This window comes from Rutidosis leptorrhynchoides, chromosome 1 (genome assembly GCF_046630445.1).
Source record: "Rutidosis leptorrhynchoides isolate AG116_Rl617_1_P2 chromosome 1, CSIRO_AGI_Rlap_v1, whole genome shotgun sequence".
Lineage (NCBI taxonomy): Eukaryota > Viridiplantae > Streptophyta > Magnoliopsida > Asterales > Asteraceae > Rutidosis > Rutidosis leptorrhynchoides.
The window spans coordinates 665,092,611-665,164,699 of NC_092333.1; positions in this window are offsets into that span (position 1 = coordinate 665,092,611).

Genomic DNA, 72,089 nt, shown 5'->3' on the forward strand with positions numbered 1-72,089 from the left:
ATTTCGTAAAACATTTATAAAAGCGCATGTATTCTCAGTCCCAAAAATATATATTGCAAAAGCATTTAAAAAGGGAGTAATGAAACTCACGGTCCAATATTTTGTAGTAAAAATATTCATACGACGATACCGAACAATGCAGGGTTGTCCTCGGATTCACGAAACTATATCATGTATATATATTAACACATATAATCACATAACTCCTTCTATATAATATTTATATATATTTTAAATGTTGTAGTTATATACATATATATACTTTATATCTTCAGTTATATTTTACGTATAGTTATGTGTAAAATAATCAATATTCACACATATAGTTATATATATATATATATATATATATATATATATATATATATATATATATATATATATATATATATATATATATATATTAATTTGTATTAGGTCAAAAATCAATAATTTGATAAATGTAATATCTATGTAATTAATGTTAATAATAAAAATTTTACTAATGATGATAACAATAATAATAATAAATATGATAATAATAAATATGATAATAATAATAATAATAATAATAATAATAATATTAATACTTATATTAATACTAATAATGATACTATAATAATAATATTAATGGTAATAGTAATACTACCTCAAAGAAGTAGTCCTAAAAAAATGCCCAAGTCCGGATTTGAACCCGTTATATTCTGTTTCATTTTCTTCTTCTTCACCAAAATTCAATCGATCACGTTCATGGTTTTCATCATAAACCGTTACCATATATTAATGGATACTCATCATCATTTACTCGTATATTATGTCACCAAAATCATCACCATAATTCAATTATAATTATCATCATATAATTACATAATCTAATCATGATCATAATCATATAAACTGTCATCACCATCTTTATGTATCATTATCAATATTCTCATCATACCTTAATCCTAAACATCATCACTACATCATCAATGATATCATTCAGACCAAATCATCTTAACTATCAATCTTAATCATCATCAACTTAAATGATGTGTGTGTTTGTGTTGTCGTCGAGTAGTAACCAGAAAACATAAACGATGGACTTGCAATTTCGTGACCAAATTTGCCTCAGTAACCCAAGTATCAAGTAATGGCCCATAATAAAATCACAAGCCCACTTATCAGTCCAATATCAAATACTAAGCCCGTTTAAAATTCTGGACTTTATGGTCTGTGCAAATTTCATTTTTCAAAGGTATAACCGAACAGCAGAATAGCATTAAAGAAAAAAAATGCACGCACTTATCATTATTACATCATCATCAGCTCATCATCCACTTACTATATCATCATCATCATTATCTATCGTTTTCATATCATCACACATCATTATCTCAAACGAGCCATATCAACATGACAATATCAATATCATCATTGATTTTTCTTCGTTAATCAATACAGAAACAGAAGGTTGCAGTTTTACCTCACCGTTAACATAAAATCATACATCATCGTGGACGCTATCATCATCATCTTTCTCCAATTTCACTGTACATCTTCTTCATTTAAAGTTACAGAATCATCATACATAACACTGTATCATCCTTTTTAAACAGTAGCAGGTTAATTCGAATGAATTTTGTTGGGTTGTTTGATGATTTTATTCGAACAAGAAAGAGTAAACAGAAGTGGTAGCGTACAGTGGCAGTGGAAGTCGTCTTTCATCGTTGTATGAACATTATCTTGTTCGATTAAAACAACAACACAGCGGCAGGAACCGGAACATGGTGGTGTTTGTGTATGGTGGTTTTCATGGTGGCCGATTGTTGACTGAAGGGGTGGTGGTTTAAGACATAAGAACAAACAGAATTCTAAAAGAGAGATAGACGATTAGAGAGAGAGGGGGAAGGAAGATAGACGGTTTGTGGTGATTTAGTGTGGTGGTCTTTGGTGGTGTTTTTAAATGGGTTTAAGGTGGCGGGTGTGTAGGTTCATGAAAAGGAGCAACAATATAGCAGCAATTTCCGGTGGACTGTGGTGGTTGATGGTGAGGTTAGGGTGGTGGTGGTGTATGGTGTTATATGGGTTGTGATGGTGGGTGTGTAGAGTGTCGTGGAGGTGGTGGTTTATGTATTGAAGAAGAAAGTTGTTATGTTTAAAGTAATTAAGAAGCAAATCACGAGCAAACTCAGGAGGACGCCAAACGATAAAAGTAATATCATCTTCACTACAAGAAACAATATGGCGAGTTTAAGGATTATCAACAAGTGGGTAAGTTTTTGTTAAAAAATGGAGCAGGAACTGTTTTATGTGAATCTAATAATAATATTCCACCATCACATGAATGATCAAGCATCGTTCCTATTTTGATTTGGTTTCTTTAAATCTTGTTTGATGTTGAATATATATTCTTGAAAGATTTAAAATAGAAAGAAAGATACGAAGAGGTTGGTGAAGATTGGTGTTGTATTATTGTTTGTGTACTAGTTGCAGAAAAGTAAAAATAGGAAATATACAAGTGGTGGTGTTGGTTATCAAAGGTGCATGTATCATATATATAATATTACAATTACAATTAAAGAAATGAATATAAAACTATGAAGAAAATAAATGTGCAAATTATAGAGTACAGTTTAGCCGCTGGATACTATGTCATTTACGGACTGAGTTTCGTTCTTTGTTGTTAATCAGTAGCGAATAAAAGTGTTCAGAAAAATCCCATATTTTTTAATTAACCATATTTATTTATTTTGGTCATTATGGTATAAAATTCGATCATTACTTATTAGATAAAACTTACATCAACTGTCCCTCTCATTTATGGGTGAAATATAAAAAGGGTTAAAACTTAACAAATAGTTTCTAAATACATTTTTAATAAGCCTAAAATTTATAGAACTCATTTTCGTATCACCGTTTATTTTAAAATTACATAAGTTTGAATTTAACTTGTTTAATATTAATTGAAACATAAAACGAGTATTACAATCATTTAATATTTATTTTTAATATATTTTATTTATATATAGAGATATATTTTAAATAATAATTATTATAATATCCTATTTTTATTTTTAATTTACATAAATAAATTTTAGTAACAACAACATACAATATTTAAAATTATGTTTCCAATTATTATTTATATATGTATATATATATATATATATATATATATATATACACTTATCAAGTTACAATTAATTGTTCGTGAATCGTCAGAACTGGTCGAAGGTCAAATGAATTCATAAAATAGTTCAAAAATTTTGAAATTCAATTTAGTAGACTTTGCTTATCATGTCGAAACCATATAAAGATTAAGTTTAAATTTGGTCGAAAATATCCGGGTCATCACAGTACCTACCCGTTAAAGAAATTTCGTCCCGAAATTTGAGTGTGGTGTCATAGTTAACAATAAATATGTTTTCATGACGAATATGACTGATAAATAGAGTTTTATTACTGTTGAGTAATATGTATATGATAATTCGGCTGCTTCAAGAGTACGAGTAAAGCTATCACAAAAGAATGAAATGAGTAAATGCAAGTTCGACTTAACCGGTGATGTAGTCACGGTTGATTTCCAGAAATCAAGGAATTTAGAGGAAATCTTCATAATAAGATTTGGTTCTTCGATAATTAAGGAAATTAGGATCATCTTTGGTTAGATGCGAAAATCTGTTTTGATTGTTCTGTTGGATATTTCACTATTAATCCACTCCCTTCATTTCCTTTGTAGTTCATAGTTCCATCCCTTTTGTTTCTTATTCTCGACTTTAAGTCAAATGAATAATGGTTCAGAATTCGTAGGTATGGAATTCGGAATGAACACAACTAACGTTCTAAGAGTGAAATTTTAATAGAACAATCCTGATTTGTTAATTACCAGAATTCCAGAGGAAAGATAAGACTATCAAGAAAATATGTCCTTGATGTGTTTATAAATAAGATAGAATTTAAGAGTCGTGTAAAATGGCACATAATGACGTTATGATCTGTGAATCATCACGTTTCATTAGAAACTCAGCATGACTTACTGTAATATAATCACGTTGATCAAGTGTCATTATATTATACTAACTCATGCTTCAGTTCCCAACACTACTTCAAAAACATTCATAATTTAAATTCAAAGATTTATAGAATATAGAAACTAAAACAGTTTCCTTTTATGAGATAACATAGATAGCGTGGGGAGATAATTAATATCGGACTAGAATATTTATGATGATATCTTCAGAAATATTGAGAATATTTATAATGAAAGATACGATAATATCTTGGAATGTTAGAACCAAATTGTGATGAAGAATTTCATTCACGATGATTTAGAGCGGTTAAGGAGTAAGGTATTCGCTAAAGATTTCATCAGAAACAGAATCATCAGGATTCTTTAAATACAGGGTTTGGTCCTTGTATTTGTCCTTGGTCTCCTTGATGGTTTGCTCGATTCATTTTTTTTTTCAGAACTCAGAGGAGATCTGATTCGTAAGCTAGAGTGCTTTTCAGAATTTCAGAATGAAAGTTCATAATTCTATGAGATAAATGGTATATGTATACATATAATTGTTGATGTAGAAATGCTACGAGTTTCAAAATACGGATTGCTGATTTCCTGTAATTGGTATGGATATTCTTGTTACAGGATGCGGATGAGTATATGATAAGACTTCAATAGATAAATATAGTGATTTGTCGGAGAGATTTAAGCCAAGGAGCAACGAGGTTGCTGGTAAGTTTACTGCTAATGTGGTGGAATATAAACGGTTCTCCGGTAACGATGATGAAAGGCAAACTTATATATCAAAGTTATAGCAGAGTTTATTCGAATGAAAAATTGAAGTTGATTTGCTGGAGCTGTGACAAAATTGGCTAATTTGGAGAGGGATTATAAAGTTATTTTCGGTAATAACAATGTCAAAAGAGCTATCACAGATACGTGTTAAACGTTTACTCAGGTTCTGAGTGTTTTCAGATGTATAACTATATGCACCAATCCTTACTTCTGTAGTTGAAGTGCGGTTGGTTCATCCTCTCGATTAAGGTGTTTTCAAGAATCATGAAAGATTTGAACGCAGATTGTAATCGTCAAGATACGAATGAGGTTTAAGATGAAATCAAGTGGCAAACTTGAAGAATTGTTTAGTTTCATATGTTATAATCAATATTTTAATTCATTTTAATTGTCCAATGTTATTAGTCCACAGTCGATAGTCCACAATTAACAGTCCAATAATTCATATATAGTTTAATATATAATATTCGAATTAATTAATACGTATCGTGACCCGTGTACATGTCTCAGACTCGATCACAACTCAAAGTATATATATTATTATAGAATCAACCTCAACCCTGTATAACTAACTCGATCATTACTGCATATAGAGTGTCTATGGTTATTCCAAATAATATATATAGATGCGTCGATATGATATGTCAAAACATTGTATACGTGTCCCGATATTTAAAATGCATAAATAACAGTATTTAAATGACGATAAATAAAGTGCGTAAAATAAATAACAGAAATTAAATGACGATAAATAAAATTGCGAGAATATAAATTGCGATAAATAAACTGCGATAAATAAATTGCGATAATAAAATGTAATAAGGAATTAACAGTTAGCTAGGAACAGTTAACTAGGATTTTGTTAGCGTGGATTCTTAACAAAATTTCTCATAGTTAATTTGTTTGTTTCTAACAAATTTTATTTTATCCAATGTTTTCTTCATTATGCCACTTGTCGGATTCTGATAGGTCAAAATCCAAATATGAAATTGAATGAAAAGGGTTATTCTACAGTGAACGAATACGTATATCTGTGGATGTAAGTAGGATAGTAAATGGCTTGTTGAATCAGATTTGAAGAATGTACAGTGTAATTTATTAATGTGAAAACTAAATATTCCTTGGGTATTACCTACCCATTAAAATATTTTCATCATTAACAGATTGTACAAAAGAATTTTTAATTACAATCTTTATGAAAACATATATACATATATATTTTCTTCGGATGTAATCATGGATTTAATGAGTTAATATGATATTAATCTCATTTGCTTTACCGTTAGAACAAGAATACATAATCTCTAAAACATTAGAGATTACATAATCGTCATGTCGAACGAAGATCAAGGATGTAGAAAGATACGTAGAACGAAGATAATCGATGTAGGACAAGATGTAGAACGAAAATTATGCTCGAGGTATAGATTACGATGGTGAGGCATATGATGTTGAAACCTGGGTTGTTGGTGGTACTGGTGTTGATGTTGTTGCTGAAGCTAGTAAGTTTTGCACCATATTCTCCAAAATGATTACTCGAGCGCGAAGCTTGTTGACTTCTTCCATTATTCCGGAATGATTGTCGGTCGGAACGAGCGGCTGAATAAGGTTTAAAATTGTGAATAGAATATAATCGTGACGAGCTACCCTGGAAATGAGGCTGAAAATGGTGTTTCGGATAGGTTCGCCAGTAAGTGCTTCAGGTTCTTCACCAAGAGGGAAATTCGGTGGGTGGAAAGGATCACCTTATTTTTGTCTCCAATGATTAAGTAGATCACGAACCCATCAGATGAATTGGGGATGGATGATTGGTTGATTCATTCTGGTGACACTGCTTCCGGAGCTTAGGTGAATATCCGTGTCGGAATAACTGTCGGAATCTGAGGAATTCGAACTGGTTGAGAGATCCATATCGTACGATCAAATGAAGGATTTTCGATAAGAAATAGATTATAGGATGTAGATTAGTACCCTGCAATACATAATTTACATATGCATATATCATACTAAAATCCCATAATTTACGGAGGAATCTACGGAAGCTGTCAGGCAAAGGTAACAATAACAGATACGCTAAGATATGAATTTTTTCTATACACTATTCATGCAATCAATGCAGTAAGATGTGTCTAGACTAGGAATGATAAGCAGGTGATTCCCTAAGATTGATAAGCAGGTAATTTTCGACACGAAATGATAAGCAATACTTTTGACATGCAGACACGGTCGAAGTCCAGACTCACTAATGCATCTAAACAACTATCAGTTAGACACACTAATGCAAGACCTGGTTCGCTAAGACCACCACTCTGATACCACATGTAAAGACCCGTCCTAATCCATAAGAATGAATACAATAACATATGATTACATCGCAAGGTATTTGACCTCTATATGATACATTTTACAAACATTGCATTCGTTTTAAAAGACAAACTTTCATTACATCGAAAGTTGACAGGCATGCATACCATTTCATAATACCCATCTATAAATGATCTAATCTATCATTTACTTAATCATAATCTTTACTGAACTCAACGACTCGAATGCAACATCTTTCGAAATATGCCATGAATGACTCCAAGTAATATCCTTAAAATGAACTAATGCAAAGCGGAAGATTTATTTAATACCTGAGAATAAACATGCTTTAAAGTGTCAACCAAAAGGTTGATGAGTTCATTAGTTTATCATAATCATTAATTTCCATCATTTTAATAGACCACAAGATTTTCATTTTCATTTCTCATAAACATACGTCCCATGCATAGAGACAAAAATAATCATTCATATGGTGAACACCTGGTAACCGACATTAACAAGATGCATATAAGAATATCCCCTATCATTTCGGGAAATCCATCGGATATGATAAAACAACATCGAAGTACTAAAGCATCCACAACCATGGATGCGTTTGTTAGGCCCAATAGATCTATCTTTAGGATTCACGTCAATTAGTAGATCGGTTTACTAATTCTTAGGTTACCAAGCAAAAGGGGCATATTTGGCTTCGATCATTCACCCATATAATGTAGTTTCAATTACTTGTTTCTATTTCGTAAAACATTTATAAAAGCGCATGTATTCTCAGTCCCAAAAATATATATTGCAAAAGCATTTAAAAAGGGAGTAATGAAACTCACGGTCCAATATTTTGTAGTAAAAATATTCATACGACGATACCGAACAATGCAGGGTTGTCCTCGGATTCACGAACCTATATCATGTATATATATTAACACATATAATCACATAACTCCTTCTATATAATATTTATATATATATTTTTTAAATGTTGTAGTTATATACATATATATACTTTATATCTTCAGTTATATTTTACGTATAGTTATTTTGTAAAATAATCAATATTCATACATACATACATACATATATATATATATATATATATATATATATATATATATATATATATATATATATATATATATATATATATATATATATATATATATATATGTGTGTGTGTATATTTTAATTTGTATTATGTCAAAAATCAATAATTTGATAAATGTAATATCTATATAATTAATGTTAATAATAAAAATTTTACTAATGAGGATAACAATAATAATAATAAATATGATAATAATAATAATAATAATAATAATAATAATAATAATAATAATAATAAAAATAATACTTATATTAATACTAATAATGATACGATAATAATAATATTAATGGTAATAGTAATACTACCTCAAAGAAGTAGTCCTAAAAAAATGCCCAAGTCCGGGTTTGAACCCGTTATATTCTGTTTCATTTTCTTCTTCTTCACCAAAATTCAATCGATCACATTCATGGTTTTCATCATAAACCGTTACCATATATTAATGGATACTCATCATCATTTACTCGTATATTATGTCACTAAAATCATCACCATAATTCAATTATAATTATCGTCATATAATCACATAATCTAATCATGATCATAATCATATAAACTGTCAACACCATCTTTATGTATCATTATCAATATTCTCATCATACCTTAATCCTAAACATCATCACTACATCATCAATGATATCATTCAGACCAAATCATCTAATCATCTTAACTATCAATCTTAATCATCATCAACTTAAATGATGTGTGTGTTTGTGTTGTCGTCGAGTAGTAACCAGAAAACATAAACGATGGACTTGCAATTTCGTGACCAAATTTGCCTCAGAAGCCCAAGTATCAAGTAATGGCCCATAAGAAAATCACAAGCCCACTTATCAGTCCAATATCAAATACTAAGCCCGTTTAGAATTCTGGACTTTATGGTATGTGCAAATTTCGTTTTTCAAAGGTATAACCGAATAGCAGAATAACATTAAAGAAAAAAAAATGCACGCACTTATCATTATTACATCATCATCAGCTCATCATCCACTTACTATATCATCATCATTATCTATCGTTTTCATATCATCACACATCATTATCTCAAACGAGCTATATCAACATGACAATATCAATATCATCATTGATTTTTCTTTGTTAATCAATACAGAAACAAAAGGTTGCAGGTTTACCTCACCGTTAACATAAAATCATACATCATCATGGACGCTATCATCATCATCTTTCTCCAATTTCACTGTACATCTTCTTCATTTAGAGTTACAGAATCATCATACATAACACTGTATCATCATTTTTAAACATTAACAGGTTAATTCGAATGAATTTTGTTGGGTTGTTTGATGATTTTATTCAAACAGGAAAGAGTAAACGGAAGTGGTAGCGTACAGTGGCAGTGGCAGTCATCTTTCATCGTTGTATGAACATTATCTTGTTCGATTAAAACAACAACACAGCGGCAGGAACCGGAACATGGTGGTGTTTGTGTATGGTGGTTTTCATGGTGGCCGATTGTTGACTGAAGGGGTGGTGGTTTAAGACATAAGAACAAACAGAATTATAAGAGAGAGATAGATGATTAGAGAGAGAGGGGGAAGGAAGAGAGACGGTTTGTGGTGATTTAGTGTGGTGGTCTTTGGTGGTGTTTTTAAACAGGTTTAAGGTGGCGGGTGTGTTGGTTCATGAAAAGGAGCAACAATATAGCAGCAATTTCTGGTGGACTGTGGTGGTTGATGGTGAGGTTAGGGTGGCGGTGGTGTATGGTGTTAGCAATTTCCGGTGGACTGTGGTGGTTGATGGTGAGGTTAGGGTGGTGGTGGTGTATGGTGTTATATGGGTTGTGATGGTGGGTGTGTAGAGTGTCGTGGAGGTGGTGGTTTATGTATTGAAGAAGAAAGTTGTTATGTTTAAAGTAATTAAGAAGCAAATCACGAGCAAACTCAGGAGGACGCCAAACGATAAAAGTAATATCATCTTCACTATAAGAAACAATATGGTGAGTTTAAGGATTATCAACAAGTTGGTAAGTTTTTGTTAAAAAAATGGAGCAGGAACTGTCTTATGTGAATCTAATAATAATATTCCACCATCACATGAATGATCAAGCATCATTCCCATTTTGATTTGGTTTCTTTGAATCTTGCTTGATGTTGAATATATATTCTTGAAAGATTTAAAATAGAAAGAAAGATACGAAGAGGTTGGTGAAGATTGGTGTTGTATTATTGTTTGTGTACTAGTTGCAGAAAAGTAAAAATAGGAAGTATACAAGTGGTGGTGTTGGTTATCAAAGGTGCATGTATCATATATATAATATTACAATTACATTTAAAGAAATGAATATAAAACTATAAAGAAAATAAACGTGCAAATTATAGAGTACAGTTTAGCCGCCTGATACTCTGTTATTTACGGACTGAGTTTCGTTCTTTGTTGTTAATCAGTGGCGAATAAAAGTGTTCAGAAAAATCTCATATTTTTAAATTAACCATATTTATTTATTTTGGTCATTATGGTATAAAATTTGATCATTACTTATTAGATAAAACTTACATCAACTGTCCCTCTCATTTATGAGTGAAATATAAAAAGTGTTAAAACTTAACAAATAGTTCCTAAATACATTTTTAATAAGCCTAAAATTTATAGAACTCATTTTCGGATCACCGTTTATTTTAAAATTACATAAGTTTGAATTTAACTTGCTTAATATCAATTGAAACATCAAACGAGTATTACAATCATTTAATATTTATTTTTAATATATTTTATTTATATATAGAGATATATTTTAAATAATAATTATTATAATATCTTATTTTTATTTTTAATTTACATAAATAAATTTTAGTAACAACAACATGCAATATTTAAAATTATGTTTCCAATTATTATTTATATATGTATATATATATACACTTGTCAAGTTACAATTAATTGTTCGTGAATCGTCGGAACTGGTCGAAGGTCAAATGAATTCATAAAATAGTTCAAAAATTTTGAAATTCAATTTAGTAGACTTTGCTTATCATGTCGAAACCATATAAAGATTAAGTTTAAATTTGGTTGAAAATTTCCGGGTCATCACACAATCAAGCATGATCTCCGCCTTAACTGAAACTTGGAGCTCCCGAAAAGATGCATGAATCTCCGTTTATGGTCAAGACAAAGCACGTATGCCGTGCTCAAATCACACAGTAGCCAGTAGTTTATTAAGCAATTAAAATTGATAATAACTAACTTCAGATTCAACTGGAACAGTGAGATCGCTTACACAACTATGTTGGAAATGGATGTTGTATAAATTCCTCGTCTCGGATGAGGTACCAAAGCCTCCAGCCATAACTACAGATATAAGGATAAAGAAAGTCAAATAACAAATAACCTATTTTAAACAAAGGTGTTTTAATTAACCAAAACAAGCAAATAAGTTACGGGTGCTGCAGAGGTAGACACTTGCAAATAAACTACGGGAAGAGCGCCCACTCTGGCGACGTACATGTCAACACGAAACTGATATCACTAACACCAATAGCCTCAACGGACAAACATTCGTTATTGCCACTTTTTTTTTCTCTTCTTTTAGTTGGCATTTGGTTCTTTATGGAGTAATAAATCTAAAAAACTCAAACAATTAACACTGATAAAACAAAATAAAAAATTCGATAACAACCAACGATACCTTATGTAGTCTAATTTATACAAATATTTCAATTAATCACTCACAATTTTAAAAGATGTTTAAAAAAAGTAGAAACAAAAAGTTTACCTGTTTTCAAAAATGGTGATGCAAGATATGAAGCAATCGAAGAAAGTCGGAGAAGAAACGATGGTATTCTTGTGAGAATAAAATCGGAAAAGGATTGAATCTGTGAAAAGATTTGGAAAAAAATTACTCCACTAAATAATGTATTAGAACAAACTAAGTGTAAAACACGTCATTGGACATGTGTTTAGCCAAGAAAAAAAATAAAAACTTACGAAAGAAAAAATCCACAATCAGTAACAATATAAATGGAAGAAAGGAAAAACATGAGAAACACAATAAGTGATAACAAATTCAGTAATAAATTCTTAGATTACCTTAAATTAGAAAGAAGCTCAAACACAGCTTAATTAGACTTCTGGAAAGAATCTGCAAACAACACCGACAGAAATGAATCAACTTCGACAACTAATTATATACTAAAGTAAATCCAATGTTACAAAATATATAATAAAAAGAAAATAACAGATGAAACTGCCATGGCATCTGATCATCAATTGCAATGTAACTAAACATATATACTAAAACTATAGAAGAAACGGGTCATAAATTGCAATAGATACATGTTCTTAAGACTGAATATAATTGTTAATCACATCGAAAGTTGAGAATATTTAACAAATTTACTCAATAGCCCAGTGGTTGGGCACTGAGTTCCTTGCAAGAGGTCTCAGGTTTGAATCACGTCTAGGACGGATATTTAGTTGTGGCCAGGGAAGGGTTAAAAACAGCCAGGTCTGCTGGGCTGCGTACATCAGAGTATGAGGTCGGATTACTCGCCCTCCCGGTTAGCCCGAACATGGAAAACCTTCTACCTTTTACCTTTTTTTACTAATATTAGGAGTGAAAATTTAAATATGATGAGTAAATAGATTAATAGTATAATATCATTGCTGACCATGTCCACTTTGCAACTAAAACTAATATCCTTACCTTGCCCTTTTGGACCACTTCTGTTTCTATTTTTATTCCAAAATCACCACCATGTGATTCTGATAGAGTAAACTACTTTAATATATATACTACTCTTTAGATATTAATCCTAAAGCAATTACAGTGTCACTTCTTTTACAACCAAGAATAATATGTAGAACAACTACTAATCAACATCGGTAACAAAACTAATAGATGTTTACTATCATGCATCAAAGTATGAATCACTCTAACACACGCCTATAATTCTGGAACGACACATAAGTTGAAGTTAACAACTGTAAAGACAACTAAAATAGCATACTTTAAGGATTAAGAGAATTCGAAGTTGTACTTGTTGAGTCGCCAACGTCAACTATACTCGGTATCAAATACTAACCTGACTTAACACATCAAAAAGTTCTGGCAACTAACGATAAGCAGTTGTAATGTCGACTAACATCAAGTTCAGTTACCAAATTAAGCTATTGATAAGATGGAGATTAAACAAACAGCACATTCAAAATTACACAGTATAAAAAAGAATAGTGAACACCATGGCACAACAAAACCATAAACAAAGTAATCATAGTAACAGAAAACGTATCAATAGAAACATACGATTGAAGGTTGACGGAGTGATTATTAAGCCGACCACAAAGACACGAAAAGGTAAAGTGGTTGTCGGGTAGATGTGACCGGTTTGTTGTTGTGATGGTTGTTTTTAGAGTGTTTTTTTTTCCTTATTTGTTTAGATAGTGTTAATTTGGACTTGTATTTTTTTGTGTTCCGGGTTCGTTTTGTGATCCAGTTGTTTAAGGCTCGGTTTTAGTTAGCTTTTGATTCTTGTTTAGTGTTAGGGTTCGTTTACTGCTTTCGAGCCTTGAGGTGGTTTTGGTTCTTTTGTATCTGTGTTCATCTTTTCATCTATTGATGAAAAGACTTAGTTTTAATGTTATCGTTTTTTTGCCAAAAAAAAATAAAAATAAAAAAATAGAAACATACGAAGCAGATCACAAAAGAATTCGTAAAGAAAAAAACACCAGTTAAACCCTATTTATTAAAGGTAGATGATACAAATAAATAAACATGTAACTTTATACCTTCAATATCAAGGGAATTACACGGGCTTTCGAGTCAGAATAGCAGAATCGATGTCAATACCCCCACAAACAACATCAACATCAGGAAACACCACTGGTTCAGAAGTAGTAACATCAGCCACGTGATTTAAACAACTAACATGTTGTAACTTACTTCTTCTTGCAGCTTGTTTAGGGAAAATGAACTCGTGAAAACATCAACATCAAAAATTACAGGATCCTCAGATGAACCCTCATCACAAACGAACATCCTTTGCATATTCGTACTTGAAATTATGCTAACTTTAACTGTTTATCAACCAATAAGATGAACACTACAAAGAAGTAAGCACACATGGAAGAATTTTTAACCCTTTTTGAAGAGAAATAATGTATAATTTTTTCGAATCAACAAAGAATAGACATTATAATTGCTGATATTAGAAGATTAAAAAATACCTAAAAGTTGTTATAATAATGATGATGATGATGATGATGATGATGATGATGATGATAGTCTTACATGTTCCACCATCACCACCGCAGCAATACACCTAATTTATTATTGGAAAGAAACAGTTAAGAAGAAATTAAAAGAAAAAGGAAGGGTCAGGATGAACCAATGAAGATGGCAGTGGTGATTTTGTTCTTCATCTGGATGTAGCTGAAGAAAAGAATTACTGTAAACATTACACAATCGCCAAGAATAAAGACAAATATATCACAAACACTAATTCAAAAACCAATACATATAATCAGACCCGCAAATAAGAATCAAAACACAAATGAGCAGTTAGCATACCTCGGGGGACAAATGCAGAAGATAATAAATGTGAAAAGCTCAATACAGAAGGCACACCATCTATATTTTAATCATCAACATTTAGGAACAAAACACAAACAATCAAAAAAATAGATAACAAAAAACAATGAGAAGATACCAGTACAATTACACATTCCAAGCTAAGGCAAGGCATCATCAACACGGGTAACACAACTATTAGCAATAGAACATCCCACATTGTCACCTTCAATGCTCTTACCAAAACCCTCAATCGTATTCTTAGTAACTGACTTTTGTTTTTTTTTTCTCATCCAAGATGAACCTATATGACCAATTACACCATCATCGACACATGGCATACCAGCCTCTACATATTTATTATGTATTCTCTCAGGTTGCATTTGTTACCCACTTTAATACCCAAACTGTGACGACCTAGAAAATTTCGACTAATTTTAAATCAAACTCTCGATACGATTTTTTATTTTTCACACGAAAAGTAAAGTCTGTAATGTTGAGTCTTAAAATTTTTGAACTGTTTTCTTGCATTCATTTAACTTCGACTATTTTCGACGATTCACGAACCTTTCATGGTGAATAGAAATGTATATATATAAATAATTATATATAGATATTATAAATTAAATATAATAATGAACTATTATGTGATTTAGTTATTATGAAGGATAATGTCATAACCCGTCCTTAACCATAAGAACGTGTTAGATAACGTATGATTTCATTGCGAGGTATTGACCTCTATATGCGACATTTTTAAAAAGGAAAACTGCATATATTATACATTACAAACCAAACCATTATTTTTGTTACAAGCTTTAGACAATAAAAAGATGATTATCGTTTAACGATAATCTTTGACTTACAAACTTTACAAATGATAATAACAACACGATTTCTAGCATATTTTACAACACACGTCCTCGGATATGCAGTTTTATTTTTGACACAAATATGAGTACGCATGATCCTGCTTAGATTCAACATAATGCAGCGGAAGCTTTAATTATCACCTGAGAATAAACATGTTTAAAAACGTCAACATAAAGTTGGTGAGATATAGGTTTAGTGCGCAGCAATATATATATATAGACCACAAGATTTCGTATATAAACATTTCAATAAAAATATTCTAAGTGGTTGAGCACTTGGTAACCATACTTAACATTTAATCACGTCGCATATTCCCTTTATTATGAAATCTTACTACACCGTACCATGGTGTAGTCACGAAACGAAGTACTGTGCAACCGTTGAATACTGGTCGTCCAGTCCGGTTGGGGTTGTCAGGCCCGATAGATCTATCAACAGGATTCGCGTTTACAATACCGCTGTAAATATTAGTTACCAAGCTACAGGGAAGTATGCCAGTGGTACAACTCAACGTAGAACATATTTTTCAGTTACTTGTGTCCATATCGTAAAACATAAAATACATGTATTCTCATCCCGAAATATTTAGAGTTTAAAAGTGGGACTATATACTCACTCTTGTCTTGATGATATATATATTTTGACTCGGTCTTCCGGTTGATATCACGAACCTATCCATATATAATATATCAATATGTTTTCATTTTAAAACAAACGTTATATATATATATACTTGTTATACTTTTAATATTTTGAATATTTCCTTAGTCCGAAGTTAGCAGTCCGAGGTTAGCAATTCAATTTTAATGGTTCATTTTTAGATGTTTAATATACCCGCAATGAATAAATACAACCCCCAACGAAATAAATAAAACTCCCGTAAAACCCCATCATAAATGTATTGGTCGAGATTAATCTTGACCCATGGTACCGGTGTTGTCAAATGACGTGTTGCGTACATAAAGTACCGGTGTTGTCAAATGACATGTTGCGTACAATCATGGGATCTTATGATTAATCTTCTCGTGTTGTTTACGGGTGATCCTGAACCATATAAAATTGAATTATAAGTACATATATATAAAATATCATGTTATCTTAGAAATATGTGATTTATATCATTTTTTTCCAATTGATCCCGTAGTTGAAAATGTCTAGGATAGCCAATTTTGTTTCGGTCATAGTTTCTTCGTTACAAGTCCGTTTTCGTTGATTCAAATTGCCATCTTCTTGGATCGAGTTCTTCTTTAAGACTATGAACTGTAAATACCTTGGTTTGTATTCAAAATCATACGGCATAAGTGAAACATTAGTGAAACATATGAAGTTAAACATTTTTGTTACAACAAAATCATTTAATGACCATTTTTCTAAAAATACTTATACTTTGAAAAACCAAGTTTTACCTTGTTAAATTAGTATATACATAAGTTATATTACAGGTCTTGAAGTATTTTAAAAGTTAAGTTAGAAGGATCTATTTAGTTTGCAAACAAGTTTGAAAACATTCAAACTATGTTCTTGTTGTTAAACTTTTGTACCACAAAATAAGATAGCTATATATATATGAATCGAATAAGGTTATGAACATAGATTCTACCTCAAGTTCCTTGGATAAGTTTGCTGTAAAAGAGGAGTAAGAAGCTAGAATCAAAAGGGTACTAGAGGTGAATGAAAGATTGGAAGTAAGTTGGTGTTCTTGGAGGGTTTTCTTGAAGTGTTTTTGTATGGTTTTCTTATGGTGTTTTAGTATGGTTTTTGAAGCTAGATCTTTATGGAACTTTGCTGGATTGTTATGGAGTTTAGAGAGTAAGAAAGAGTGTGTGTTTTTAGTTAAGAGATTGAAGTAAAAATGAATCAAAAATGATGATACATATATACTCCTAAAAATGTGATCTTTAAGGATAACATGACAAAATTTTAGTTTGTATTTTTGTAATTAGTCAAGTAATCATCCAAAAGTAATTACCTAGCTCTAAGGGCATGAATAATGGCTGGTTAGGTGATGATTTTGATGTGTATTTACTATTAGTAAATACGTATAGGAGCTAGGTATGATACGAGTACAAATACTCTAGGTATACGTATAGAAATTTTGTGAAAAATGAAATGAGGATTCAAATATAGCTATCTTTTGTGAATACACTTATATGGTTTTATGTATTTAAGTTCTTTAAAAGTAATTAAATACATTACTTATACGATATATGTATAACATTATAAGTCTTAAGTATTTATGTCAAATAACGTTACGTATAGTTATCGTTTTGAAAACTTAAGTTAGTAGTTTCAAAATATACTTATAACTTGTTGTTATTAATACAAAATGAGATATTAAAACATTTATTAATCATGTTAAATATGTATATATACATTTATATACACAAACGTATAATTATCATATATTGTATAGTTCGTGATATCATCGGTCAAACTAGACGGTCAAACGTTGTGTAAAACTCTTTTCGGAAACATAAGTCTCAACAATTTGGATTGCTTATCATGTTGGTAAGGTTTAATTTATGTAAATATTAATCTTATAAGTATAGAATGATCGAAAAAGTGCGGGTCGTTACATTACCTCCCCGTTAAATAAATTTCGTCCCGAAATTTTAAAATTGTACCTATTTTGCGTCATCGAGAAACAAGTGTGGATACTTTTGCTTCATCTGATCCTCTCGTTCCCAAGTAAACTCGGGACCTCTTCTAGCATTCCAACGAACCTTAACAATCGGTATATTACTCTGTTTGAGCTGTTTAACTTCACGGTCCATGATTTCGATTGGTTCTTCGACGAATTGTAGTTTCTCGTCGACATGAATTTCTTCAAGAGGAATGGTGAGGTCTTCCTTTGCAAGACACTTCTTCAGGTTTGAGACGTGAAAGGTATTATGTACTCCAGCGAGTTGTTGCGGTAACTCGAGTCGATAAGCTACCGGTCCAATGCGTTCGATGATCTTGAACGAGCCTACGTACCTTGGGTTCAGTTTACCCCTTTTGCCGAAACGTATTACACCTTTCCAAGGTGACACCTTTAGCATAACCATGTCCCCGACCTGAAACTCTAATGGTTTCCTTCGGACATCGACGTAGCTCTTTTGGCGACTACGGGCTGTTTTCAATCTCTCCTTGATTTGCACTATCTTCTCAGTCGTTTCATGTATGATCTCGGGACCAGTTAAATGTCGATCTCCTACTTCATTCCAACAGATAGGAGATCTACACTTCCTTCCGTACAATACTTCGAATGGCGCAGCTCCAATGCTAGCATGATAACTATTATTATACGAGAATTCTGCTAACGGTAGATATTTATCCCATCCGTTTCCAAAATCGATCACACATGCCCTGAGCATGTCTTCGAGAGTCTGAATCGTTCTCTCACTCTGTCCATCGGTTTGTGGATGATATGCGGTACTCATATCCAACCGAGTTCCTAGTGCCTCCTGTAGTGATTGCCAAAATTTTGAAGTAAATCTACTATCACGATCGGATATAATGGAAATAGGTATTCCATGCCTTGAAACAACTTCTTTTATATACAATCGTAATAGTTTCTCCATTCGATCCGTTTCCTTTATAGGTAAGAAATGTGCAGACTTGGTGAGACGATCAACAATCACCCAAATGGTGTCGTATCCCCAGGCAGTCTTTGGTAACTTCGTGATGAAATCCATGGTAATACCGTCCCATTTCCATTCTGGAATTTCTGGTTGTTGAAGTAACCCTGACGGCTTCTGGTGTTCTGCTTTAACCTTGGAACAAGTTAAACACTCCCCAACATATGTTGCAACGTCTGTTTTTAAATTAGGCCACCAATAATGCGTCTTAAGATCTTGGTACATCTTTCCAACTCCAGGATGTATCGAATATCTTGTCTTATGTGCCTCGTTCAATATCAACTTCCTTAATCCACCCAACTTCGGTACCCAAATACGGTTTGCAAAATATCGAATTCCATCTTCCCGTATAACGAGTTGCTTCTCATACTTCTTCATTATTTCATTTCCTATATTTTCTTTAGTAAGTGCTTCTCATTGAACTTCTTTGATTTGTGAGTTGAGATTCATGCGAATTTTTATGTTCATCGCTCGTACTCGAATTGGTTCTCGTTCCTTTCTGCTTAATGCGTCAGCCACTACATTCGCTTTCCCGGGATGATAGCGAATCTCACAATCGTAGTCGTTTATCAGCTCGACCCACCTACGTTGCCTCATGTTCAGCTGTTTCTGATCGAAAATATGTTGAAGACTTTTATGATCAGTAAACACAGTGCATCTAACCCCATATAAGTAGTGTCTCCATATCTTTAACGCAAACACGACTGCTCCCAGTTCTAGATCATGCGTCGTATAATTCCGCTCGTGAATCTTCAATTGTCGGGATGCGAATGCAATAACTTTCTTCCGTTGCATAAGAACACAACCAAAACCTTGTCGCGAAGCGTCACAATATATTTCAAAATCATCGTTCCCTTCAGGTAACGATAAAATAGGCGCCGTAGTTAACTTCTTCTTCAATAATTGAAATGCGTTCTCCTGCTCCGAGGTCCATTCGTATTTCTTCCCTTTTTGCGTTAATGCTGTCAACGGCTTAGCTATTCGGGAAAAATCTTGAATAAACCTTCTATAATAACCGGCTAAACCCAAAAATTGGCGTATCTGCATTGGTGTCTTAGGAGTCTCCCATTTTTCAATGGCTTCAATTTTTGCTGGATCAACCTGAATTCCTTTGCTACTAACAACGTGGCCAAGAAATTGTACTTCTTTCAACCAGAAAGCACACTTAGAAAATTTAGCATAAAGTTGTTCTTTTCTCAATAACTCCAGTATCAACCTTAAATGCTCTTCATGCTCTTGCTCACTCTTGGAATAGATAAGAATATCATCAATGAAAACGATAACAAACTTATCTAAATACGGACTACAAACTCGATTCATGAGGTCCATGAATACAGCTGGCGCATTCGTCAATCCAAACGGCATAACCAAAAATTCGTAATGACCATAACGTGTCCGAAAAGCAGTTTTCGGAATGTCCTCTTCTTTGACGCGTAGTTGATGATAGCCCGATCTTAAGTCGATTTTCGAATAAACACATGATCCTTGCAATTGATCAAATAAGTCATCAATTCTCGGTAGTGGATATCGATTCTTGATAGTTAACTTATTTAATTCACGATAGTCTATACACATCCTAAAAGATCTATCTTTCTTCTTAACAAACAAAATTGGAGCTCCCCACGGTGAAGTACTCGGTCGTATGAATCCACAGTCCAGTAATTCTTTTAACTGACTTTGAAGTTCTTTTAACTCGGACGGTGCAAGTCTATATGGAGCACGAGCCACTGGTGCAGCTCCTGGTACTAAATCTATTTGAAATTCTACCGATCTAAATGGAGGTAATCCCGGCAATTCTTCCGGAAAAACTTCAGGAAAATCTCTTGCCACAGGCACGTCGTTGATGCACTTTTCTTTCTTTTCGACTTTATTAACATGTGCTAAAATAGCGTAACATCCCTTTTCTAAACACTTCTTGGCTTTCAAACAGCTAATGAGTTTTAGCTTTGAATTACCCTTCTCTCCATAAATCATCACTGGCATTTTATCCTTACCAGGAATACGAATTGCCTTCTTGGCACAAACAACTTCCGCTCCTATTTTGGACATCCAGTCCATGCCGACTATTACATCAAAACCTCCTAATTCTACAGGTATTAAGTCGATTTTAAACGTTTCTCCGGCTAAATTTATTTCACAATCACGACAAATTTTATCGGCTTCAATTAGTTTACCATTAGCTAACTCAATCAAGTACTTAGCATCTAAAGGTAATGATGAACAATTCAATTTAGTGTAAAAATTTATACACACGTAGCTTCTATCGGCGCCAGTATCAAATAAAATAGATGCTGATAAGTTATTAATGGTAAACGTACCCGTAACAAGCTCCGGGTCTTCTCGTGCCTCTCTAGCATTAATAACAAACACTCTTCCACGTGCAGGTCCGCCATTCTGATTCGGGCACTGACTCTTATAGTGACCTTGTTTTCCACAACCAAAACAAGTAATGGTAGCCAAAGCAGTTCTATTTGCGTTGGTGGCAGGAGTCTTGTTGCCATTTGTAACGAGAGCCTTACAATCTTCCGCAAGATGACCTTGTCGATTACACTTGGTGCATAACACACTACAGTAACCAAAGTGATGTTTGTGGCAACGGTTGCATAAAGGACTTTGTCCTTTATAACCAAAACCTGAACCACTACTCGCACCTTTTGTGGTTTCTTGTTTCTTATAAGGTTGTTGTTGGTTACCTCGATCATAACTTCCATTCCACTTTTTCTTGTTTCCCAATACCTTCACCTCAGTATTGAATGCTTTCTTGTCCAAAATGACCTGATCCATTAGCTCGTTCGCCATGGTTATAGCTTCATGAATTGTCTTAGGTTTCGATGCTGTAACATTTGCCTTGACCTTTTTGGGCAAACCAGCTTTGTACATTTCAATCTTCCGTTCTTCGGTTGGAACCAATTCAGGACATAGCAAAACTAATTCCATGAATCGCTGGTTGTAGTTGGTGATTTCAGTACCAACCACCTTCAAACTTCGTAACTCATCTTCTAACTTAATAACCTCATTCCTTGGACAATACTCGGTGATTATCATTGCTTTGAATTCTTCCCATGGAGTATCATAAGCTACATCTCCTCCTACCGCCTTCACATAATTCTTCCACCATGTGAGTGCACTATCTTGTAAAGTGCACGATGCAAACTTGGTCATGTCTTTTTCATCACAACCGCTGATTTTGAACACCGTCTCCATCTTTTCTATCCATCGGGTTAAACCGATAGGTCCTTCCGTTCCACTGAATGATGAAGGTTTGCAAGCTTGAAACGTCTTGTAGGAACATCCTACACGAGGATTTGGATTAACTGCAGTAGCTCTTGCAGCTTCGACCCATAGCATTCTATCGTTGACTCGCTGGTTGATGAAGTTCTCGAGTTCTTGTTCCGTCATTCGATTCAATCGCGCCATTTCCTAATGAAAGAAAATAATTATTCACATGGAATATTATAGATGTAGTGTGTATTTATAGTACATTATAGCTTGTTAATAATATGAACCAGGTATTATTATAAAAGCCTTTTCTTCTTATTAGCGTTTTATAATTATATCTAGGGTAGTACCTACCCGTTAATGTTCATACTTAATAGCTTAGTACAGAACCAATTACTACAATCCAAATAATACTTAACCATGGAAAATTATTGCATTTCATACTTCAATATTTTACATATGCTTATCTTACATCGAACATTAAGCAAACCACACTATTAATATTATACAAAACATTATTCGGTTCCATGGTTTGACACAGCAGCGCATCGTTTGATCTATTTTCTAGGACGTTTAGACACAAAGATTTGCTTAACGCTTATCCTAACTGTCTGCCTATATTTTGGCTGTGGGACTGAAGAACTGGATGCCGAGACAGAACGAATAGGAATAGCGGGAATAGGGGTGGTAGTGTTGAGTGGAATTGGTGCCACATCATTCTCATTAAACTCGGGATTTGGATTTTCTAATTCATTAGCCTTTCGTTTCTTTCCTAGTTCGAACTCGTCTTTTGTAATTTCCTGTATTTCTTCCTCGGGTTCACTTTCCTCCTCGGGTTCACTTTCCTCCTCGGGTTCACTTTCCTCCTCGGGTTCACTTTCCTCCTCGGGTTCACTTTCCGATATTTCTATAGTTGGTTCATCCGGAAATTGTGAGTCTTCCCCAAGGATATCATTTTCGTCATCGGACAGGTTAATGACTGGAACGCCATCTGAAGATTCTGATTCGGAGTCGTTGATTGTGATAACAATTTTTGAGCTCGACATCTATCACACAACAACTAACCCATTAGTACTTATATAATATTTACATATAAATTTTAACCAACAGTGATAAGCAATGGTTTTTTTTTTTTTAAATCAGACCCGGTCAAAGTCCAGACTTACTAATGTATCCTAACGGCTTCTCGGTTAGACACACTAATGCAGACCTGGTTCGCTAAGACCAACGCTCTGATACCACATGTCATAACCCGTCCTTAACCATAAGAACGTGTTAGATAACGTATGATTTCATTGCGAGGTATTGACCTCTATATGCGACATTTTTAAAAAGGAAAACTGCATATATTATACATTACAAACCAAACCATTATTTTTGTTACAAGCTTTAGACAATAAAAAGATGATTATCGTTTAACGATAATCTTTGACTTACAAACTTTACAAATGATAATAACAACACGATTTCTAGCATATTTTACAACACACGTCCTCGGATATGCAGTTTTATTTTTGACACAAATATGAGTACGCATGATCCTGCTTAGATTCAACATAATGCAGCGGAAGCTTTAATTATCACCTGAGAATAAACATGTTTAAAAACGTCAACATAAAGTTGGTGAGATATAGGTTTAGTGCGCAGCAATATATATATATAGACCACAAGATTTCGTATATAAACATTTCAATAAAAATATTCTAAGTGGTTGAGCACTTGGTAACCATACTTAACATTTAATCACGTCGCATATTCCCTTTATTATGAAATCTTACTACACCGTACCATGGTGTAGTCACGAAACGAAGTACTGTGCAACCGTTGAATACTGGTCGTCCAGTCCGGTTGGGGTTGTCAGGCCCGATAGATCTATCAACAGGATTCGCGTTTACAATACCGCTGTAAATATTAGTTACCAAGCTACAGGGAAGTATGCCAGTGGTACAACTCAACGTAGAACATATTTTTCAGTTACTTGTGTCCATATCGTAAAACATAAAATACATGTATTCTCATCCCGAAATATTTAGAGTTTAAAAGTGGGACTATATACTCACTCTTGTCTTGATGATATATATATTTTGACTCGGTCTTCCGGTTGATATCACGAACCTATCCATATATAATATATCAATATGTTTTCATTTTAAAACAAACGTTATATATATATATACTTGTTATACTTTTAATATTTTGAATATTTCCTTAGTCCGAAGTTAGCAGTCCGAGGTTAGCAATTCAATTTTAATGGTTCATTTTTAGATGTTTAATATACCCGCAATGAATAAATACAACCCCCAACGAAATAAATAAAACTCCCGTAAAACCCCATCATAAATGTATTGGTCGAGATTAATCTTGACCCATGGTACCGGTGTTGTCAAATGACGTGTTGCGTACATAAAGTACCGGTGTTGTCAAATGACATGTTGCGTACAATCATGGGATCTTATGATTAATCTTCTCGTGTTGTTTACGGGTGATCCTGAACCATATAAAATTGAATTATAAGTACATATATATAAAATATCATGTTATCTTAGAAATATGTGATTTATATCATTTTTTTCCAATTGATCCCGTAGTTGAAAATGTCTAGGATAGCCAATTTTGTTTCGGTCATAGTTTCTTCGTTACAAGTCCGTTTTCGTTGATTCAAATTGCCATCTTCTTGGATCGAGTTCTTCTTTAAGACTATGAACTGTAAATACCTTGGTTTGTATTCAAAATCATACGGCATAAGTGAAACATTAGTGAAACATATGAAGTTAAACATTTTTGTTACAACAAAATCATTTAATGACCATTTTTCTAAAAATACTTATACTTTGAAAAACCAAGTTTTACCTTGTTAAATTAGTATATACATAAGTTATATTACAGGTCTTGAAGTATTTTAAAAGTTAAGTTAGAAGGATCTATTTAGTTTGCAAACAAGTTTGAAAACATTCAAACTATGTTCTTGTTGTTAAACTTTTGTACCACAAAATAAGATAGCTATATATATATGAATCGAATAAGGTTATGAACATAGATTCTACCTCAAGTTCCTTGGATAAGTTTGCTGTAAAAGAGGAGTAAGAAGCTAGAATCAAAAGGGTACTAGAGGTGAATGAAAGATTGGAAGTAAGTTGGTGTTCTTGGAGGGTTTTCTTGAAGTGTTTTTGTATGGTTTTCTTATGGTGTTTTAGTATGGTTTTTGAAGCTAGATCTTTATGGAACTTTGCTGGATTGTTATGGAGTTTAGAGAGTAAGAAAGAGTGTGTGTTTTTAGTTAAGAGATTGAAGTAAAAATGAATCAAAAATGATGATACATATATACTCCTAAAAATGTGATCTTTAAGGATAACATGACAAAATTTTAGTTTGTATTTTTGTAATTAGTCAAGTAATCATCCAAAAGTAATTACCTAGCTCTAAGGGCATGAATAATGGCTGGTTAGGTGATGATTTTGATGTGTATTTACTATTAGTAAATACGTATAGGAGCTAGGTATGATACGAGTACAAATACTCTAGGTATACGTATAGAAATTTTGTGAAAAATGAAATGAGGATTCAAATATAGCTATCTTTTGTGAATACACTTATATGGTTTTATGTATTTAAGTTCTTTAAAAGTAATTAAATACATTACTTATACGATATATGTATAACATTATAAGTCTTAAGTATTTATGTCAAATAACGTTACGTATAGTTATCGTTTTGAAAACTTAAGTTAGTAGTTTCAAAATATACTTATAACTTGTTGTTATTAATACAAAATGAGATATTAAAACATTTATTAATCATGTTAAATATGTATATATACATTTATATACACAAACGTATAATTATCATATATTGTATAGTTCGTGATATCATCGGTCAAACTAGACGGTCAAACGTTGTGTAAAACTCTTTTCGGAAACATAAGTCTCAACAATTTGGATTGCTTATCATGTTGGTAAGGTTTAATTTATGTAAATATTAATCTTATAAGTATAGAATGATCGAAAAAGTGCGGGTCGTTACAGATAACTTAAAATAACTAAAACTTGTTATGTAATTATATATATACAGTCGTTTAGAAAATATATAATTGTATATTTTAAAAAGTTATGAGCACATTATTTAGAAATACTCTTTCTTAACGATGTTAATAAACGAATATTTATAAATGTAAATTAATATATGTAATATATATAGAATTTCTACACATAACTATGTATGTGAATATTGTAATATAAGTAATCCATAAATATTATATATGGAAATTTGTAATATAGCATTCTAAGTAAATAATTAGGTGTTAATATTAATATTATTAATATTATTAATATTATTATTATTATTATTATTATTATTATTATTATTATTATTATTATTATTATTATTATTATTATTATTATTATTATTATTATTATTATTATTATTATTATTATTATTATTATTATTATTATTATTATTATTATTATTATTATTATTATTAGTATTATTTTTATTATTATTAATATTAATAGTATTATGATGATTATATATTAATTGATATTTAATATAAAAGCAAGCAATCAAGCGTATCAGTTATACATCTATGTCACCTTTTTATTTTCCTGTTTCCTTTTAATTCATCAACATGTGGAAATAGAATAAGATATCTCCGTTTGATTTTTTTTTTTACATTACCAATCCAATTGGTGTATTATTTGTTGGTCCCCTAGTGTTACTGTTATTGTTTCATTGCAATCATTTAAGCATTTGATATATACTTATGCATGCACCATAACAAAACTCAATTATTGTTTTACTTCTTGTTAGAGAACTAACACATACTACATACATATCATCCTTCTTGTTTTGTTTTCAACCAACCTACTACCACAGTAAATCATCGCCAAAACCATCATCCTATCGCCACTGTTGTTTCTGTTTTCTGTTTGATAACCCTATACTTGTTTACGCTATCATGTTCGTTGCTACTAGATACAGTTTTCTTCTGTTCTTGTCTGAAAGCCAAAACCACAAAACCCAAACCACCATCTCCAACAAAAACCAATTGTTATTACTCATTTTCGTTTACTAATTAGACACACCTACTGTTTTCCTGCTATTCGTTCCTATTTAAAACCAAATACCCACTTTCTATTTGGTGTTTCTAACTCGTAATCACCACCTCTCATGCCACAACCGAACCACGACCATAACAGCCGTGAACCACCACGGTATCCAACACTTCCACCATATAACGCCATCAAAACCCATTCGTTTTGTCACCATTACCATCGATTTAATTTTTTTTGCTGTAACTACTATACTTGTTTTCTGCTCCTAAACGTTTATGACATGATGCCCGTTGCTTCTTCTTTTGTTTCAATCGCCACACCCTCTCTCTCATATATCTCCCTTTCTCTCATCGATGATATTAGAAAACCATCACCACTTTCTTCTATTTCTTTTTGATGCAAACCCACCGGACCACCTTAAATCACCACCTATCATTCTCCGGTTTACGTTCGAAAACAGTCACCAACCAACACCAAAGTCTTTGTCGCTACTGCTATTTGAAACCGTCTGTTGAGTGAAATGTCCCGTTCTTATTGATTAAAAACGTTCCATATTAATTGATTTCGTTGCGAGGTTTTGACCTCTATATGAGACGTTTTTCAAAGACTGCATTCATTTTAAAACAAACCATAACCTTTATTTCATCAATAAAGGTTTAAAAAGCTTTACGTAGATTATCAAATAATGATAATCTAAAATATCCTGTTTACACACGACCATTACATAATGGTTTACAATACAAATATGTTACAACAAAATAAGTTTCTTGAATGCAGTTTTTACACAATATCATAGAAGCATGGACTCCAAATCTCGTCCTTATTTAAGTATGCGACAGCGGAAACTCTTAATAATCACCTGAGAATAAACATGCTTAAAACGTCAACAAAAATGTTGGTGAGTTATAGGTTTAACCTATATATTATCAAATCATAATAATAGACCACAAGATTTCATATTTCAATACACATCCCATACATAGAGATAAAAATCATTCATATGGTGAACACCTGGTAACCGACATTAACAAAATGCATATTTAAGAATATCCCCATCATTCCGGGACACCCTTTGGATATGATATAAATTTCGAAGTACTAAAGCATCCGATACTTTGGATGGGGTTTGTTAGGCCCAATAGATCTATCATTAGGATTCACGTCAATTAGGGTGTCTGTTCCCTAATTCTCAGATTACCAGACTTAATAAAAAGGGGCATATTCGATTTCGATAATTCAACCATAGAATGTAGTTTCACGTACTTGTGTCTATTTTGTAAATCATTTATAAAACCTGCATGTATTCTCATCCCAAAAATATTAGATTTTAAAAATGGGACTATAACTCACTTTCACAGATTTTTACTTCGTCGGGAAGTAAGACTTGGCCACTGGTTGATTCACGAACCTATAGCAATATATACATATATATCAAAGTATGTTCAAAATATATTTACAACACTTTTAATATATTTTGATATTTTAAGTTTATTAAGTCAGCTGTCCTCGTTAGTAACCTACAACTAGTTGTCCACAGTTAGATGTACAGAAATAAATCGATAAATATTATCTTGAATCAATCCACGAACCAGTGTATACGTATCTCAGTATTGATCACAACTCAAACTATATATATTTTGGAATCAACCTCAACTTTGTATAGCTAACTCCAACATTCACATATAGAGTGTCTATGGTTGTTCCGAAATATATATAGATGTGTCGACATGATAGGTCGAAACATTGTATACGTGTCTATGGTATCTCAAGATTACATAATATACAATACAAGTTGATTAAGTTATGGTTGGAATAGATTTGTTACCAATTTTCGCGTAGCTAAAATGAGAAAAATTATCCAATCTTGTTTTACCCATAACTTCTTCATTTTAAATCCGTTTTGAGTGAATCAAATTGCTATGGTTTCATATTGAACTCTATTTTATGAATCTAAACAGAAAAAGTATAGGTTTATAGTCGAAAAATAAGTTACAAGTCATTTTTGTAAAGGTAGTCATTTCAGTCGAAAGAACGACGTCTAGATGACCATTTTAGAAAACATACTTCCACTTTGAGTTTAACCATAATTTTTGGATATAGTTTCATGTTCATAATAAAAATCATTTTCTCAGAATAAAAACTTTTAAATCAAAGTTTATCATGGTTTTTAATTAACTAACCCAAAACAGCCCGCGGTGTTACTACGACGGCGTAAATCCGGTTTTACGGTGTTTTTCGTGTTTCCAGGTTTTAAATCATTAAGTTAGCATATCATATAGATATAGAACATGTGTTTAGTTGATTTTAAAAGTCAAGTTAGAAGGATTAACTTTTGTTTGCGAACAAGTTTAGAATTAACTAAACTATGTTCTAGTGATTACAAGTTTAAACCTTCGAATAAGATAGCTTTATATGTATGAATCGAATGATGTTATGAACATCATTACTACCTTAAGTTCCTTGGATAAACCTAATGGAAAAGAGAAAAATGGATCTAGCTTCAACGGATCCTTGGATGGATCGAAGTTCTTGAAGCAGAATCATGACACGAAAACAAGTTCAAGTAAGATCATCACTTGAAATAAGATTGTTATAGTTATAGAAATTGAACCAAAGTTTGAATATGATTATTACCTTGTATTAGAATGATAACCTACTATAATAAACAAAGATTTCTTGAGGTTGGATGATCACCTTACAAGATTGGAAGTGAGCTAGCAAACTTGAAAGTATTCTTGATTTTATGTAACTAGAACTTGTAGAATTTATGAAGAACACTTAGAACTTGAAGATAGAACTTGAGAGAGATCAATTAGATGAAGAAAATTGAAGAATGAAAGTGTTTGTAGGTGTTTTTGGTCGTTGGTGTATGGATTAGATATAAAGGATATGTAATTTTGTTTTCATGTAAATAAGTCATGAATGATTACTCATATTTTTGTAATTTTATGAGATATTTCATGCTAGTTGCCAAATGATGGTTCCCAAATGTGTTAGGTGACTCACATGAGCTGCTAAGAGCTGATCATTGGAGTGTATATACCAATAGTACATACATCTAAAAGCTGTGTATTGTACGAGTACGAATACGGGTGCATACGAGTAGAATTGTTGATGAAACTGAACGAGGATGTAATTGTAAGCATTTTTGTTAAGTAGAAGTATTTTGATAAGTGTATTTAAGTCTTTCAAAAGTGTATAAATACATATTAAAACACTACATGTATATACATTTTAACTGAGTCGTTAAGTCATCGTTAGTCGTTACATGTAAGTGTTGTTTTGAAACCTTTAGGTTAACGATCTTGTTAAATGTTGTTAACCCAATGTTTATAATATCAAATGAGATTTTAAATTATTATATTATCATGATATTATCATGTATTAATATCTCTTAATATGATATATATACATTAAATGTCTTTACAACGATAATCGTTACATATATGTCTCGTTTAAAAATCATTAAGTTAGTAGTCTAGTTTTTACATATGTAGTTCATTGTTAATATACTTAATGATATGTTTACTTATCATAGTATCATGTTAACTATATATATATATCCATATATATGTCATCATATAGTTTTTACAAGTTTTAACGTTCGTGAATCACCGGTCAACTTGGGTGGTCAATTGTCTATATGAAACATATTTCAATTAATCAAGTCTTAACAAGTTTGATTGCTTAACATGTTGGAAACATTTAATCATGTAAATATCAATCTCAATTAATATATATATAAACATGGAAAAGTTCGGGTCACTACAGTACCTACCCGTTAAATAAATTTCGTCCCGAAATTTTAAGCTGTTGAAGGTGTTGACGAATCTTCTGGAAATAGATGCGGGTATTTCTTCTTCATCTGATCTTCACGCTCCCAGGTGAACTCGGGTCCTCTACGAGCATTCCATCGAACCTTAACAATTGGTATCTTGTTTTGCTTAAGTCTTTTAACCTCACGATCCATTATTTCGACGGGTTCTTCGATGAATTGGAGTTTTTCGTTGATTTGGATTTCATCTAACGGAATAGTGAGATATTCTTTAGCAAAAAATTTCTTCAAATTCGAGACGTGGAAAGTGTTATGTACAGCCGCGAGTTATTGAGGTAACTCAAGTCGGTAAGCTACTGGTCCGACACGATCAATAATCTTGAATGGTCCAATATACCTTGGATTTAATTTCCCTCGTTTACCAAATCGAACAACGCCTTTCCAAAGTGCAACTTTAAGCATGACCATCTCTCCAATTTCAAATTCTATATCTTTTCTTTTAATGTCAGCGTAGCTCTTTTGTCGACTTTGGGCGGTTTTCAACCGTTGTTGAATTTGGATGATCTTCTCGGTAGTTTCTTGTATAATCTCCGGACCCGTAATCTGTTTATCCCCCACTTCACTCCAACAAATCGGAGACCTGCACTTTCTACCATAAAGTGCTTCAAACGGTGCCATCTCAATGCTTGAATAGTAGCTGTTGTTGTAGGAAAATTCTGCTAACGTAGATGTCGATCCCAACTGTTTCCGAAATCAATAACACATGCTCGTAGCATGTCTTCAAGCGTTTGTATCGTCCTTTCACTCTGCCCATCAGTTTATGGATGATAGGCAGTGCTCATGTCTAGACGAGTTCCTAATGCTTGCTGTAATGTCTGCCAGAATCTTGAAATAAATCTGCCATCCCTATCAGAGATAATAGAGATTGGTATTCCATGTCTGGAGATGACTTCCTTCAAATACAGTCGTGCTAACTTCTCCATCTTGTCATCTTCTCTTATTGGCAGGAAGTGTGTTGATTTGGTGAGACGATCAACTATTACCCAAATAGTATCAAAACCACTTGCAGTCCTTGGCAATTTAGTGATGAAATCCATGGTAATGTTTTCCCATTTCCATTCCGGGATTTCGGGTTGTTGAAGTAGACCTGATGGTTTCTGATGCTCAGCTTTAACCTTAGAACACGTCAAACATTCTCCTACGTATTTAGCAACATCGGCTTTCATACCCGGCCACCAAAAATGTTTCTTGAGATCCTTGTACATCTTCCCCGTTCCAGGATGTATTGAGTATCTGGTTTTATGAGCTTCTCTAAGTACCATTTCTCTCATATCTCCAAATTTTGGTACCCAAATCCTTTCAGCCCTATACCGGGTTCCGTCTTCCCGAATATTAAGATGCTTCTCCGATCCTTTGGGTATTTCATCCTTTAAATTTCCCTCTTTTTAAACTCCTTGTTGCGCCTCCTTTATTTGAGTAGTAAGGTTATTATGAATCATTATATTCATAGATTTTACTCGAATGGGTTCTCTGTCCTTCCTGCTCAAGGCATCGGCTACGACATTTGCCTTCCCCGGGTGGTAACGAATCTCAAAGTTGTAATCATTCAACAATTCAATCCACCTACGCTGCCTCATATTCAGTTGTTTCTGATTAAATATGTGTTGAAGACTTTTGTGGTCGGTATATATAATACTTTTGACCCCATATAAGTAGTGCCTCCAAGTCTTTAATGCAAAAACAACCGCGCCTAATTCTAAATCATGCGTCGTATAATTTTGTTCGTAAATCTTCAATTGTCTAGACGCATAAGCAATCACCTTCGTTCGTTGCATTAATACACAACCGAGACCTTGCTTTGATGCGTCACAATAAATCACAAAATCATCATTCCCTTCAGGCAATGACAATATAGGTGCCGTAGTTAGCTTTTTCTTCAATAACTGAAACGCTTTCTCTTGTTCATCATTCCATTCAAATTTCTTCCCTTTATGCGTTAATGCAGTCAAGGGTTTTGCTATTCTGGAAAAGTCTTGGATGAACCTGAAGGTTCTTCGTATGCCCGAGAGACATATTAAATTAATGTGGCTAATGTGTTATGATCCAAGTCGGGTCATACCCAATAACAAGCTTACCGACACCTTATTCGTATTTGATCTTAGCGACTGGATCGTTGATTAAATATGCGACACTTGGATTTTAAGAAAATTGGTTTTCTAAAATCATATTACTTGATGTGTATATAAATTATGGAATAATTTATATGATATGGATTTAATTATTTATAGGTAAATAATTAATTAATTATGTTACATTTTATAAAATAGGTTTTATAAATGATGTAAACATAATAAATAAAATGTAAGTTTATAAAATGTATTTTATAAAATTCAATTTTATAAAAACAAAGTTTATAAAAAACCATTTTATTTAAATGTAAGTAGTGGCATGGGGACTCTTGTACACATGCTTAGATGCTTTTCTTGGTCCATTACAATTCCCATTCTCTATAAGCATGGTCTAGAGACTTGTAGTAAAGATACACATGCATTAACACATCAAGTGAGCTTGTAAAAAACAGCAAAAATTTAGCTGCTGCAGCTGCCCAAAATCGTGGGGTTTGGGACTCAAAAGCAAGTCCAAAATTTGTTCTTGTAAGCTTAATTCAAGTGTCATTCAATTCCTAACAAAAGACTAGGGTGTTGGTGATAAGTTTGGGGTATTACCTCTTGAGGTTTCATAGTTTTGGAGCTCCATTCATCATCACCTTTCAAACTTGCTGCTGTCCAGAAAATTGGGTGTAAGAGTTAAGGGTTTTGAGCTTGTTCAAAGGTGATTAAGGGTCTTAATTCCTAACAAGTTTAAGGGTGGTGTTGGTACACAATAGCTTGAGGTTCTATCATCTTCTTGTTCTTCAATATCACCCTCAATAAACTTGAGGAGGTAATACTTTCTTACTTCCTAGTTATTATTTGTAAGCATATTATTCTTGACTTGATCTATTTTGGGATTCATGTTTAAATGGTTAAACTTTGTAAAGATTGTTTTAATATGCTTCCCCTTTCTATGTTTGTAAAAATGATTTTAGACATATACATATATGGATATGGAAACTTGGTAATCTTTTGAATCCCAACAATGGTATCAAGAGCCAAAGTCATAGAAATATGCTTCTTGTATTTGGCTTATAAACCCATTTTCTTTACAATCTAGTAACATGCATGAAACTAGAAAGTAAAATTTTGGGTTTTGGGTGGGGGTCCTTTTTTGGCCGAATTTTTGGGGTTCAAAATGGGTTTTGGAGCTTCAAGTTTGGCCAAGATTTGTTGTTGTTTTGGTTCACAATCATGCCTTGACCTTGTGGTTGGATTTGTGTGTGATTTGGTTGTATTTTGATGATTGTAAATTCATTCATTTGGTTTGTAATAATCTTGTAATTTTGGTGATGTAATTTATTTTATTTGGTATGTAAAATAGATTATGTTGTAATTACCTTTTCTAGAAAAATGTATTAGGTTATATATTTTGTAAAAAGAAAAGTGAAGATTCAAGAAGATTACAAGATGGAGCATAAGGATGCAAGAGTTAGTGGGAGATTTGTTAATCTCCTACTTTATGGTCTTAACCCTTTTGGTAACACTTGTTTTGGCTAAACAAGTGTTTACCACTTTGGCATGATTGTGGACTTTTATTTTGCATGCTTGTATGGTTTTGTGTATGTGTTTGGTTGTTACAAGATCTCATGAAACAACTTGCAAAAATGACATTATAATTGGTTATAATTAAAACAACAAAAGACACTAATAAATGGTTATTAGGTACTAGATGCAAAATGTATATAAAATGGTTTATATCAAGTAAAATTTGGTTATTTTACTAATAATATGAAATGGGTTTTTCATTATATACCATACATCAAATGCATGTTGGTGTATGGCAAAATGTTGGCTTAAACTAGAATTTAAGAAAGACTTAAAATCCCTTTAAAACTAAAACAAGGAAAACAAGTTAAACACCATCCTATTGTGGGACACTTGAACATAGTAGTGAACTCATAATGGGATAAAGGTCACCTAACCGTTATGAGCAAACTAATATGGTTAAGGTAAAATTCACATGCTTGTGGGATAAAGGTCACCTAACCACTTGCATGTTAGTTTTACATGTTTACACAAGTAGGACGACTTGATTTGGGAATCATGAACTTAGGGTCACCGAAGCATGAGGAACAAATAGGCGTTGATGGGATAAATATGCCATGCAAAAGGATTGCATGATCCCATAATTTAGAAGTTGCAAAAGGATTGCAATTGTCATATAAATGACTACCTAGCTAAATCAAATAACGGGATAAAGGTCACCTAACCGAAATTTGATTTACCTTTGGATTCTAATATTTAATAAGACAATTATAATATAAAAGGGTATTGTTTATTAAATTTGAAATCAAAACTTAAATGAACTTTGTTAATTTTATAGATGGCCGCTAATAACAACAACAACATGCAAAACGCACCACTTAACCTAAACAACCTATCGTTAAGGTCTCTCCTCGAGAAAGACAAACTCAACCATACGAACTTTATGGATTGGTTCCGTAATCTTAGGATTGTCCTCAAACTCGAGGATAAAGCGTATGTGTTGGAGGACCCCATTCCCGATCAACCCGACATGGATGATACGGAGGGCATGGCTTACTATGACAAATATTGTGCCGATTAGGTGCAAGTTGGTTGCCTAATGCATGGGACTATGATACCCGAACTCCAAAAGGATTTCTAACATCATAGTGCATATGACATCATAACGCAATTGAAGGAGATGTTCCTTCAACAAGCACGTGTCGAGCGCTTCGAAACGGTTCGAGCGCTACATGCATGTCGTATGGATGACACCCAATCCGTCTCCTCCTATGTCCTCAAAATGAAAAGCCTCATTGATCGCGCAAACCGTCTTAACCTCAACATTTCCAATGAGCTAGCCACCGATCTTATCCTAAACTCCTTGTCAAAGAGGTTTGACCAATTTGTAATTAATTACAATATGAATGGGATGGATAAGACCACCGGTGAGCTTCATGGCATGTTAAGGACGGCCGAAACAAGCATGGGTAAAAGGGCTTCACCCGTGCTAATGATCAATGATGGCGGGTCAAAAGGAAACAACACCTCTAAGCCTAAGGTGGCTAAGAGAAAAGAACCCGCCTATCAAGGCAAGGGAAAGGTGAAGATGGTTACCCCAACCAAGAACAAGAACAAAAAGCAAAAGGTTGCGGAAAAGGCAAACCCCAAGGAAGACCCATGTTTCGGTTGCGGTGAGATGGGTCATTGGAAATGAAACTGTCCGGTCTACCTTAAGGAGTTGAAGGAAAAGAGGGATGCGGGGCAATCCTCAGGTAATATATATATGGTATATATAGAGCTTAGTATTGTAGCGACCCCGACAAATCGTCAAGTGACGGCGTCGTCTACGTAGGTCCCATTGCATGGTCATAAGTCTTTAAGACAAAGTTTGACCAAAATATGTCGCCTTCATTTCAAAATAAAGATTGTTCCCAAAGTTTACAAGAATTGTTCAACCAAAAGTTAAGTTACAAGGTTATAAGTACATTTGAAATCTAGGCGACACGGTTTAAAGTAAAGTCAAAGACGCTCCAAGTAATGCATGTATACTCGACATCCAATGCAAGTATCAAATAGTGAGCGGAAGCATGTTTCACATATCGTGTAAGACCTGAGAAAAACATAGAAATCTGTCAACGAAAACGTTGGTGAAATCATAGGTTTAAGTAAGTAAGTGAGTAAAAGTAAGTAAGTCGAACCACAAGGTTTGCAAAGTTGAAATAATAGTAACACATTCTAAAATTTAATATTCACGAGCACCCAATTATCAAAGCTTAACATTCCATCCATTGTATACCCCATCCATAGTGCTAGAACAAACACTGATTCTCGAAAATATATTTCATCCGTAGACGGTAGCGAACCGTCAAAGATGAGGGTTGTCAACCCATATGGCCATATAACATAAGTTCTCGCTTACACCCGTCAAGTGTAACTAATGATAATCGAATTGAGGCTTTTTGTTCTAAACTCGTATGTAGAATGTTTGTTTTCCCGTTCTTGTGTTCACTTAGTTCAAAAGAATCGTTTATGTTTTCTCATCCCAAATATAAGTTCAAAAAGAGTAAAAGTGGGACTATGATCTCACCTTTGATTGCAAGAGTGAAATAGTACTTCAACAAGTAAACGTGCAAAGAACAATGCTAGTCTTGACCTAAACATATAGGTTGTATCAATAACGGTAAACACAAACGGTCAAAGATGTTCAATTAGTCCTATGGCTCGTTACGACTCGATTAATATAGCATGTGAATCAATTTGTCAAGTTTCATGCACGATACAAGTAGTTAAGTATGTTAGAACGATTGTATAATCGTTTGGTTAAGTTTGACTAAAAGTCAAACTTGGTCAAAGTCAAAGTCAACGGGGTCGGGTCGGGTGTCCGACAATTTTCTCATGATGAGAAGTCATATACGAGCATAATAGTCAAGTTTCATGTTAATCGGAGTTACGGTTAAGCGGGAAACATTTTGGGAGCGTTTAAAGACAAGAAAGTTGGCCTGGGCCATTTGCGCGGTGCGCAATGGGTTGCGCGGCGCGCACCCATGTGCAATACCAGGTCAGAACTCGACCAAGGGAACCATTTATTTGGTTTTTCTGATTTGCGCGGCGCGCAGGTGCACGCGCGGCGCGCATAACCTGGGGAATTGCTGATTGCAGAAAAATAACTTAAGTAACGAACCAAAACTCATTTTAACATATTTCATGCACCGAAAACACTTAAAACGCATAACCTATATCATTAGAAAGGTAATTTGACAAGGAAAACAACTAAGCACATTTCATCAAGCAATTCATCAATTTCAATAACCGATTTTCCGTCAAGTGATCATTAAGAATCCATTTTCAAAGTTTCAAGCTCATTAAATGCATTTTAAGTTTCGGGAATCCAATTCACACATGTGATATGCCGTTTTGAAGGTAATCAAACACACATTGCAACTAAACACTTATCAACAACAATTCATAGCATTTGATGCACCAAAAGTTCATATAAAGCTTATCAAACCCTAATCCAAAATCACCAAAATCACTAATCAAGTTTATGAAGTTTTACAAATCAACCTACACATCAAATTGAAGCTAGTGACACTAGGAACACATCTAATACTTGCACTTTAACATATTAACAACATTTAAGCATCCAAATCATAAATCAAACACACCAAACTTTCAAGTTCATGCTAGTTATCAAAAATAACGAAATCGAACATATAAATCATATATTCATGTTAGACTTGAGCCATAGACACTAATTAACAACTTTATAAGTTAAAAACATCAAGAACACAAAAATCTAGTGATTTTAGAAAGTTACCCAAACGAGATGAGGTTGGTATGAAATCGAAGAGGAAGATGCAAGGATTCCAAATATGTAATTTGTTTGGATTGAAGCTTGATCGATTTAAAATGGATGATGATTTCTTGTTTGAAGATTTGAGAGAATTCTTGAAAGTGTTAAAAGAAAATGAAAATGAAAATGGAAGGGAATGGGGAGGTGGGTGTTGACTAGTCAAAAGCTAGTCACATCTTTGCTCCCTTGGCGAAACTAGTCCCTCGAGTTTGTTGTCGGGTGCGGGAATTAACCAAACGAAATATTTTAAAACGTTAGAGTAAACGAGTGATGTTATAATTAAATAACGAGAATATTATGAACGTTAGTTAACGAAAGATGCCAAATTAAATGACGAAAGATATTATTTAAAAAAAAAAAAGACGGTGTTAAAATAAATTTAACGGAAAAACGCGGGATGTTACATTATCCACACCTCAAAAGAAATTTCGTCCCGAAATTTAGTTGGAAGTAGTAGTCGATATCTCTTACTCGAGACTTTACGTTGTTCATGACATGAATAAGTGTAGGTACGTCCTTGAGTGTTCTCATGAATGTGGATAGTCAGGGTTTTACGTTGTATTAAGGTTTGGTTTTACGATCCCCGGTTTCAACTGGTTTTCCTATGAAGAGAAGTTTGTCATCGATAGTTGGTGTATCTAGCAGGATTGCACGTTCCTGTTCCGCAGGACACGTTTCTAAGTTTGTTACACGAAATGTAGGGTAAACGGAAACTTAATTTAGTCGGAAGTTCTAAACGGTAGGAAGCGGTTCCAATACGCCCCAAGGTTTCAAAAGGTTCGATATTGCGGATATAGCCTTTCTCGATTTCCCAAAATGGATTACACCTTTCCAAGGTGCGGTTTCTCAATATTACGCGGTTACACACTGGGATTTGTGAGGTTTTCATCTAAGTTTGGTATAACTCTTTTGGCGACTACGGATCGTCTCGAGCCCTCCTCGGATTTGAATGATCTCGATTGTTGTTTCTTGATGGAGTTCAGATTTCGGTGGTTGATGCTTTGGTTAAATGAACAGGGGTATGACATTAGCGGTCATATAGGGTTTCGGAAAGTGCGCGTGAACACACGAGTGGTAACTACTGTTGTAAGAGTGATCTACTAAAGGTGAAAATACGAGTTTGTGACATGTCTTTCCAAGACGTAAATCGTTCGTTTGCTCGGTTCGTCAGTTTGTGGGTGGTACGCGGTACTCATGTCTAAGCGGGTTCCCAAGGTTTCTTGTAACACTAGAAGTGAAACGAGTATTTCGATACAGGATAAATGACAAAGATACACCGTGTTGGTGTAGAATCTCTTAAGATATGTTTGAACAAGTCAGTTAGGGTTCGAAAAATGTTCGTTAGGACTATTCACCCTCGTGGCGAATACTAATGTAATATAAGGAGTTTCTCTATCCATGGAGAAATGTTACAAGGAGTTTCCTTAAACGGAAATGCGAGCGATAAAGATAGGAGTGAAATGAGGACCTAGAATAGGATGAGCTTACATCTCGAGGTTGCCATAACGTGCCTCTAGTTGTCAAAAGTTGAAGTCTGAAAGAGAAACGAGGTAGTACACGTAGTTGTATAGTTCGGGGTTAAACAATAGTTGACCGATTATCAGGAACACAAGGGCGTTAAGTCAAAGAAGAGTGAAGTATCGTTGGATTGTGTGTTATCTTAAATTCCAGTAATATCAGACAGTAACGGTGAAATAACAGAGGTATGTGTGTGGTACGTGATGACGAGAAAGTTGATCGGATCTACAGTTTAGTATTCGAATTCTTCGTGCAAAATAACGAATTTTAGTTACGTTAATTTTTGAGTCGAGAGAGTATGCCTTTCGGCGTTCCTGTAGAAATATTTCCATGTTTGAGTTCCATCTGTTGCTATACGATTTTAACTAGAAATGTTGGTGTGAAGAATCACGCACAAGGTTCGAACACGGAGAGGTTTAAAGTTTTCCCTTTAACGAGTTTAAAAGTCGGGTAACACGAGAAAAGTCAGAAATGAATCTTTGGTAATAACAGACGAGATCTAAGATTTTTTTTTTTTTTTTTTTTTTTTTTTTAACGAATACAAGTCCGAGTTGGTAGAGTTTCCTGATTACATGTGGCTTGATTTCGAGATTGATTGTAATGCCTTGACCATTAACATCATGGTCTAGAAAATTGGACTTCGTTCAACAGAAATTCTCACTCGGAGAATTTGGTATAGAGTTGCTCTTTTCTCAAAAGTTCGAGCGTAAGATGGTGATGTTGTTCGTTTTCCTTCTTTACTTAAATAAGTTAAGATGTCATCCATAAATACGATAACAGATTTGTCTAGATAAGTTGCATACGTGGTTTAGGAGGTTCATGAATACGGACGGAGTCCTAAATAAATCAAACGGTACTAAGAGAGATTTACAACTAACGTTGCGAGTTCGGAAGATGGCTTAGGAGACATCGTCTCCCTTAACCCCCAATTGGTGATAACCGGAACGGAGGTCGTTTTGGAATACACACGGGATTCATGCAAGAAATCATGAGGTCATGGATGCGAGGGAGAGGGTATCGGTTTCCAACCGAAAATTACTCAGTTCACAATAATCTATACAAGATGATGGGGAAACATTTATTTTTTTTTTTTTTAACGAATAGGTTCCGAGCTCCCTAGTTCTATAGGTGTCAAGTCAAAAGTCTTAACGTATATCCTCCAATAAAATTTATAGGCACACAATATTTTCCGTTGGTCACTTAAATTGCCTAAGTAGTGTCTAGGGGAAAAAGGTGGAATATAAAGAGCACGAGTCAAATCCTTGGTTATAAAACGTCTAACGGTACTCGAATCGAATAAGTATGAAATATACGGTTTGTTGTGAAGAAACGTACCTGTGACTAGTCCATCATCGTCTCGGGCATCCTAGGTGTCGATGTTGTAAGTTCAACGGCGCGCGTTGGTTTTTGCTTTATTCTTTGGGCATTCATTCCTAAAATGACCCGATTGGCCACATTTGTAGCAAATACTCGGCTTTGGTGCGTCGGGCCCCTTTTGAGTGACAGGGGCGGTACTTCCACAATACTTGGCAATATGACCACTACCTTGGCACCGATGGCAAATTAGCTTGCCACATTCACCAAAATGATGCTTGTGGCATTTGTTGCAAAAAGGTCGTGTCCCGGCATAACTTTTCTTGCCGACGGGGGTGAGAGGTTCCTTGGCAAAGTTGTTGTTGTAGTTACTCGATTGGGGGGCTTCCCATGTTCTTTTGTTGTTACTCGGGTGGTTCTCGACCATTGGTGCCGGTGCTTCCATTTCATTCGCCGTTTCTAAAGTTTGGCGGGCCTTGGTTAAAGCCTCTTGTAGGTTAGTGGGTTGGGATACCATTACCCGTGTTGAATGCTCTTAGGGAGGCCATCCATGTAAAGTTCGACTCTTAGGGATTCGGAAGTCATGAGATTTGGACACATTGAGACTAGTTTGGTGAACCGTTGATTATAAGTTCCGAGGTCATTCCCGACCGTTTTTAAATTCCTTAGACCCTGTTCGAGCCTCCGAGTCTCGTCGCGCGGGAAGTATTCGGTGATCATTCTTTCTCTTAATTCGGTCCAAGAGAGTGTGTGGGCTTCATCGCTTCCCACTAATTGTACATACGTGTTCCACCATGAGAGAGCAATACCGGTGAAAGTGAGGGTGGAAAACTTGACCTTATCTTGGTCTCGACAACCGCTTGTGTTAAAAACGGTCTCCATTTGTTCAACCCATCGGGTGAGAGTAACCGGTCCCCCGGTTCCATCAAAAGTGGGAGGATTGTACTTCATGAAGTTCTTGTAGGAGCAACCTTCGATTGAATTACCGGCTCCATGATTGTTGTTGTTAGAAAAGTGATCGGCCACGACCGTACCCACGGCGGTGGTTATCATTCGTTGAAGAGCTTGTTCTAGAGTTTCGAGAGGAGTATTGTGTTGACCTTGGTGAGCCATTGTTCCTTCATGACACAAGAATATCGTTGGTTAGTATTTTCAACAATACTAACCGGAGTATGGAATAAGGATAAAGAGAAAATTTTCCTTGACTCGCCTTAAATTCTCTATGTCATAGTGTCGGAACGTCCATGTGAATCACCGTAATATAATCCCGGAAATTATATTACCCTGATTCTCATGTGCATTTAACATTACTTCATAAAGTCAAGGTGGCGCATCAACAAAATTTATCAACGTAAGATCAAGATCGAATACGAGTTAGATATGATAGAAGAGTTCGAGTATAAATGCACAAATAGTCAAGTAATTCCTACTTTAGTCTATATGCCGGTTGTAGTCTAGATTCACCTATGTACCCTATGACCCGGGGTGGACACAAATGAACTCTAAATCCCTACAACCAATGCTCTGATACCACTTGTAGCGACCCCGACAAATCGTCAAGTGACGGCGTCGTCTACGTAGGTCCCATTGCATGGTCATAAGTCTTTAAGACAAAGTTTGACCAAAATATGTCGCCTTCATTTCAAAATAAAGATTGTTCCCAAAGTTTACAAGAATTGTTCAACCAAAAGTTAAGTTACAAGGTTATAAGTACATTTGAAATCTAGGCGACACGGTTTAAAGTAAAGTCAAAGATGCTCCAAGTAATGCATGTATACTCGACATCCAATGCAAGTATCAAATAGTGAGCGGAAGCATGTTTCACATATCGTGTAAGACCTGAGAAAAACATAGAAATCTGTCAACGAAAACGTTGGTGAAATCATAGGTTTAAGTAAGTAAGTGAGTAAAAGTAAGTAAGTCGAACCACAAAGTTTGCAAAGTTGAAATAATAGTAACACATTCTAAAAGTTAATATTCACGAGCACCCAATTATCAAAGCTTAACATTCCATCCATTGTATACCCCATCCATAGTGCTAGAACAAACACTGATTCTCGAAAATATATTTCATCCGTAGACGGTAGCGAACCGTCAAAGATGAGGGTTGTCAACCCATATGGCCATATAACATAAGTTCTCGCTTACACCCGTCAAGTGTAACTAATGATAATCGAATTGAGGCTTTTTGTTCTAAACTCGTATGTAGAATGTTTGTTTTCCCGTTCTTGTGTTCACTTAGTTCAAAAGAATCGTTTATGTTTTCTCATCCCAAATATAAGTTCAAAAAGAGTAAAAGTGGGACTATGATCTCACCTTTGATTGCAAGAGTGAAATAGTACTTCAACAAGTAAACGTGCAAAGAACAATGCTAGTCTTGACCTAAACATATAGGTTGTATCAATAACGGTAAACACAAACGGTCAAAGATGTTCAATTAGTCCTATGGCTCGTTACGACTCGATTAATATAGCATGTGAATCAATTTGTCAAGTTTCATGCACGATACAAGTAGTTAAGTATGTTAGAACGATTGTATAATCGTTTGGTTAAGTTTGACTAAAAGTCAAACTTGGTCAAAGTCAAAGTCAACGGGGTCGGGTCGGGTGTCCGACAATTTTCTCATGATGAGAAGTCATATACGAGCATAATAGTCAAGTTTCATGTTAATCGGAGTTACGGTTAAGCGGGAAACATTTTGGGAGCGTTTAAAGACAAGAAAGTTGGCCTGGGCCATTTGCGCAGTGCGCAATGGGTTGCGCGGCGCGCACCCATGTGCAATACCAGGTCAGAACTCGACCAAGGGAACCATTTATTTGGTTTTTCTGATTTGCGCGGCGCGCAGGTGCACGCGCGGCGCGCATAACCTGGGGAATTGCTGATTGCAGAAAAATAACTTAAGTAACGAACCAAAACTCATTTTAACATATTTCATGCACCGAAAACACTTAAAACGCATAACCTATATCATTAGAAAGGTAATTTGACAAGGAAAACAACTAAGCACATTTCATCAAGCAATTCATCAATTTCAATAACCGATTTTCCGTCAAGTGATCATTAAGAATCCATTTTCAAAGTTTCAAGCTCATCAAATGCATTTTAAGTTTCGGGAATCCAATTCACACATGTGATATGCCGTTTTGAAGGTAATCAAACACACATTGCAACTAAACACTTATCAACAACAATTCATAGCATTTGATGCACCAAAAGTTCATATAAAGCTTATCAAACCCTAATCCAAAATCACCAAAATCACTAATCAAGTTTATGAAGTTTTACAAATCAACCTACACATCAAATTGAAGCTAGTGACACTAGGAACACATCTAATACTTGCACTTTAACATATTAACAACATTTAAGCATCCAAATCATAAATCAAACACACCAAACTTTCAAGTTCATGCTAGTTATCAAAAATAACGAAATCGAACATATAAATCATATATTCATGTTAGACTTGAGCCATAGACACTAATTAACAACTTTATAAGTTAAAAACATCAAGAACACAAAAATCTAGTGATTTTAGAAAGTTACCCAAACGAGATGAGGTTGGTATGAAATCGAAGAGGAAGATGCAAGGATTCCAAATATGTAATTTGTTTGGATTGAAGCTTGATCGATTTAAAATGGATGATGATTTCTTGTTTGAAGATTTGAGAGAATTCTTGAAAGTGTTAAAAGAAAATGAAAATGAAAATGGAAGGGAATGGGGAGGTGGGTGTTGACTAGTCAAAAGCTAGTCACATCTTTGCTCCCTTGGCGAAACTAGTCCCTCGAGTTTGTTGTCGGGTGCGGGAATTAACCAAACGAAATATTTTAAAACGTTAGAGTAAACGAGTGATGTTATAATTAAATAACGAGAATATTATGAACGTTAGTTAACGAAAGATGCCAAATTAAATGACGAAAGATATTATTTAAAAAAAAAAGGACGGTGTTAAAATAAATTTAACGGAAAAACGCGGGATGTTACAAGTATTACTTCTTCTAATACATGGGTATTAGACACTGGATGTGGAACTCACATTTGCAATTCTTTGCAGGGGTTCAAAAGAAGTAACAAGCAAACGGGAACATCAAGTCTCTTCATGGGGAATGGAGCTAAAGTGCAAGTGAAAGCTCAAGGAGACTTTGTGTTAAAACTTCCAAGTAGCATGGAACTTATTTTGAATGATGTTTTGTATGCACCCGACTTGTGTCGAAACATTATTTCTGTTTCCCGTTTGAAACAATATGGTTTTAATGTTAATTTTATTAATGATGATATCCATGTTTGTTTAGATAATGTATTCTATTTCAAGGCTTCGCCTTCAAATGGAATTTATGAATTGGTTCATGATGACACATCATCTAGTAGCTCAATGTACCATACAAGCACCAAGAAACTCAAAAGGGATTTGAGTGATTCCTACTTATGGCATTGTCGCCTTGGTCACATAAACAAGAACCGAATGCATACACTTCAAAAGAATGGACTTTTAAAATCAAATGAGATGGACTCGTTTGATGTATGTGAATCTTGTTTACAAGGCAAAATGACTAAAGCACCTTTCAAAGGGACCTATGAAAGGGCTAAAGACTTATTGGGATTAATACATTTGGATGTGTGTGGTCCCTTTAAGCCCATGACTAGGAATGGTGAAAGATACTTTGTTACATTCATTGATGACTTCAGTCGTTTTGGATATGTCTACTTGTTAAGGCATAAGGATGAAACTTTTGAAGCATTCAAAGAATATCAAAACGAAGTACAAAATCAACTCAACAAGACAATCAAGGTACTGCGTACCGATAGAGGAGGTGAATACCTAAGCGATGCCTTCCAAGATCATCTTAGAAGTTGTGGGATTATCTCACAACTCACTCCTCCTGGAACACCCCAACTGAATGGAGTTTCCGAAAGGAGGAACCGAACCCTAATGGATATGGTTCGATCTATGATGGCTAGAAGCTCGTTACCTCTATCATTTTGGGGTTATTGTCTATGCTTCGCGGCTCGTATTTTAAATATGGCCCCAACCAAGAAAGTGGAACGAACACCTCATGAGATGTGGTTTGGAAAACCTCCATCTCTATCATACTTAAAGGTATGGGGATGTGAAGCTTACCCTAAGCGTTACGTCCCTAATAAGTTGAATGCTCGATCCACGAAGTGTATCTTCATAGGATATCCCAAGAATGATATGGGATATTATTTCTATGATCCATCCGAGCAGAATGTATTTGTTGCTCAGAAGGCGGAATTCCTTGAAACTAAGTTCCTAATGGAAGGAAATAGTGAAAGGAAGATAGATCTTGAGGAGGTTCAAGATCAAGTAGATGATACACAATTGGTTGACACTAGTACTCAACATGAAAATGTTGAGAATGATCAAAATACACAAGACGTTCGCAGATCTGGTAGGATTAGTAATCCTCCTGAGAGATATGGGTTTCTCATGGATGGTTGCTATGTGGTTGATTTGGATGAACCAATAAACTACCAAGATGCTTTATCAAGGATTGATAAAGATAAATGGCAGGAAGCCATGAACGCTGAGATGCAATCCATGTATGACAACCAAGTTTGGGAACTTGTTACACAACCTGCTGGCTCAAGGCTAGTTGATTGTAAATGGCTTTTCAAAATGAAAACCGACATACATGGAAACTTGGATACATATAAAGCTAGACTTGTAGCAAAAGGTTTCACTCAAACTCAAGGGGTTGACTATGATGAAACTTTTTCGCCTGTGGCAATGCTAAAGTCTATTAGGATATTACTTGCCATTGCTGCTCATTATGATTATGAAATATGGCAAATGGATGTCAAGACCGCTTTCCTAAATGGACATCTTGAGGAAGATGTCTATATGGTTCAGCCTGAGGGTTTTGTTAATCCGAAATATCCTAAAAAGGTATGCAAGTTAAAGAAGTCAATCTACGGATTGAAACAAGCATCTAGAATGTGGAATCATCGTTTTAATGAGGAGGCCAAGAAATTTGGCTTCATTAAAAATGGTGATGAACTTTGTGTATACAAGAAAGCTAGTGGGAGCACTATCATGTTCCTTGTACTATATGTGGATGATATATTGTTATTTGGAAATGATATTCCGGCAATGCAAGGTGTTAAAACTTGGTTAAGCAAATGCTTCTCCATTAAGGATCTTGGAGAAGCACAATACGTTTTGGGGATTGGGATCTACAGGGATAGATCCAAGAAACTGATAGGTTTAAATCAAAGTGCATACATTGAAAAGATCTTGAAAAGGTTCAAGATGGAGAACTCTAAGAAAGGTTTGGTACCTATTCAAAAGGGAACACTTCTCAGTTCATCTCAGTGCCCCACCACGAAAGATGAACAGGAGAGAATGAAGAAAGTCCCATATGCTTCTGCCATTGGGTCAATCATGTATGCAATGATATGCACTAGACCGGATGTGTCATGCGCTCTTAGCCTGACAAGTAGATACCAGAATAACCCAGGAAACGGTCATTGGATTGCTGTTAAAAGTATATTGAAATACCTTAGGAGGACTAAGGATATGTTTCTGATATATGGGTCTGGTGAGGAGGAACTCGCAGTAAAAGGTTACGTGGATGCGAGTTTCTAAACTGATCGTGATGATTCTCGATCACAATCCGGTTATGTCTTCACATTAAATGGAGGTGCGGTCTCTTGGAAGAGTTCAAAACAGGATGTTGTTGCTCTATCCACTACAGAGTCGGAGTACATCGCCGCATCATTAGCAGCTCAGGAAGCTGCATGGATGAAGAAATTCATCGACGACTTAGGAGTAGTCCCTTCCATTCAGGACCCTCTTGAGATTTTTTGTGACAACGAGGGTACGATTGCTCAAATCAAGGAACCTCGTGCTCACCAAAAGACCCGTCACATTGAGCGAAGATTCAACTACATAAGGGATGAAGTTGAAAAGGGAAAGATATGTATTCGCAAAGTTCACACAGATCTCAATATAGCGGATCCTCTCACGAAGCTCTTACATGGAGCAAAACATACTGGACATGTTTGTGCATTAGGGCTTCGATATTCTAGTGATTGGTCATGATCTGTTTAAGTATTGTAATGGAACGAAATTGTTCAAACTCATTAATATAATTATGGTATTAATTTATTTTGAGTCATGTTCCTATTTTGCATATTTTATCCATGAATAAGTAATTATTCTAAAATTCTGTAGTCGATCACATTCGTGGGAACAAGTGTGAGGTTTAGACTATTATGAACTTGGATTGTAATGAGGCAAGGTTGCAACCAAGGTTCATAGATATTTGTGGGACACAGATATTGGAAGACCCGCTCTCAAGACTTACTAAATAGAGCCTTTGTGGTTGATCACTTGTAATCTTGAGTAAAGGCGAATATCATTGTATCCTCTGACCTGAGATACATATTGGGTTCGGATATTTACCAAGTATTGTGCCTTGATTCTTTCCTTCGCTATTCTGAAATATGGTAGCTCACAAGGAAGAGCTCAAGTATAATGCAAGGTACATATTTAGGACGTATGTAGTCAAGATGGAATTTGTCCCTCTTATTCGTTGAGAGTCGGATGTCTAAGGCCTGATAAAGTTAAATCTAAAAGAGAGTGATCACTCTGTATCTCTTGGATTTAACATGACATCTAGGACGAAAGGAAATAATGAAAGATTCACCTATTCATATTCGAGGTGGGAACTCGAAAGGGATGATGTTATTGAATGACACAAAGTCATAGCATATTGGGGGTGATGGACGATCGTTAGGTGGTATCCATCACTTGCATTAATTTCTTATGTTTCTCGTGCAAGTGGGAGATTGAAGGTTCTTCGTATGCCCGAGAGACATATTAAATTAATGTGGCTAATGTGTTATGATCCAAGTCGGGTCATACCCAATAACAAGCTTACCGACACCTTATTCGTATTTGATCTTAGCGACTGGATCGTTGATTAAATACGCGACACTTGGATTTTAAGAAAATTGGTTTTCTAAAATCATATTACTTGATGTGTATATAAATTATGGAATAATTTATATGATATGGATTTAATTATTTATAGGTAAATAATTAATTAATTATGTTACATTTTATAAAATAGGTTTTATAAATGATGTAAACATAATAAATAAAATGTAAGTTTATAAAATGTATTTTATAAAATTCAATTTTATAAAAACAAAGTTTATAAAAAACCATTTTATTTAAATGTAAGTAGTGGCATGGGGACTCTTGTACACATGCTTAGATGCTTTTCTTGGTCCATTACAATTCCCATTCTCTATAAGCATGGTCTAGAGACTTGTAGTAAAGATACACATGCATTAACACATCAAGTGAGCTTGTAAAAAACAGCAAAAATTTAGCTGCTGCAGCTGCCCAAAACCGTGGGGTTTGGGACTCAAAAGCAAGTCCAAAATTTGTTCTTGCAAGCTTAATTCAAGTGTCATTCAATTCCTAACAAAAGACTAGGGTGTTGGTGATAAGTTTGGGGTATTACCTCTTGAGGTTTCATAGTTTTGGAGCTCCATTCATCATCACCTTTCAAACTTGCTGCTGTCCAAAAAATTGGGTGTAAGAGTTAAGGGTTTTGAGCTTGTTCAAAGGTGATTAAGGGTCTTAATTCCTAACAAGTTTAAGGGTGGTGTTGGTACACAATAGCTTGAGGTTCTATCATCTTCTTGTTCTTCAATATCACCCTCAATAAACTTGAGGAGGTAATACTTTCTTAATTCCTAGTTATTATTTGTAAGCATATTATTCTTGACTTGATCTATTTTGGGATTCATGTTTAAATGGTTAAACTTTGTAAAGATTGTTTTAATATGCTTCCGCTTTCTATGTTTGTAAAAATGATTTTAGACATATACATATATGGATATGGAAACTTGGTAATCTTTTGAATCCCAACAATGGTATCAAGAGCCAAAGTCATAGAAATATGCTTCTTGTATTTGGCTTGTAAACCCATTTTCTTTACAATCTAGTAACATGCATGAAACTAGAAAGTAAAATTTTGGGTTTTGGGTGGGGGTCCTTGATGTGTGAAATCTAGTATATAAATTATCTCTGGAAATATGCCTGGTTTAAAGATTACTACACACTAACGGGCAGTGTACCCGATCGTGCAATAGTATAAAAATAGTAATTCCAAGTATCGTTCCAAGGACAGTATTAACGTGAGAATTAAGTTTGCAACTAAGAAAAGTAAACTAAGTTAAACTATGAAAATTGAAAGTACGAGATAGTTTGTTTTGCGGCTATTTAACGATTAGCCAAATCAAGATAGCTTTAAAAGTAAAAGACAATATTTTTGGATTTTTAAGTTTAGATAAAAGAAATACATACTCAACGGAAAAATAAAGATATTTGAATTCAATGGATAAAAGAATGTTCGCCTAGATATCCTATTCGCAGTGTTGGATGATTTGTTATTAAGCACTAGTTCTATTAATCAATGCACGCAATTACAGAGTCGGTTTACCCAGAGTTCTCTTTTAGCAAACACATCAAACTAGGACTTATTGGCTTAGGGTTCCCTTTCACCAAAAACTATCTTTCGTTTGTGACTTAGTAACTAGCTAATTACAAGATTAAGATTCAATTGGTTACGCGTTCGCTCCACACAATTCACCCCTGTTTTGTTTAATTACCATACCCGGTTTACCCCCTTGGTCCAGTAAGCACCCAATCGGTTAAGACAAATCAATTGGGAATTAGATCACTAAATTGAAACAGGGTTCCCTTTGTTCAAACAAGATTCACTAATCAACCTAGTAACAATAATCAACACCCACAAGAATGGTTCTTAATCAAAACTCATAATTATCATGCATCAATTAATAAAACCTCAAAGTAACATCCAAACACTTGCAAATATTCAATCTAGACAAACATTAAGAGTTTAGCCTACAATCATGGCTGAAATCAAAATAACAATCAAAAACATAGAGAAATTCATTGTTGATAACAAAATAATAAACCTAATCAAAGATTGAAATCTGAACGATACACGAATCGAGACTTGTTCCCGGAATGATTAGTACCTTAGAATGACCTTGAAGATCTCCAAAAATCACCTAAGTTCGTCAAAAAGTGGCTGGAATTCGTCAGGATACGATTATTCAATTAGGGTATTTTTCTGCCTTTAAATATGGGAAAAATCTGGACCCGGGCCTCAACTCGCGCGGCGCGCCAAGGACCCCGCGCGGCGCGCCGTTTCACTGGAACCTGACAATTGATTTTCTGATATGCTCGAACTGGATTTTCAGTTGAATGGCGCGGCGCGCCAGCTTTTGGAGCGGCGCTCCATGTGACTAATGCTGAAACGAGCTTAAAAACATCATATTAACACCAAAACTCGAACCGAATCAAACCTTTTCACTCGTAAACATCGAAAGACATCCAAAACCATCAAATAACATCAAATTTAACCTTCTTGGTCTTGGAACTCAAACTTTCACAACTTTAACCAAAATAACTCCAAATCGTATCCAAAAGGACCAAAATGTACCCGATATCGCTAAGGAAAATGCATATGAAATACGCGATATCAAACAACCCCACACTAGAGTTTTGCTTGTCCTCAAGCAATGAAACTCGATAATAATCTTCTACAATGAAATAACGTCTTCAAGTAAATATGTAGAACCAAACGAACAAGAACCAAACAAGCAACTAGCGTGGGCACGATTTGGAGTATATAACAACCATGGTTCCCACTTGCATTCCCCCTTGTAACTTCCCAAACCGCAAACAATATGTAACGGATATAGAAACCAAAAATAATCTCGATAACGTACCATAATGATGAAGTAGAGAATCTCGAGTCATAACATAAGTCTTCAATAGCATCGGGAATCAAGTGGGAACAAAGCACCAAAGATGTAACAATCGAACATGTGTGCCAAGAGAACGTACGGGCTACCCCGCAATTGGTCAAGCCAAGCCTCCCACAGTACCTAACATCGCAAGATGTCGGTAGAAAATAATGTGCTTAGGAGGATACACATTACGTCCGGATATCATCGATGATTATGAGGTAACCGTCTAATCCGTTAAGTCAACCATAAAGATTGAGGTTCATCAGGCTTAAAAGCTGATATCTTACCTTTCCGGAGGTTATCCACTGGGAATCTGATGAATCACTGACATTTTGTGTATCATGGTGCGCTTCCCATTTGGCTAGCCAATCTCCCTCATTGAGATAAGCTTCGACTACCAGTTTCCCTGTTTGATGTTGAGGCCTGGTAGATTTCCAGTCGATTTTAGCAATGACTTTTCAAGACTTTTCGTCACCCTACAACTGGTCTGGACTACAACTTCTGAAATGAATCAGCAAGTGTGTCGTTCGGGAGACTTGACTCCCTTTAGGATGGAGTGGATTCATCCTGTATGGTCATAAAAGGTGGTCGAGCGCATACATTGTCCTTGTTAGGAGAAACAATGAAGACCGCCCTATAAAGTTTTCGATCTAGCGTATGGCCCGGCTTCGACCACACGATCCAATCACCGTTCATACGGTTGACACCCGTTTTTGTACAAGTGACCTACGTATGAACTGAATGTTCATGTAGGATTTCACATTCAAAATAATGAACGTGTTTTGAAAGTTCAAGACTTTCTCCTCTAACAGTACCTCATCGTGAAATGATGGGTAATGAAATGGCACGCTTAAGAGGCATACGTACCAAGTAGGACGGTCGGAAGACTTTACTTCCTTAAATGAGTGGATCTGAATCACTCGGAAGTGCCAATCTGTTTCAATTGACACCGGTTTTGAAAAATCCCGAAAACCTTCGGGTTCCATAGCTTTTGGCTATGGGTTGTGTTGTCTAAGCAAACACAAGCACGTAGCTATTGCTCCTGAAAAGGACAGCACTGGTGAAGCTCAAGGCTCCTCTTCCCACAGTATCACATCATTAAATGATACAATAATAAAATGATATAGTTTCGGAAGTATGCTATACCAAGTAACCAAAAGTTTTTGATCTGGCTCGTGATTCGGTCACAATCACGCTATGCAATCACCGCTCTCTCACGGTTTACACCCGTTTTGGTACAGGTGACCTACTATTGAGTTCCCCGAACTCGTAGGATTTCATGTTCAATGGTAATGAACATGTGGAACAACTTTGGCTTCTTTAAACATCATGAAATATAAATACCAAGCCATACTTAAACAAGGGTTTTGGTCGAATTTTTAACTACTTTTATATTTTTTTTTTCTTTTTAACTAACTAATTTTTTCATTTTTTTATATTTTCCCCTAAATTTTTCAAAATTTTTTTTTTTTACGACCAAAACCCCGTGAAACGTTAAGTCTTTTAAATGTCAAAACCAAAATAATGATGATTCTATTAATAACCAACCCGAGAGATTTTACATCCCCCACCCCACACTTGAGATCAAGTAATGTCCCCATTATTTGAGATCAAAAATGGATTAAAATCAAAAGGGTAAGAAAAATAAAAACTTATCGAGCTTAACCACAGATCGTGGAATGACAGTGACAGATGGCGCTGAACTGACTGCCAGCATAAGAACATCGTCCATTCCCGATTCTCACACAAATATCATCACTCAAGTAGTTTTGCTGAACTTAATGCCAGACTTGAAAAACCGTTTCACCAACACACCTAAGAAAAAGCAAAACACACCAAATACATAAATGGGAACAAGGTGGTACCACCCGGTACCGAAACGCCTTGCTCCTAATAAGGTCTCAAGTACATCATACGAAAAATAAAAATAGTCAAGTACAACCAAATCGAAACGGAAATAGTTTAAACAAATACAACAATAATACGTGCAACACATCAATCGCTTCCCGGCCAAAAATCTCTCAACGGGTCCCAAGTCACGCCATAAGTATCTTGGCACGCTTGATACGGGTCATAAGACGGATCCGGTCTCGGAGGCGTCACGGCGGTGTAGTCCGGAATAGTGGTTTGCGTAGGAATGTACGCATCCGGCACACGACGCATCTGCCGTTGGAGCTGCCTCTGATGAATTTCCCACTGATTGTGGGCCCGAATCCCTCGAACATCATACTCTATCCTGTCAACACGGTCGCCCAAATTACCAACCTCTGTCCGAACCTGACCCAAACTCGTGTTAAGCGACCCATAGTTACCCTGATGCCACGTCATCAACTCCTGATTATGACGGCGCTGTTCGTCATACATACGCTGATTATGCGCAACCTGATCATTATAAAATGTACGACTATCTTGGAACTCAAGATGCAGCCCGTCAACACTATTCACCAACCCATTAAAAGCTTCCTCATCGGGAGTCCATACTCCCCGAACATTACCACTAGAACTCCCTGCTTCATACGTGGACCCAATACCACGTCCTCTACCTTGACCTCGCTGTTGCTGTTGCTGTTGACCTTGACCCTGTGGTTGTTCTTCATCCTCTACCAAAACCCAACCGTTCGGTCCTCGCCTAATAAAATCGGCTTTAGCGAAAAACAAAATGTTTGTTACCATTGCTTCGACCCCCGCGATAGTACACCTATCAGTAGGCACAGAAAATGCCTCAGCTATACGTGTCACAAAATGGCCCCCTAACAACGGGCGCTCGGGACGATTATCTTCACCGATTTCCTGAAACCAGGACCCTAACATAGTCGGCACATCAATTGCCTCTCTCGCTTTTATCTGCTGGAGGATCCAAAGATCCTTTCATTTAATTTTGTTTGCATTTCTCCGGGCCATGAACATAGTAGCAATCATTTTAAAAAGAATACGGTCCACCAGACGTCGAAGATTAGACTGAATGCTTCTACTAGAACTGAACGCCCTAACCCCCGGATTAATAATCGTTGGCCAATACTCACTTTCACTAAACTCGCCGTCACCGAAAACCCGGCACCCCAACAAATGGTACTGTAAATCTATATCATCATTTAACTCGGGGTACAAACCCAACGCCCGAGCTAACTCAACCTTACTCATTCGACGGTCCGCCCCGCCAAGCCTAAATGTCAAAAAGTCCGAATCACGAGGAGCAACTCGGGGCCGACAACTTACGGTCGAAAAGAACTCGACAGTCAATTGCTCATAAACATCTTCGTTAATCTCAAACAAACGCTCATACGGTCTCAACTCATTACCGCTATAAGTAACCCATAAGTAACCACGCAATTCTCGATAAGCATGAACACTTTCATTTCGAAGTTGCGTCCAATCCAAGTAGTAAGTTTGCTCAATCGGACGAGCAAGATTGATGTTAAACCTTTGTTCCAAATCCTCAATATTACCAACTTGGGTCAACCACAATTCAGGGTTGTTCGGTGGTTCCTGTGGTTGGTTACCTCTTGTTCTCTACATTCATGAAACAAGTAAGAAAACAAACACAAAACTCAAAAGTTAGTGTTAGTTATCATAATAAGCACCAAACACCTTTACAATCAATCCTTGTTTCATGTTAATTCACTTTCAAAAACAATTACTAACTAAACAAAACAACTCTTGTGAAAACTTTTCAAAAACACACTCTCAACCAAATCACATTATCCATCAAAACAAATAACTCATAACCTTATTCATCAAACAACATAACCAAAACATAACAACATGATTACTTATAACTCTTTTAAATTCCAAAAATCCAATAACTTCATCATGTTAGCAACTTTTATCAATTCAACAACCATTAAACAAAAGCTTCAAAACAATTCAAAATCATATGCTTAATCATCACTAGCATGGCATATCACATAATTGGAACAATTTAGCTTAAGTCAATCAAAACAATTGACCCGCCCATATGGACACTACCCCACACTAGTTCAAAAACACATGAACAATTCAAATACCAACACACCTTCAAACAATTATCCCCTTCTTATTTACCAAATTCGGGCTCTTAACCCTACAAACCCTAGGTTCATGTTAAACTTCCACAAACACCAACTTTAGCATAAAATCAAAGCATTTAAACATTATCTAACAAAAACCCATGACTAATTGAATCACATAACCCAAATTAAAACAACCCCACACTAATTCATCATGTTAATTAAGAATTAATCAAGCAATTTACATATAATAAGATGAAATTAGTAAAGAAAGGAACAAATTCGGACCTTCTTGGGTGCCATCCTTGAAAGATTAAGGTTACTTGAAACAAGAAATTAAACTTTAAGATTTAGGGTTTTGTAAGATCAAAGGATTTGTAGGTGTTAAAGATATGAATGAATGAAAATAATTGAAGTAATATGGTATAAAAACAGCTGGTATCCCGTTTCTAATTTGTGTGGTTGTTAAAAATCGGGTTTGATTTTAATTAAAAGCCCAAACAGCTGGCCGACAGCACAATGGCGCGGCGCTCCACACCATCGCGCGGCGCGCAATGTTTCCGCGCGGCGCGCCGAATGCTTGCGCGGCGCTCCGATTAACTACAAAAACATGTCGAGCCTTTTTCAATTTCGGGCACATCAGGTACCACTAGGTGGCGCGGCGCGCCCTGAAATGGAGCGGCGCTCCAACTACTGAAACATAAAAATTCGTATTTTAAAGCCTCTAAACCCAATTTTCTCGCCATAAAACAACCAAACCAACCCCAATAACAATCCAAGCACGATCATGTTGCACATATTATCAAACAAGCACAAAAATATACAAACTCTACAACAATGTGAACCTTATTTAACGAGTCGTTCACACGACTCGTCCCCAACTTCAAGTGGCGTTGGGATCGGGTTCAACATGAACCTCGTCATCAATCACTAACGGACCATCAACATACTTCTTCACACGATGTCCGTTAACCTTAAAGGTGATACCATTCGCATTTTTCAACTCGACCGTACCGTATGGGTACACCTTAACAACCTCAAATGGTCCCGTCCATCGGGACTTAAGTTTTCCCGGTAAAAGCTTCAATCTAGAGTTAAACAAAAGCACTCGGTCGCCTTCGTTAAACTCTTTTGGACCCTTTAACTTCCTATCATGCCATTGCTTGGTCTTTTCTTTATAAATCAATGAATTCTCGTACGCATCAAGGCGTAACTCACCAAGCTCATTCAATTGCCCCGCCCTTAGGCGTCCGGCTTCCTTCAAATCTAAATTGCACTTTTGAAGTGCCCACATAGCTTTATGCTCAATCTCCAACGGGAGATGGCACGCTTTCCCATAAACCAACCGATAAGGAGTGGTACCAATTGGCGTTTTGAAGGCGGTTCTAAACGCCCACAAAGCTTCATCGAGCTTATTTGCCCACTCCTTCGGATTCGAACCCACAGTTTTCTCAAGAATACTTTTAAGAGCTCGATTGGTATTCTCAACTTGTCCGCTCGTTTGGGGATGGTATGAAGTAGAAACTTTATGGAGAACTCCATATCGCTTCAATACCTTCTCCATTTGAGCGTTACAAAAATGAGTACCCCTATCGCTAATTAAAGCTTTAGGAGTTCCAAATCGAGAGAATAAACGCTTAAGGAACGAAATCACTACTCGTGCATCAGTTGTGGGTAAAGCTTGCGCTTCGGCCCATTTAGACACGTAGCCAATGGCAACGAGTATATAACTATAATTCTGAGATTTCGGAAATGGCCCCATAAAGTCAATTCCCCAAACGTCAAATACTTCGCAAACTTGGATGCTTTGTTGAGGCATCTCATCACGTTTGGTGACTTTACCGGCCCTTTGGCATGAATCACAAGACTTACAAACCAAGTGGGCATCTTTGAAGATTGTCGGCCAATAAAAGCCGGCATCATAGACTTTACGCCCCGTAATTTGGGGTCCAAAATGCCCACCGGTAGGCCCACTATGGCACTCAGTCAAAATACGCATACACTCATCACCGGAAACGCACCGGCGGATAACTCCATCGGGACAACAACGAAAAAGATAGGGATCCTCCCAGAAATAGTACTTAAGGTCACTGAAGAATTTCTTCCTCTTTTGATGTGACCACCCTTTTTCTAAGAATTTCCCAACTAGATAATTAGCAATGTCCACGTACCACGGCTCATCAACCTTATCTACCTTCATGAGATATTCGTCGGGAAAATCATCACGAATGGTAGTCTCATCGAGAACCTCACGGGAGGGGTTCTCGAGACGGGAAAGGTGATCGGCCGCCAAGTTTTCAGCACCCTTTTTATCCCGGATCTCCACATCAAATTCTTGCAAAAGCAAGATCCATCTAAGAAGTCGTGGTTTTGCATCCGGTTTAGCAAATAGGTACTTTAGAGCAGAATGGTCCGTAAAGACAATAGTCTTAGATAAGACTAAGTAGGACCGGAACTTATCAAACGAAAAGACCACCGCAAGGAGCTCTTTTTCAGTGGTAGTATAATTCAATTGCGCTCCTTGCAAGGTCTTGCTTGCATAGTAGATGGGTCGGAAATGCTTCTCGACCCTTTGACCCAAAACTGAGCCAACAGCGAAATCATATGCATCGCACATAAGCTCGAACGGAAGGGACCAATTCGGAGCAATTATGATTGGCGCATTGATGAGTTTTTCCTTCAAAAGCTCGAATGCCTTTTGGCATTCGTCGGAGAAGTTCCACGGGGTATCCTTTTCAAGGAGTTTATTCATCGGGTTGGCAATCTTAGAAAAATCTTTAATGAATCGCCGGTAAAAACCGGCGTGCCCGAGAAAACTCCTAACACCCTTAACATCGGTAGGAGGTGGAAGGTTCTTAATAGCGGTAACCTTTGCGGGATCCACCTCTATACCGTTTTTAGAAATCTTGTGCCCGAGAACGATGCCCCCTTGAACCATGAAATGGCACTTCTCCCAGTTGAGCACAAGATTGGATTTTTCGCACCTGACCAACATCCGTTCTAAATTAAGAAGGCATGAATCAAAAGTGTCACCGAAAACCGAGAAGTCATCCATGAACACCTCCATGCAATCTTCGATCATGTCATGGAATATGGCCATCATGCACCTTTGAAAAGTGGCCGGAGCATTGCAAAGGCCAAAGGGCATGCGTCGATAAGAGAACGTGCCATACGGGCACGTGAAAGTAGTCTTCTCTTGGTCCTCGGGCGAGATAGGAATTTGAAAATAGCCCGAGAAACCATCGAGAAAGCAATAGAAACTGTTTCCCGCCAACCTCTCTAGCATTTGATCCATGAAAGGTAGCGGGAAGTGGTCTTTACGTGTGGCGTTGTTCAACTTACGGTAGTCGATACAAACACGCCACCCCGTGACAGTCCGAGTGGAAATTAACTCATTTTTATCATTGGTGGTAACAGTCATACCACCTTTCTTAGGTACACAATGTACCGGGCTAATCCATGGACTGTCAGAAATCGGGTAAATCAGACCCGCATCAAGGAGCTTAATGATCTCTTTCTTCACGACATCTTGCATGTGTGGGTTCAACCTCCTTTGACGTTGCACCACAGGTTTGGAGTTATCCTCCATTAGGATTTTGTGGGTGCAATAGGAGGGACTAATACCCTTAATGTCGTGAATCTTCCATGCAATGGCCGGTTTATGGGCCCTTAGCATGGTTACAAGCTCATTTTTCTGACCTGCTGAAAGAGAAGAAGAAATAATTACCGGAAGCTTAGATTCCTCATGCAAGTAAGCGTATTCCAAATGATCTGGAAGTGGCTTCAATTCAAGCTCGGGAGGTTCTTCAATTGAAGACTTGCTCCGGTAATTTGAATCACGTTCGAGTTCTTTGAACTCCTCTTCAGTCGGCTCATAGCCGTTTTCCATCAAGGTGGTTAAAATATCCACCTCCTCAACCTGCACATCCTCATCAATCTCAACCAATGAGCATTCTCCTGAACCCTGTAACTCTGGGAATTCCTGCAAAAACTCAGACTGGACATTCACAGTGTTAAGAAAATAACATGTATCATCAGTGTAGCCAGGGTATTTCAAAGCATGGTCGATTGAGAATGTTGCACTCAAATCATCTATCCTAAGGGTCAGCTTTTGGCCATACACATCAATCATACACCTAGCAGTATTTAAGAATGGCCGACCCAAAATTAGTGGAATCCTTTCATCCACTTCCATATCCAAAACCACAAAATCCGCCGGAAAAACTAACAACCCGGTCTTCACTAGCATATTCTCTATGATTCCACGAGGGAATTTAATAGAGCGGTCGGCTAGCTGCACAACCATACGCGTGGGTTTTAACTCCCTGGGGTCTAGCTTTAAGTAAATAGAATAAGGCATTAAATTAATGCTAGCCCCCAAATCCGCCAAAGCCCTCATACAGTCCAAATTACCAAGTAAACAAGGAATGGTAAAACTTCCAGGATCCTCAAGCTTCTCGGGAAGCTTGTTTGCAACAACCGCTGAGCATGCGGCATTCAACCTGACTGAAGACACGTTCTTCAGCTTCTGCCTGTTAGTCACCAAATCTTTGAGAAACCTCACATACTTAGGCATACCTGCAATAACAACAATAAAAGGCATATTTATGTTAACTTTTTTAATCAAGTCCATGATGAAAGGACCCGTTCATATACATTATAAACGATTCACAATAGTTGATTACATTGCGAGGTATTTGACCTCTATATGATACATTTTACAAACATTGCATTCGTTTTTAAAAGACAATCTTTATTTACGTCGAAAATTGACAGGCATGCATACCATTTCATAATATCCACTATCCAACTATAAATTGATTTAATAATAATCTTTGATGAACTCAATGACTCGAATGCAACGTTCTTCGAAATATGCTATGAAAGACTCCAAGTAATATCTTTAAAATGAGCAAATGCACAGCGGAAGATTTCTTTAACACCTGAGAATAAACATGCTTTAAAGTGTCAACCAAAAGGTTGGTGAGTTCATTAGTTTATCATAATCATTTATTTCCATCATTTTAATAGACCACAAGAATTTCATTTCCAGTTCTCATAAATATACGTCTCATGCATAGAGACAAAAATAATCATTCATATGGTGAACACCTGGTAACCGACATTAACTAGATACATATAAGAATATCCCCTATCATTCCGGGATCCTCCTTCGGACATGATATAAATTTCGAAGTACTAAAGCATCCGGTACTTTGGATGGGGTTTGTTAGACCCAATAGATCTATCTTTAGGATTCGCGTCAATTAGGGTGTCTGTTCCCTAATTCTTAGATTACCAGACTTTAATAAAAAGGGGCATATTCGATTTCGATAATTCAACCATAGAATGTAGTTTCAATTACTTGTGTCTATTTCGTCAAACATTTATAAAAACGCATGTATTCTCAGTCCCAAAAATATAAAGGGTAAAAAGGCAAATAAAACTCACGCATATAAATATTGTAAAACAGTTAATAAAGCATTTGCATGTATTCTCAGCCCAAAAACATAAAGAGTAAAAGGGAGCAAATGAAACTCACCATACTGTATTTCGTAGTAAAAATACATATAACGTCATTGAACAAGTGTAAGGTTGGCCTCGGATTCACGAACCTAAATTAATTATATATATTTATGTGTTGGTCAATATTTGTCTAACAAATTAGGTCAAGTCATAGTGTACCACAATCCTAATGCTCGAGACTAATATGCAAAAGTCAACAAAAGTAAATTTGACTCAAAATAATTTCCAAAAATCTATACATGATTAATATATAGTTTAAATATCGTCGTTTTATATTTTTAAATATTTTTAAAAGATTTATTAGAGTAAATAATATAATCTATTTATTAATAAATAAAATTTTATATTAAATTTATATAATAAAATATACTTTTATATATATTTAAGTAATAAAATTTATAGGGTTCATTTAATATCATAAAGATAATATGATATGTATTATTAAAGTAAGTTATTACACGTAGTAAAATATGTTTGTATCACATATTTATTTGATAAAATAATATCTATAATGATAGTAAGTAAAAGTTGTATTATTTTGTAATAATAATTATTATTATAAAAATATCAATATTTATAATTACTAAGATGACATTATGATAAAACGATAATTTTAATTATGATAACTTTAATATTTACGATAATTTTTAATATTATCTTTAAAATAATAATTCTATTTAAAATAATAATAATACTGATATTTTATAGTAACAATGACATTTCTATTAAAATGATAATTTTTGTTAAAATGATAGTTTTAATACTAACGATACTTTTAATAATAATAGTAATGATAAAAATAATAAGAACGATAATTTTATCTAAATAAATATCTTATAATATTTTAATTTCATCATGAAACTCTTACCCATTATTTCCTAATCGTTTCGTTTAATAGCTTGTAATCGTCTTTTATATCGTGTTCATAATAATGATAATAATAGTAATCAAAATAATTAGGTGTTACAAATATTTGTTTTAATTACACTAATATTAATAATGATAGTTACTATAACATTATTAACGATAATACTAATAATTATCTTAATGATAATATAGTAATAATAATAATAATAACAATAACAATGACTATTTTTAAATAATGATATATATATATATATATATATATATATATATATATACATATATATATATATATATATATATATATATATATATATATATATATATATATATATATATATATATATATATATATATATATTAATAATGATAATAATAATAATAATAATACCAATAATAATAATAATAATAATAATAATAATAATAATAATTGGATAATAATAATAATACTAATTATAACTTTAACGATAATAACGATAGTAATAAAAAAAATAACAATTTTTAATGATAAATTCCTTTTATTGATAAAGATAATAATAATGATAATAATAAGATAAAACTAGAACGACGATAATAATAATAATCATTTTTAATAAAAATATCGAAAATTCAATTGATTATAACTTCTAATCCGTTCATCGAAACCATTCGATATCTAAAGGAAAAGTCCTTAATTTTTCGCTAGCTTTCCAAGGACATGCATATCTTATACCTTATCTCAACCGTAAGTGTAATTAATTCAATATTCAACCTAACCTGTCTAAGGGCAATATCAAAAGTACAAGCATGCATAATCCTAAATACTCGAGCACTAGTCAGGGATACACTATTAGTATGTAAAAGTTAAATTATGAGTACTCACGTATCAATATTGAGATTCAATATTGCAGGAAAGGTACGTAGACGCAACGGAAATGATAAACACTATATTGACCTCACGAGCATACCCATGAACCATACTCAATCACCTCCATAGCTATAACCCATAATTTCCTTAATCCTATCCTACTCGAAAAACAATTTCGAAATCACTCGGACAGTACTCCGTCGTAATATTTTATGTATACTAATAATATCTTGAAATAATACGGAGTAAATATATATATGTAAATCGATTGAGAGAGTTTAGAGAAAAATATTTTCAAGTTTCTATGAAATAATGAAACCTATTGAATTCTATTTATAATAGATTTTTGAATTATTAAAGTGAATTATTAAAGTATGAATTATTAAAGTGAATTATTAAAGTATGAATTATTAAAGTGAATTATTAAAGTATGAATTATTAAAGTGAATTATTAAATTATGAATTATTAAAGTGAATTATTAAAGTTAAAGTAAAGTAAAAATAAAGTAAAGGTAAAGTTTAAGTATAGTAAAAGTATAAAACTATGTACGTATAATACGCGTATAAATATATATAATATTAATTTAAATCATTATATATATTTAATAAAATAAAATATAAATATCGTTATCTTTATCATACTAGTTAAGTAATGAGTTGTCAAAAGTGGTCCTAGATATTTATAAAAGTTATATACGTTTTAATAATAAAGTTCTTTTTAAACTGAAAACGTTTTTGTACATTTGAAACTAAATAGATCAATCGAGTCTTTATGAGATTCAATCTTCCACTATCCTTTGTCTAGTTCTCAATGATTGACAATTTGTTCTTATTTATAAATCACTTTACCATTTTCCAAATATTGTTAAAATAGAAAGATTTCTCAAATCAACGTGGGCCTTTCAACAGAGACTTGTAATCATAATTTAATATATCTGATAATTCAATCATTTGATCTTATCTTCTAATTCCATTGATAAACATTTTGAAACAGATACAATCATATAAAGTATTTAATCTAATATTTTGTTTACGTTTCAAGTTATAACATATATACACATATACATATATAATCATATTCGTTTAATGGTTCGTGAATCGTTGGAACTTGGTCGAGGTTGAATGAATGTATGAACATAGTTTAAAATTCTTGAAATTTAACTTAACAAATATTGCTTATCATGTCGGAAACATATAAAGATTAAAGTTTAAATTTGGTTGGAAATTTCCGGGTTGTCACAGTACCTACCCGTTAAAGAAATTTCGTCCCGAAATTTGAGTGGAAAGGTCGTGAATGATAATAAGTATGTTTTCATGATGCATACGGGCTGAAAATTAGAGTTTTATTATCAGCGAATAATTTGGATAAACAATCCATTTATATGAAGAGTACGAATGAAGCTAACATAGAAGAGTGAAATGAGTAAGTGTAGATTCATCTTATCATTTGACGTAGATATGATTGATTCCCAGATTTCAAGGGATTTGAAGAAAATCTTCTTAATAAGATTTGACTCTCCGGTAATCAAGGGAATTAGGATCCGCTTTAAATGTGATCGTCCATTTTAATTGTTCTGTCGGAGATTTTCTTATAAATTCACCTCCTTCGTTTCCTTACAACTCACACCTTCTGTTGATGCATTTTATGCAAGTCCTTAGACATCTACCCACGTCCATTGCAGGTACAACAGTTTACAGGCCACCATGATTGCTCGTTATTATACTATCCGTGTTTGTATGTGATTACAGGAACTGCAGGAATGAGATTTAGATGTTTGACTATGTTAGACTTAGTCAGACGTACGAGTGAAGCCTCACTAGTACGGCTGACAGGCTCATACGCATGGTTAATGCTGAGCTAAGTCACAATTACAACCTAAATGAGAAGACACGAGTGAGTGATCACCCGTACGGCTGATGAAGCTAACTCGTACATGTAATGAATGAATCGTATGGGTGAGTCAACAGCAGGGGTATATAAAGTCTTATATTCTTCATTTTAGGTTAAGCCTCTCATTTGTTACACACACTCAGATCTAGTGAGCTCCTCTCATTCTCTCTCAATCCAAATCACCCAGGTGGTGAATAATAGCTCTAGGTGTTGATCTAATCACACTTGATTTAGCTGTGGTTTGACTAAATTAATCAAAAAAAACTTAACCTATTCACTAGAGGGTTTGATTCACTTATTCCGCCATTGTGTGAGTTAAATCTGTTGATTTCTAAGTTCCTAATCATGTTTCATCACCTTCTATTCTTTCCCCCTCAACTCATATTTTAAAGTATTCATCAATATGCTCCATCCAGTTCTGATTCTCGATATACTTCTAACTTTCATATCGGTCATTCTTCTTTTTCATCTACCGCCGGAAGAATCTATTTACTTCTACTATACTCTTGGGTTTATAGTGTTTCTAGTTCTCCCGTGTCTTTATATTGCTATATGCATCGATATATATGGTTTATAATTTCTGGTTTATCGTTGGGCTTTATATGTTCCCTTATATTTCAAAGTCTCTGCTTCTGTCTTCTATAATCATTATCATTCACAGTTAATGCTCTCTTTTATTTGCTGCAATTTATACCCCAATTTCTATTTTGGAGTTTTGTCCTTTCGTTTCTTCTTCTTACGATTAAGCACCGCTTGTAATGGTCCAGAATTCACAGATATGAATTTCGGAATGAACATTGTTAATGTTCTAGGAAGGAAATTGTGATGGCACAATCTTGACTTGTCAAATTACTAGAATACCTTAGAAAAGGCCGAATCATCAAGAAATATTTTCTTGATATTTTAGAGATTAAATAGAATACAAGAGTCGTATAACATGGCACATGATGATGTTATGATCTGTGAATCATCACGTTCTATTTAGAAACTCAGCATGAGTTACTGTAATATAATCACGTTGATCAAGTGTCATTATATTATACTAATTCATGCTTCAGTTCCCAACACTACTTCAAAATATTCCTATTTTAATCTTGAATGTTTCAGAATTTAGAAACTAAAATAGTTTCTTTTATGATGTAATACAGATAGCGCGAAGAGGTAAATGATTTCAAATAAGAAAAATTAAGAAAATATCTTCAGAAATATGGAGGATATTTATAATGAAAGATATGATGATATTTTAGAATATCTAAGATCAGAGGATGATGAAGAATATTATTCACAAGGGTTTAGAGTCAGGAGTAAGGTATTTGATAATAATTTCAGCAGACACTGAATCATTTGGACTCTTTGAAGGCAGGTTTAGTCTTTGTGATTTGTCCATAGCCTCCTTCATGGTTTGTTTAATCCGTTTTCCAGTTCCAAACCTTCTCTTTTTCTAAGCTTTTCCAACACACTATCATTTATTATCAAACTTTTGACTGTTAAGGTCGTTTACAGTTTTTGCTGCTTCATCAGCATTTTCCAAACTTCGGAGAACTAGTTCGCAGTTTAGGGTGTTTTTCAGAAACTTCACATTCAAAGTATATAAGTCTAGGAGATAGACGTTATATATACACCTATAACTGTTGGCAGAGACATGCTGCAAGATTTCAAAATACTAATTGCTGATTCCCAGTAATTGGCATGACAATTCTTGTTACAAGATACGGATGAGTAAATGATGGGGTTTCGATAAATATAATGACTTTTCGGAAAGTCAAAGATCAGTGAAGTTGTTGGTAAGTTTATTTTTAATGTGGTGAGACATAAAAGGTTCTCCGGTAACGATGACGAAAGGGCAACGTCTAAATCAAGGTTATAATAAGACTGTTTCAACTGAAAAGTCGAAGTTGACTTGCTAAAGCTGTGACAAATACGACTAATTTGAAAAGGAATCGCAAAGTTATTTTTGCTAATAAATGTCAAAGGGTCTGACACGGACACGTGTTAAATTATGACTCTGGTTTCGAGAGCTTTTCAGATGCAAGACTGTGGTTAATATGTGGTTGGATCATCATCTCGATTGTTTATTATTTGAAGTGTCTTCAGGAATTTCGAAGGGTTTTGAACACAGATTGTAATCGTTAATATACATATGATGTTCTAACACAGTTTTGAAGTCAAAGTATAGCTTGTGAAAGATGTAAGGATCTAAGAGTGATGATTTCGATCATATCTCGAGTTGAATTCTGAGATTTCAAAATCAGAATATGCAATTAAATTTTGAATGAGTATGGTTGTTTTGATTTCTATAAAAGAATATATATTGTTTGAGAAAATAGTGAGTATAGTTGATGATTGCTGAATCAGATTCGAAGAATGTAACATATTAATTGTGAATTTATATATCTCTCGGGTATTACCTACCCGTTAAAAAAATATTTCCTAATTAATATTTTGTACAAAAGAATTTTTATTACAGTCTTTTTGAAAATATATATATATATATATATATATATATATATATATATATATATATATATGTATGTATTTTTTCTTCAGATGTAACATCGATTTAATGAGTTAATATTAAATTAAACTCATTTAATTTACGGTTGAAACTAGAATTGAATAATTCCTTAAAGGCTTTAGAGATTACATAAGTATTACTTCAATAATATTGAAATTATGAATCAATACTTCGTTATTTGTTGGGGCATGATGTTGGTTTTCATTAAATTCTTGTGAACTTCGCAAAGTACGAATGATGTTATCTGAAAAGTTTCGAGTACATTGATGACGAAAGTGTAAAATCAACATATATTTGAATAATACACTTGATTTATTAAGAATTGGAATTTATTGAATTGAGACAGAGGTTGTAGTTAATGATAGTTAAGTTGCGGACGAAGGACGTGCATTATTGCATATTAGTAATATGAATTAACCGAGTAGTTAAGATTCACACATAATAGCTTAGTACGGAAAGATTTATTATGGTTTAAAGATTTATATATAAGATATATATATATAAATCCTTCAGTGGAAATGAGTTAATTCTTCATAACTCGTTGATACAATATACTCGTTGTTGATTCATAATGATGTCCGCGGTGATTCTTGAACTGACGGAGCTTGTGAGGTTATAGGTGCTGCTAATGCTGATGCTGACAACGCTGACGATGCTAGTGATGCTGGCGGTACTGTTGATGCTGTTGGTAAAACAAGTCTAGTTTGTAAATCGTGCACCATTCTGGTCAGGATTTCTTTTATCATTTCGGTCCACTCATCTGATTTATGGTTAGATCTAGAATAAGTAATCTCTAAAATTTTAGAGATTACATAATCACCGTAAAATATTTCTCCGATGAAGTCATGAATTAATACTTCATCGTTTGTTGTTGTTGGTCTTCCTTGTTATTTACAGGACGTATGACCTTGATACTCGTGGGACAGATTGTGGAGTTGAGGTTTACAACGCGGTTGTGGTTGGGGGTGGTAATAGTACTATTGACGTTGATGTTGGTGATACTGATTATGCTACTGGTGCTGCTGCTGGTGTTTGTAACCTTTGCACCATATTCTCCAAAGCCACTACCCGAACGCGAAGCTCGTTGACTTCTTCTATTACACCAGGGTGATTGTCGGTTCGGACAAGCTGATAAATAAAATCTAGAATTTGATGTAGTATATAATCGTGACGAGATACTCTGGAAATGAGAGAGAAAATAGTGTTTCGGACAGGTTCGCCGGTAAGTGCTTCAGGTTCTTCGTCAAAAGGACAATGTGGTGGATGGAAGGGATCACCTTCTTCTTGTCTCCAATGATTTAGGAGGCTACGAACCCATCCCCAATTCATCCAGAATAGGTGATGACTGATTGGTTGATCCATTCCGGTCACACTGCTTTCGGAGCTTGAGTGGGATTCCATTTCATAATCTGAGGAACTTGAACTAATGACGAATTCCATTTCGTACAATTGAATAAAGGATTTTTTCGATATGAAATGATTTTTCGGCTATCGAATGGTATTCTAATTACATAGAATATCTATATATATAGAGAAAAAGATTTCGTAGATTACGGAGGAATTTACGGAATATGTCAGACAAAGTTTAAAGTAACAGATACGATAAGATATGATTTAGCAGATACGCTAAGATATGAATTTTGTCTATACACTACTCATGCAATTAATGTAGCAATACGTGTTTAGACTAATAATGATAAGCAAGTAATTTCCTAAGGATGATAAGCAGATGATTTCCGACTAGAAATGATAAGCAAAACTTTTGACATGTAGACACGGTCGAAGTCCAGACTCACTAATACATCCTAACGACTTATCAGTTAGACACACTAATGCAGACCCGGTTCGCTAAGACCACCGCTCTGATACCAACTGAAAGGACCCGTTCATATACATTATAAACGATTCACAATAGTTGATTACATTGCGAGGTATTTGACCTCTATATGATACATTTTACAAACATTGCATTCGTTTTTAAAAGACAATCTTTATTTACGTCGAAAATTGACAGGCATGCATACCATTTCATAATATCTACTATCCAACTATAAATTGATTTAATAATAATCTTTGATGAACTCAATGACTCGAATGCAACGTTCTTCGAAATATGCTATGAAAGACTCCAAGTAATATCTTTAAAATGAGCAAATGCACAGCGGAAGATTTCTTTAACACCTGAGAATAAACATGCTTTAAAGTGTCAACCAAAAGGTTGGTGAGTTCATTAGTTTATCATAATCATTTATTTCCATCATTTTAATAGACCACAAGAATTTCATTTCCAGTTCTCATAAATATACGTCTCATGCATAGAGACAAAAATAATCATTCATATGGTGAACACCTGGTAACCGATATTAACTAGATACATATAAGAATATCCCCTATCATTCCGGGATCCTCCTTCGGACATGATATAAATTTCGAAGTACTAAAGCATCCGGTACTTTGGATGGGGTTTGTTAGACCCAATAGATCTATCTTTAGGATTCGCGTCAATTAGGGTGTCTGTTCCCTAATTCTTAGATTACCAGACTTTAATAAAAAGGGGCATATTCGATTTCGATAATTCAACCATAGAATGTAGTTTCAATTACTTGTGTCTATTTCGTCAAACATTTATAAAAACGCATGTATTCTCAGTCCCAAAAATATAAAGGGTAAAAAGGCAAATAAAACTCACGCATATAAATATTGTAAAACAGTTAATAAAGCATTTGCATGTATTCTCAGCCCAAAAACGTAAAGAGTAAAAGGGAGCAAATGAAACTCACCATACTGTATTTCGTAGTAAAAATACATATAACGTCATTGAACAAGTGTAAGGTTGGCCTCGGATTCACGAACCTAAATTAATTATATATATTTATGTGTTGGTCAATATTTGTCTAACAAATTAGGTCAAGTCATAGTGTACCACAATCCTAATGCTCGAGACTAATATGCAAAAGTCAACAAAAGTAAATTTGACTCAAAATAATTTCCAAAAATCTATACATGATTAATATATAGTTTAAATATCGTCGTTTTATATTTTTAAATATTTTTAAAAGATTTATTAGAGTAAATAATATAATCTATTTATTAATAAATAAAATTTTATATTAAATTTATATAATAAAATATACTTTTATATATATTTAAGTAATAAAATTTATAGGGTTCATTTAATATCATAAAGATAATATGATATGTATTATTAAAGTAAGTTATTACACGTAGTAAAATATGTTTGTATCACATATTTATTTGATAAAATAATATCTATAATGATAGTAAGTAAAAGTTGTATTATTTTGTAATAATAATTATTATTATAAAAATATCAATATTTATAATTACTAAGATGACATTATGATAAAACGATAATTTTAATTATGATAACTTTAATATTTACGATAATTTTTAATATTATCTTTAAAATAATAATTCTATTTAAAATAATAATAATACTGATATTTTATAGTAACAATGACATTTCTATTAAAATGATAATTTTTGTTAAAATGATAGTTTTAATACTAACGATACTTTTAATAATAATAGTAATGATAAAAATAATAAGAACGATAATTTTATCTAAATAAATATCTTATAATATTTTAATTTCATCATGAAACTCTTACCCATTATTTCCTAATCGTTTCGTTTAATAGCTTGTAATCGTCTTTTATATCGTGTTCATAATAATGATAATAATAGTAATCAAAATAATTAGGTGTTACAAATATTTGTTTTAATTACACTAATATTAATAATGATAGTTACTATAACATTATTAACGATAATACTAATAATTATCTTAATGATAATATAGTAATAATAATAATAATAACAATAACAATGACTATTTTTAAATAATGATATATATATATATATATATATATATATATATATATATATATATATATATATATATATATATATATTAATAATGATAATAATAATAATAATAATACCAATAATAATAATAATAATAATAATAATAATAATAATAATAATAATAATTGGATAATAATAATAATACTAATTATAACTTTAACGATAATAACGATAGTAATAAAAAAAATAACAATTTTTAATGATAAA